This window comes from Dipodomys ordii, unplaced genomic scaffold, assembly GCF_000151885.1.
Source record: "Dipodomys ordii isolate 6190 unplaced genomic scaffold, Dord_2.0 Scaffold5, whole genome shotgun sequence".
In the NCBI taxonomy this organism is placed as follows: Eukaryota; Metazoa; Chordata; class Mammalia; order Rodentia; family Heteromyidae; genus Dipodomys; species Dipodomys ordii.
Window position 1 is genome coordinate 367,633 of NW_012267221.1, and position 72,089 is coordinate 439,721.

The window sequence follows — 72,089 nt, forward strand, 5'->3', positions numbered from 1 at the left end:
AAATAGAGCTTTATTATTGTTGATTATAATTCGCAAAATTATTATTCTAATTTTAATCCATGCATGTAAATACTACATAATCTGTATACAACTATTAGAAACAAAACAGTTAATTATGTTGCATTTCACACCCCAAAAGTGATGATTCAATACTACCTATGAACTTTACAAAAAGAGTACTTTCAAGCACTCTGCAAGTTGAACTACGTCTTGCTTAGCATGTATGAGTCTCTGGTGCAATGCCTAGCACTGGAAAAAGAAAAAGAAAGAAAGTTCAGTACTTAGCACAGGGCAAAAAGATGAAATAAAAAATTTGAAAGTAATACTATATTAGTGGCTTTGAGTAATAAAATTCCAGGGAATATTCAGATGTATGATTTTTGTATTTGACTTCTGCCCAAACATATCTGATGCCTGCTAAGCTAAACTTAGAAGTGCTTGCAAGTAAATGGCATATGTAGCAACTGCAATTCACTCTCATTCAGACTAACTTTTATAACATCAAATCAGATGTTTATAAACATCAGCTTTGGAATACTCTATATTGAAACTAATGTGTGTGAGGAGCATTTCCAGAGAAAGTAAAAACATGCTTTTCATGCTGTACTGCTTTTGAGTTCATGCATTTTCCATTTTGTAAATACTTTCACAAACGAAAGAGTTTTTTTGTGTTCTTAGGGAACTTGTTAACAGAAGTAAGACCAGGAAAAGACAGGTCACAGCCCAGAGCCCAGGTCTTGAGTCAGTTCCAGGTTTTCTGATTTGAAGTCTTCTTTAGTGGACAAGTCAGATTACATAACGGACTCAACTGTGCGATGTGGCAAAATAAACAAATCAGGGTGGACCCAGACAAAACTTGCTCACAGCATGTTGAAGACAACAACACAACTTCAGGACATGCCCTCCCATAGCAGTGGCTAAAAGAAAAACTAGAGGTGCTTAGGGAATTAGGCAAAGGTAAATGTGCTCACTCTACTCACTGGAGACGCACTAACTAAATCCTTATTATTGCTACGGAGCTCATTTTGTGTATGTACATGCTGATATTGGGCTTGAACTCAGAGCCTGAACATTATCCCTTAGATGTTGTTTTGTTTTTGTCGATCGTGGGGCTTGAACTCTGGGCTTGGGCGCTGTCCCTCAGCTCTTAAGCTCAAAGCGAGCGCTCTACTGCTTGGGCCACAGCGCATTTCCGGTTTTCTAGGGGTTTGTTGGAGATAAGAGTCTCACGGACTTTCTTGCCTGGGCTGGCTTTGAACCTCGATCCTAAGATCTCAGCCTCCTGAGTAGCTAGGATTACAGGCGTGAGGCACTGGTGCCCAGCTTCCCTTAGCTTTTTTACTCAAGGCTAGCTGCCTATCCCCTGAGCCACAGCTCCACTTCCAGTTATTTGGTGGTTAATTTACTTGGAGGTAAGAGTCTCGTGGAGTTTTCTATCCGGCTTTGAACTGTGATTTCTAGACATCACCTCCTGAGTAGTTAGGGTTATAGGAGTGCGCAACCTGAGCTCCGCTATGGAGCCTACATTTGAAAGAAGAGAAGGGCCTGAAGAAATCTCGAGAACTGAAACTATAATATCAAGAGCAAAATTCTCTACTGAAAAACACATTTCATTTAACTTGACAGGAAGCAAGTGACTTGAATTTCTTATCTCTACAGAGGGTAAGAAAAAAACAAAAGGCAATTGGTAATGAATTATCTTAAGCATTTAAAGCTAATTATTTCCAGGGTTATAGTAGTTTTAAAATATGTGAGGCAGATGCAGCGGTCAACACCTGCAATCCAGTTACTAGGGATGGTAATGCAAGAGAATCCCTTGAGCCCCAGACTTTAAGGCTAGCCAGGGACACATTGAGATCTGCCCATTAAGTTCTTGGGTATTCCTTCTTTGACTGAGTTTAATGACCCTTTTCTTCCTTATTTTAAAAATAAGTACCTGTATAGAGAGATAACAATTTCATCTGTCAAGTTATCAGTTCAATGCCTCTTGATCAGCACCATTCTATAGTTCTCTCCCATTGCTCCCTCCCAACTCTACCCTCATGTAGTTCATTTGTTTTTTGACAATGTCACTCCTTCCTTGTGGTTTCCTCCAGTTTAACAGAAGACTGGATGTTAGAAGACAAAAGACCAATTAATATAAAGAGAAATTAAATTGACATGAAATAAAACAGATATATTATTTTTAACAATTTATTGTTATTATGAATGGATTGTGCAGAGAGGCTGGCATTTCATGTGTCAGTTAACGAGTACATGTCTTTATTTAGACAATGTGACCTTCTTCTTTACTTCGGCCTTGCTTTCCCCACCCCTTCCCTCCCACAAGGTACATAGTTCATTTTACATATAGTGTATACCAAATAAGATGATTTTATTTGCTCACCCTGTCTCCCTTTCTGCTAATTCCTTTGTCCACCGCCCCCCTCCCACCATGAAAATCCCCCAAAGCAAAACCAAACACTACCAACACCCACACAACCAACACCACCAAAAACAAAGAAAACACATTTATTTTTTGGAATTTATTTTGATAAATAACATTTTAAAATATTCACAGAAATGACCCCTTTGGTTTCCTCTCCTAATTTTTTCTTCTTTAGTCTAACCATCTAGTCTTGTATAGGTTATCATGATCAATTCTATTTTAGATCTAGCTTCTGCATATGAGAGAAAACACACTATTTGTCTCTCTGATATTTTAATGCCTTTTTACTTTAATGATTAACCTATGCCTCTTGGTATTCATTGTTGTGGATATTGTGGATAGATCAGTTTTTTTTATTCATATATCTTTGAATCAAAAGGAGCTATGCTTGAAAATCTTCAATTAAGCAATTACGCCAAAAGAACTTCATCCATACAGGGGCCTAATTTAGATACCAGCATCTCAAAGTTTTGTTATTGTTTTCTTGGAAATAATAGTCTTCTGCTCTAAAATTTATAATGGTTAAAATAAAATAAAAATTTTCTGTAAGTTGCTATGGGAATATGGTTTGATTATCTCACACTGGAAAATTTATAGACATTTTTTGCACAACTTAAACCCTTACTTGTCTTAGGACAACTAATGATATATAGAACAGAAATGAATGTACACATGTGCTAAAACCAATACAGAAGAATGTTCATGGGAGTAACTGTTCATTACAGTCAAAATCTGAAAACTCCATAGTTTTTATTAGAAGAAAATTTTGAATATTATACAGCAGTGAAAATAGTTAACTTTCTTTATAAACAACATTGTGGATTAATCTCATAATCATAAATACTATTACCAAAGCCAGGAACAATGAACACTATGTAGAAAGTTAATCTATTATATAAATTTCACACACAATAAAACTAATCAATGGTGAACAGTAGTGATCTTTGTGATCATTAGGAAATAGGAAAGAATATAATGGGAACTTATGGAAATAATAGGATTTTTTCCCATTGTCAAATGTAGTCCTGGGGAAGACATATAGGTCACGTTTCTGTTACAAAGCTTCAAATGTTTTTAATATATTTATTTATTTTTATTAAGCTTTTGTACAAAAAAGCTTCAATGCCAGAAGTCTTAAGTACAAAAACCTTCCATCATTCTTTCCCATCTTTCCTACTTTCAAATTATGTAGTTCAAATTTTCAAGTTCTGGGGTTTGTCTGTTTGTTGACTTGTTTTATTTTGTTCCGTGGCCCTGGGGCTTGACCTGAGCACCATCCCTGAGCTCTTTTTGTTCAAGGCCAGCAGTTGGCCACTTGAGCCACAGCTCTAATTCCACCTTTCTGGTAATCAGTTGGAGATAAGTGTCTCATAGTCTTTCCTGCCCAAGCTGACTTCAGACTGCCATCCTCAGAGCTCAGCCTCATGACTAACTAGGATTACAGGTACCTGTAAGGATTATAGGAGTCACCGGTGCCTGGCTTTCAAGTTGTTTGTTTAAAGCATAGTGTATAGCTCACAGTGGACACCCAGAAATTATTTTCTGAATCATAAAACAGAATTTTATTTTCACTTACTCTGTAATTGTAGAGAATATTCAACTTGTTAATGAAAATTGCCCTTACTCAAGTCTTAATAAGATGTAATTTTTAAATATTCCCTATTCACTCAGTGTCAAGTAAGCAAATACTGTACAAGGCATTGCATGGCATTGTAACACCTTTTCTATACAAGAATGCTTGATTTAGATTTAAACTTCAAAAAGAATTCACTGGCAAAGTAGTTAACAAAGGAAAGCTGACGGCTTTCTTTTTTTAACAATAATTTGCATCTTGAGACCAGTTAAAGTGTCTCAGTTAAGTAAATTAAGTAAGCTCTCTAGTCTCAACTAAAGAAAAGAAAAAATACACTACTAAATTTAAATTAATATGCTGTAAATTTACCCATACATTTTCATGCATATAAATACATATTGTCATGTTAATTTATCATTCTCTTTTTTTCTCTCACATGAAACATAGGTATTCTGAAAAAATAACATGAAATATATACAGAAATACCTTAAAAATGCTAGAGGCTAGTGGCTTGTGCCTATAATCCTAACTACTCAGAAGCTGAGATCCAGAGTCACATGGATTGAAGCAAGCCTGAGCAGAAAAGTTTATTGAGACTCTGTCTCTAAACTAACCAACAAAAATCTAAGCTGGCAGTACATGGCTCAAGGAGTAGAGTACCATCAGAATAAGCAATCTGAGCAAGTAAGAGGCCTTAAGTTCAAATTCTGATACTGGCACATAAATAAGTAAATAATCAGGCAAAGTAGAAAAATCCAGCTTGCTTCTTCTTTCTGTATAACTCTTTGCCCTGATGGTAATTCATGGTTTGGGCTACATGTAGCCCAAGGTCTTAGTGCAGAATGGTTTCTCTTCCCTCAACTTTTCATCTAAAAATCAGTGTGTCACAACTTCTATTAAGAATTTGGAGCTTGCACCCACTGTAAGGAACATTACCTTGTCCATTCAGCTTTACTCCTGTGAAGACAGAGGCAGCTTCTAGTGGTGGTACCTGAGAGAAGTTATGCCATTCACACACACACACCCTGCCCCCACTGGCCCCGCTCTGGTAGAACAGCAGAAGAAAATCTCTAGTTCACTTTTTACATACATGTAAACATTTCATTCTACATGCATAAAAACATATGTACACAAATTTGGTATAGTCCCCATTTCCTATCTCTTTATGGGGACTCTCATCACTGTATATACACCACAGACCTGAGTGTTCTGGAAGGAAGGGACGCCTCAGAGGGAGGGAATATGTTAAAGAGATGAAACAGATCAAGATGTCTCATTCACATAAACTACTTTGTTAAAAGGAAGAATATTCAAGACAGACACAATGTAATATAAGATGAGTAAGGGAAGCGGTGGGTGGAGAGAGTCAAATGAGAATGTTGAAAGAGGTGGTATTGATCAAGATGCACTGTATTCCCAAACTCCTTCAGTGACTGTTAACTCCTTTGTACAACTACTTCAGATAATAAAAATATTTTAAACAAAATGTTAAAAATGTAAAATATGCTAGAGATAAGATAAACTAAACTTTTATTTGGATGAGACAGAATCCTCTTTAAAGTAGACAAGGCAGCACAAAGTTTTGACCTTGAGCCCTTTTCTGAATGTTCCAATTTGATCACATTCATATAACCAAATTGCAAAGATTTCTTCAGCTAACTCCTTCTTACTCTTATAATGGCACTTATTTTACAACAAAAATGGTACTTCTAACATTCCTTTTGTTAACTATAAATACCTTGAGTGCAAACTCAGATAGCGATATCTTCAGTTTTGGTTTAAGTTCCTTTGTGAAAGGGATTGTAAATTAGTTATTCACAAGACAGTATGTTGGAAATGATCCCTACTACTTGGTGGGGGGGGGAAGGAAAATAAGAGAAAATGAGGAAAGGGTAACAAGTTTGACAAGAAATGTACTTATCACCTTAATTATATAACTGTAACCCTCTGTACATCACCTTGACAATAAAAAATGGAAAAAAGGCAAATGATATCACAATTTAGCATTAAGTATTATAGTGAATATTCAGTCAGCAAACTCAGCAAATGAGGAAATTGCAGAAGGGTAATGCTTGCATAATCCATGAGCAATAAACTGTCCTGTCACAGTGACTCAAAGTTTTCTGGGTGGCTTATCCAAGGCACAACTGCTCTATCTGAATGTGTTAGTTTTTCATTACTATACCAAAATAACTGATATAATCAGTGTACTGAGGTGAAAGGTTTGTGTCTACAGTTTTCAGTCTCTAATTACTGGCTGAATTGTTCTGGGTGCATAGTTGCTTTGAGTATATGGTGGGCTGTTCCTCACAGTAGGAGTGCTTGACAAAGGAAGCCTATTTGTCTAGTGACATTCAGGAAGCAAAGAAGAGAAATAAATGGTGATGAGGTTCCAATATCCCCTTCCAGGGCTGGTCCAGCGTGACCTAATTTCCTTCTACAAGACTCATCTCCTAATGATTCTACTACCTCCTAAATAGCTCTGTAGGCTAAGAACCAAGGTCTCGACATATGAGGCTTTGAAGAATTGTCAAAATCGAAACTATGGCACTGTAGTGTAAGATAGTCAGAGGAGGTACATCAGTACATCAATTAGTTCTGTTTGGTCACTCTTTTACCATCTACATGTTCCCTCATGATGTACCAGAACTTGCTCCTACCACAAACAGCAAAGTTCAAATGTCAGCTTTTCTCAAAGTATGAACTAGAACTATAATTTCCTTTATTTCTTTCTATTAACTTCTACTCTCATTCCTTCATTAGCTTGGTTCCAAAGACTTCTTCCTCACATTTTTCCTGGACGATAAAGCTTTATTGTATCTCATGAGCTCATACAGTTAGTGAGAAGAAAATGTTTTAATAAAATTACTATATATATATTTTTTTACTAATTTGTACTCTTTAAGAAACTTCTAATCTCTTAAGCTTAAACACTACTAGCGGTTTGTTTTCCCAGGTAGTACAAATGAACTACTGTGAATAAAGTCAAGAATTTCAGCAGAAAATTCTACTGCCTTTTAATTGGAACAAAAAGGCTTCAAAAGGTGAATCAATGCAACAGTGATATTCATAGGACAATATGTTAGAAATGAACTTTACAACTTTGGGGGGAGGGTTCAAAGGGAGGGAAAGTGGGAGAAAAAGGAGGGAGGGAGTAACAAGTTAGACAAGAAATGTTCTCACAATCTTATGTATCTAAATATCACCTTGACAATAAAATTTAAATTAAAAAAGAATAATTTTTCTAAGGTCGAATAGCTCAATAACTATGCCATATGACCATACAAAATGATGCTAATTGAAATGAACTCCAAGACATGGAAACAACCGGTCTTCTTTTGTTGTTGTTGCTGACATTGTTGTCGCCAACGTATTGTATCTATTTCTTTCTCCTTATTTATTTCATTTTTTTCCCATTGGTTTATTCTGGACAATCACTGTATTTGATTCTGGTACCCTGCATCTTGTATATATATATTTAATTCATTTGCAGAAGGGAAAGGGAATAACATAATGCTGAAACAAGGAGAAAGGATGACCCATTGCAACAATGATCTCACAGGACACTATCTTGGAAATAAACTTCACAACTTCGGGGGTGGGGAAAGGAGTGGGAGAGGGAAGAGATAGTAGGAGAATAACAAAGGAATGGGTAGCAATGTTCAACAATAAATGTACTCCTTTCACTTAGCATCATCTTATATGGTCTTATGTACATAGCTATTGAGTTATTCTGCTCATCTGATAAGATTATCCTAGATGTATACTAATTATTACAAATAAGGGAAACCATGGGACGTATGTTTCTTTGGGTTTTGCAAGACATGGACGCAAGAGGTTTTTCTTTGTTGTGGTGGTTTGTAATGTACTATGTGATTTTTGTTTTCTTTTTTGTATGTTCTTCCTCCTATGGTATATCCCTTGTGATCACTGTATTTGCTTTTGGTACCCTGGTATATATATATATATATATATATATATATATATACACACACATTTATTTGGATTAGGGAAGAGAAGGTGGACAAGGGAAGAACCAATGAAACAGCAATATACACAAGACAATATTTTGGAAATAATCTGTACAACTTGGGGGGTGACTAGGGGGAGGGAAAGTAGGAGAAAAATGTGGGAAGGGATAAAAAGTTTGACAAGAAATATACTTATTACTTACTTATGTAACTATAACCCAACTATACATCACTTTGACAATAAAAAATATCCAAAAAGAGAAATGAACTCATTACCTTACTCATGTAACAGTAAACCCTCTGTATAGCATCTTTATAATAAAAATGAATTTAAAAAGAGTAGGATTTTCTGAGAAAAGATCTATATATTTAATATAAAAACACATATGTGTTTTCTGAAAGCATATTTAGAAATATTATCAGTTTATAAGATTATTTGCTGGGATATCTTACTGAATAATCTAGTTTGGACATTTCAAGCAATAATTTTTTTTCGAAATACAATAAAAAGAAACTTCAGGAAAACACTGACTTATTTTTGCATTTTATTCTTTTTTATCATAAAGATGTACTTAGTATAGAATATTGCTTAGTTTCTAATAAAATATTTGTGTCATGACACAACTCCATGTTATTCACACTTACGTTCAGCATGCCACTAGCCAAAAATTTAAAATTCAATGTAATGTTTCTACTGAATGTCTGTCACTTTTGCATCATTGTAAAGAGTTAAACTCTTAGGTGGAACAATTTGAATCAGGGCTCCTTTAAATTCCTTTTTCTTTCTTTCTTTCTTTCTTTCTTTCTTTCTTTCGTTCTTTCTTTTTTTGCCAGTATTGGGGCTTGAACTCAGGGCCTGGGTACTGTCCCTGAGCTTCTTTTGCTCAAGACTAGCACTCTACCACTTGAGCCACAGCGCCACTTCTGGCTCTTTCTGTTTATGTGGGACTAAGGAATCGAACCCAGAGCTTCATGCATGCTAGGTAAGCACTCTACTACTAAGCCACATTCTCAGCCCTTATATCTTTGTGTAAGTTTTCAGATTTTAATTTTCCTTCCCTTGAAAGTTTGTTTTTCCAAATTGTTTAAATAGGGATACAGGTGGACCCATTACAACAATGAGATGTACAAGATGCTATGTTGAAAAATTAACTTTACAACTTTGGTGGGGGAGGGAGTGGGGAGTAAAGTCATGGATATGGGAGGGCAGGGATGGTAGGGGAAAAACAAAGGAGGAGGCAACAATGCTTGATAAGAAATGTACTCATTACCTTGCTCATGTGATTGTAACCCCTCTTAACAGTATTTTCACAATAAAAACTTATTTAAAAAAATAAATAAAAGCTATGCTGCAAAAAAAAGAAAGTTTGTTTTTCCATTGTTTATACTCCAGTACTTCTGATTGATTTTTTTTTATTATTTAGGTGTTTAATTTCTAAATAATGAGTTTACTTTTGTCTTCAGTTTTGAAAAATCATGTTTCTGGGCAAATGAGTTCCCCCTCTATCTGTTAAGGATGTTCTATTGTTCGTGGTGCACACAGTTTTGAAAATAACCTTGTTGCCATCTTTGTTTTAGTGAACATTGCATTATTTTCTTCTGGAGCTTATAAATTCCACATTTTATCTTTATTACTGATTTGAAGCAGCCAGGCTCTGGTATACCTTGGTTCAGTTTTGTTCTAGAGATTCACAGATTCAATAATAATTGAGTATTGCCTTATTTAGATTAAGGATCTTTGCAAATGAAATTATGTTAAGAAATTCAAAGAAGTTGTCCTGAATTATTAATGGGGGTCCAAAATCCAACGATAAATGTCCTCATAAGAGAGAAGCATGGAGAAATTAGACATTCAGCGGACAACGAACATTAAAAACAGACATAGAAATTCAAGTTATGTAGCTATAAACCAAAAGATGTCTGGAGTTCTGAGAACTAGAGACAGCAGGAAGAAGCATCTTCATACTATTCACAGGGAACCAGTTGCTGACACTTGATTTAGAACTTCTGGCTCACAGAAGTATGCAAGAAAAATTGTTATTGTATTAGGCCATCACATTTGTGGTAATTTGTTATGGCAACCCAACTAATCTAATAATATAAGTGCATGTTTTAAATTAAGTTTGGAAAAAATTTAGTCATTATTTTCTCACATGATATTTACTCTTTCATTCTTCTTGTTTAGGGTTTGTTTGTGTGTACTTAGCCACCAAAAGTTTTGACAAAGTTCCTTAATGCTTTAGTTTATTATTTCAGTCATTTTTCTTGTGTTAGCTATGGATCTGTAATAACAGATCAACTTTACCAGAAAGAAAGATTATTTTGCTCATAGTTTCAGAGTTCCAGTCCATGATGACTAGGCTTCCTTATTTTGTTCCTGAACCATAACAATATACCACTGTGGGAGAACAAAGCTGTTCACTTCATCATGTCATAAAACAGAGAGGGGGGAGTGAGGGAGGGAGGGAAGAAGAGAGTGAGAGAGACAGAGAGAGAGAGTAAGTAGGCAGGAGTATCAATATCCTACAACTATATATATTTCAACCTTTTCTCTAACTTCTTGAATATGCAGAACACCTTTTTAATACTCTTTAATAAACCTTTTAACACTAACCTTTTTAATGCTCTTGACTGTTAATGTAATTATCTGTGTCATTTCTGGGTGGTTTCAATGGATTTTCTCTGATCCATTTTTATCCAATATTTTTCTATTGCCTTTCATACTTTCCATTTTGATTAGATGCCAGAAATTGTGCCTTTTATAACATATTTTAGACATATTTTTTTCCAAATCCCTATAAGTATTCATGTAGTTTGCTCTGGAAGGAAATGAAGTTACTTGGAAACAGTTTGATATGTTTGTGTCTTGTTTTGAAGCTTACTTGTGCAGGACTAGGGTAGCATTTCCTTTTGGGTTAATTTTTCCCAGGACTGAGGCAATACACTATTCTTAGTTCTGTAACTAATTATCTGTGCAGTATGGAGCAATCTACTGCATCTTTTGGGAATAATCAGTCTTCCTGGCTCTGTGAGATCCTTAGCCACTGTTTTTTTTTCTGTTTTGTTTTTTCTTTTTTCTTGGCCTTAATCGAACTGGTCTAGCACTGATCAGAATTCTGCTGAATCTTCTGGAAGACTCTGGAAGACTTGCTGCTATCTTCTCAGTGCAGTCTCTCTGCCCTTTCTTCCTAAGATCAAAGTAAAATACTGATTCAAGAAGTCAATTTCCCTTTGTTCAGATTCCTGTCATATTCCTTGGCTTGAAAGCTTTCCCTCAGTAGTAAGTTAGCTCATTTCTTTTCTCTCTCGCACTTGCTTCCTCTCTCTCTCTCTCTCTCTCTCTCTCTCATATAAAGTTATCCATCATTCACTCTTATGCCATCATTTGAATGCTGCTGCTTCTTATGTTTCTACTGACTTTTTTGTTTGCTTGGTTTGTTTTAGGTGATCAAACAAATCTCACTACCTTTTGTTCTGGGTTAACCAGATCAAAATCTCTTCTTAAATTTAGTTTGCTAACGCATGAGCTCTAAACACTAATGCCCTGTCCTCTACAACTGCTAGTCTCTGTACAGCTCTTCATCCTTCAAGCAATTTTTTTCTAGTGAGCTCTGTAACATTTAGGATGTGCAGTTTATGAACCAGTTAATTGTTGAAAAGGAGTTGTATGCAAATTTAGGTACTACATGCTCTGTGGCTTCCTCTCAGATAATTCTCCTCAATTTTTAGCTTCCCTAGCAAACTCTTATTTGTGATCTCTATTTCCTCAGTCCAGAAAGCCTGCTGTTTATTCAGGATTCATCTGTATCCTGAGGATCCAAAGGCTGTCATGAGGGAAAAGACTTGGTGTGTAAGCGTGTGTGTGTGTGTGTGTGTGTGTGTGTGTGTGTGTGTATGTATATGTAGAATTCACCTGTTGTGTCTCTCTCCTTTTGAGAATCAGACATATCCTTTTAGTTTGTACCTTCCTAATTTGTTGACTAAAAACTCCATGTCTTTTTTTTTTTTTACTATGTCCAGCTTTAATCATTGTTATTGGCAGGAGGCTTAGTCTGTTACTCTGCCATGACAACAACCAGTCCTCTCTGTTATTTGGAAAGCTTTAAAAAATACCAATGCTTGGGCATCCCTCCAATCTAATTAAATCAGGATATCTGCAAGTGAAGTCCAGGCATTTATATTTTAAAATACTTTCCAAGTGATTCAAATATGCACAGAAAGCTGAGAACCACTGATCCAGGTTGACTACTATTGACAGCTGTCTTTCTTTAATCCAGATCAAAATCCTTGTTGCCCAGACTTTAACCAATTTAGTTGTAAGCACTTTAATGGGTGAATAAAGAGCTTCTGGTTTTGTGGGCAACAGAAATTGCTTACAGCAGAATCTCCTCCTTTTCTCCAGCTCCAGTGCTTCAGTGTCCATTTCCACAGAAGTCCATTCCCTTTATTAAGTGAGCTGGAACTGTGGTGATCACCACAGCTGTTACTGAGAAAGAAAACTGTCATGGCTTTTCTACATCCCTCCAATTCACATTCTTGGTTCACTTCCATTTCTGCACAGGCTGTCTCTGCTTTTGAGGTTATTTCAGAATTCTTATTGGAAAATACTTTGTTTAGAATATTTCTTTTTCAAGTACATGAGGTTTCAGAGTTCTTGGAATTCTACTAAAGTAATTCTATTTCCTTACTTCAAATATTTCTTCAAGGCTAGTGACAGAATTCGGACTTATTCTATTTTATACATGGATTTATTCCTAATTTATATTTACTTTAGAATTATAATGAGTCTAGAACTACTAAGTATAGTGAACTGGGAATATAAGTTTACAAAATCAAGTGGTTTAGACTAACAAAGTAACAAATGTTATTCTTGCTGTCCTGTAGTGTTCCATTAACCTCTTAAATGTTAGGGAAAAAATCATATAGATCAAAGGGATTAAATCTCCTCTTAAGAATTTTTTAACATATTTTTATAAATATTGAATATACTTTTTATAAACATTCAGGAATATATCAGCTGGTTTTGCCAATATCTTTCCAAATTAGTTTTGAAGAAAACCTGCCTTTTTTGTTCCTAGATTACTTGGCTGGTTCTGGTACTTGAACTCAGGGCTTCATGGTCTTGCTCAGCTTTTTTGCTGTTGGCTGGTGCTCTACTACTTGATTCATGGCTTTTTTCTGGTTATTTAAAGAGTCTTGTGGATTTGTCTGCCCTAGTGGCTCTGAAGAATGATTCTCTGACCTCAGGATCTTGATTAGCTAAGATTAAAAGATGTGATCCACTAGTACCTGTCTGCTAGGTCACCTTTATATAGTTGTCTACTCATGAGAACAGGAACTTAAATCCTTAAAACTTTTCTTTTTTTCTTGGAAAAAAAGGTAAAAGCTGCCAGGCACTGGTGGATCATGCCTGTAATCTTATCTACTCAGGAGGCTGAGATCTGAGGATCATGGTTCAAAGCCAGTCTGGGCAGGGAAGTCCATGAGACTTCTCTCCAATAAACCACTCAGAAAACTGGAAGTGGAACTATGCTCAAGTGGCAGAGTGCTTGCCTTGCATGCATGAGGCCCTGGGTTCGATTCCTCAGCACCACATAAGCAGATAAAGCCAGACGTGGCACTGTGGTTCTAGTGGTAGAGCACTAGCCTTGAGCTGAAGAGCTGAGGGACAGCGCCCAGGCCCAGATTTCAGGCCGCACAACCACCACCACCACCACCAACAACAAAAAGTTAAAAGCTGTTTCACTAGTATATCATTTACATATTGACTATCATCTTTTAACTTATAGTTCTTTATTTTTATTGTTAATGTGGAGTTGATATAAAAAGGGGTTAGAGTTACATGAGTCAGGTAATAAGTATGAGTACAATTCTTTTTGAACCAGGTCACCCCTTCCATCATTCTCTCCCAGTCTTTGCCTCCTGTCCCTACCCACAAAATATCCAGTTCATTTTCCACATAGTGTCTAGTGAGCATCAGTTGTATTTATTCATCCTTGTTCCACATTTTATGTGTCCCCTCCCAAATATAAACAAATAAGACAAGACAAAATAAAAACAAAAACACCAGCAATGGCAACTAAAATGTCTCTTGTTTTCTTTTCTTGGAGTTCATTTTATAGAATATCATTTTATATCATCTGTACATAGCTATTGAGCCTTTGTTCACCCCTGCTATCCATAGCCTCTATATCTTAATATCTAGAGTCCTATATAATTTATCATGTCCCAGTGTGTGTGTGTGCATATGTGTATGTGTGTGTATATATATATATATATATGTGTGTGTGTGTGTGTGTGTGTGTGTGTATGTATATGTATATACATTAGTTATTCAGTGTGTTTACTTGTAGATTGATAGGCACATTCTAGTTACCACAAATGAGGGAAACAATGCAGCCTATGATTCTTTGGCTCTGGCATACTTTTCTTAATGTAATGTTTCCAAGTTACATAAATAAAATGGGAGAGAATTTTCACTGGCTATCATCAGACAAAGGCTTCAAATCTAAAATATACCTACAGCTCAAAAACTTAACCTGGCAAAAAATAAACATGCAGAATTCCATTTTCTTGGTCCATTAATCTACTGAGGGCCATCTGGGTTGGTCCCATATCTTACTTATGGTGAATAAATAGTTGTGCTGGTAGCTTCCATCAGAAAGAATGACACCACCCATTTGTTAGGAAATGGAAAGTGAAGTGAGCCAAACCAAAAGAAACATAGGTCCCATCGGGCTGGGAAGGTGGCTCAGTGGCAGAGTGCTTGCCTTGCATGACTGAGGCCCTGAGTTCAATTCCTCAGCACCACATAAGCAAAAAGAAAAAAGCTGGAAGTGGTGCTGTAGCTCAAGTGGTAGAGCACTAGGTTTGAGCTGAAGAGCTGAGGAACAGCGCTCAGGCCCCAAGTTCAGGCCCCACAACCGGGCCTCCCCCCAAAAAAGGAACATTATTTTCAATAATTAGTATCTAGGATAATCTTATCAAATGAGTAGAAAAGCTCAAAAGCTATGTACATATTACCATATAAGATTATGCTAAGTGAAATGAACCCCAAGATATGGACACAAGAGGTTTTTCTTTGTTCTTGTTTATAATGTACTATGTGATTTTTTTTCTTTGATTCTTCTGTATGTTTTTTTCTCCTATGGTATATCCCTCCTGTCACTGTACTTGATTTTGTACCTTGCATCTTGTATATACATTTATCTAATTTGGAGAGGGTAAGGGTAATAACAAAATGCTGAAACAAGGTTACAGGATAACCCATCGCAACAATGATACTCACAAGACACTATGCTTGATATCAACCTTACAACTTTGGGAGGGAGGGGGGAGGGAAGGGATAGTGGGAGAAAAACAAAGGAGGGGATAACAATGCCCAACAAGAAATGTACCCATTACCTTATTTATGTAACTATAACCTCTTTGTACACCATCTTTACAAGAAAATAAAAGAAAAACACTCAAAAACTCAATGAACAAATCAATAAATGGGCTGAAGAGAGGAAGAGAAAAGAATAGCCAATAGAAGTGAAGAAGTGTTCAACATCTCTGGTGATAAAAGAAATGCAAATCAAAACAACACTGAGATTCCAGTTAGAATGGCCATTATCAGGAAACTAACAAAAACAAATGCTGGCAGGGATGTGGCCAAAAGGGAACTCTATTACACTGTTGTTAGTAATGTAAACTTTTCACTCTGGAAAGCAGTATGGAGGTTGCTTAAAGACTAAACATAAAGCTTCCCTATGACCTAGCAATTCCATTCTTGGGCATTTATCCAATGGACCACAAACCAGGCCCCGCTAAAGACAGTAGCACAATCATGTTCTTTGCAGCATTATTTGCCATAGCCAAAACATAAAATTAACCTATATGTCCCTCAGTGGATGACTGGATCAAGAAAACGTAGTATATATACACAATGGAAAACTACGTATCCATCAGAAAGAAAGACATTTTACCATTTGTAAGGAAATGGAAAGACTTGGAAATAATTTATAGTTCTTTATTAACATTTAAAACCCTGGTCTTTGAGTGACATATTGTTTATTTTACCTTTCTATGAGAGAGCAGTCAAACAAAGTGCTAAATTCACACTAATAGTTCTTGGTATTGGGATTCTGGTCCTTACAAATTGTCTTTATTTATAACCATACCTATTATGTTTCCTTAAAGTCATGGCAGCATTATCAATTCCCAAGCTATAGAAACAGATATGAAATTAATCAGTGGATGAATGAAGAAAATGTGAGGGAAAAGGGAAAAGGGTGAATATTCTAAAAGCATACTAACTATATGTATACATGAAAATAGCATACAACTCACTGAAAACTCCTTAAAAAAGTAAGGAGGGGAGTTAAAAAGAGTAATACATTAAAGAACATTATATATATATATATATATATATATATATATGTAAATAATCACAATGACTTCATTTGTACAATTGATTTATGCTAATAAAAAATAAGGCATATCCATACAATGAAGTTTCAGCCAGCAGTAAAAAATGAAAGCATGTCATTTACAAGAAAACAGGTGGAAGTTAAGATCATCTTATTAAGCAAAATAATATAAGCTCTAATAGATGTCACATTCTTTCTAATAGATATCACATTCTTTCCACAAAAAAAGGAAAAATAAAAAGCAGATATGAAATGAAAATGGAAAGTATTAGTGATAGGAAAAGGGACAAAGAGATTAGCAGTTCTTTCTTAACTAAGAAGGAAACCACTGATTTATCTAATCTATCCCAAATTCTGTTGTAAATTGCAAGTTCTAACACTCATATGATCCCATAAATACAGAGAAAAGCAAGAAAATGACCAAGATAAAATTAATTAAAACACAGTTGTACTAATAAGGAATATATGAAAGAAATTCAAGATTGTTTAGGATGATGTATTCACTTTTCATTTTTTAAAAATACTAAAACTAAAGAAACTGTCAAAATTAACCAATAAAGACTAGGCCAAGGGCATAATGTCTATTCTATTACTAATTTGAAGGCAAGTGACACTCAGGATTATCCCTTGTCTCCAGAGGACACTGAGAGGTTTTGCAGAAAAATTCTTATCAGTGCTCCTGAAACCAAGATCATCCCAGATGAATATATGGATTGTTTTTAGAAATATTCACTAAATTGTTACTTAAAAACTTTTCTACCTAATGTAAGTTCTTTGTGACTTCGGAGAGTAATATCCTAAAATAAACTTAACACTTCTGAGGCTCACATACATAGATGACAGGGTGTGAGGAAAATAAAAATAAAAGGAAAGGAAGGAAGGATAGAATGTTTTAAAGAACAAAAACATAGGAAGTGTTGAGGAATAGAAAGAATCACATACAAGGTGTCAAAATCCTCTAATCATTGTAAGCATTCTCAATGGATAATTTTATCCCTGTTCAGTGAATAAACATCACAGGTATTTTTTTTTGTCTTTTTGCGTTACAAGGAGGATGCAGGAATTAAACCTGGGAATCTTCTTTTTAATCAAAATAGTCAGATACTTACAGACACCACATACACATAAATCTCTTGAGGTAAGTTCTAAGGAAGAGTGTAGTAACTCTGAAGACCCCTTGAATTGAAAAGCATGAGAAATTAAACTCCCATCAACACTAGTGAAAAACTGGAGATCAATGTATTGTAACCAATGGTGCCAGTAGACAGAATTTCTTTGCAATGATTTTCCTAAGCTCTTCATTAAAATATATTGTCATTCCAGTGAAAAAAATAAAAAAGCATTTAAGAAAATGTGCTTTTACTCTAATTAAGATAAGGAAGATCATTAAAAAGATGAAACATTTCTAACTTTGGTTAATATGTCTAAACTAAAGGCACATACATGAGATCAAACCATGGAAGTGCTCTGCCTGCCTTAAAAGTGAAATATTATGGATGCTGACAAGAAAAATCAGAAGAAAAATTAATGGTTATACCAGTCTAGAGAATACTATGAGGGAAGACAGTTACACTGTGTTCTCTGATCAATACAATAAATGCTGGAAATAAACTACATGAGCTTCAGCGCTCACAAAGCCTGCAGCTTACAAGATGCTTCCTTGTTTTCTTGAGCTACAGAGGGCAAGTGGCTCCTACAAGAAGCTGTGCATATGTGAATGTTTTGCAAGCTCAACTCTGTTCTCACACAAAAGTTTTACAACCTGGGATAAACAACATAACAAACATAATTTAATAACATATTACAGGAGAAGTTTTAGTAGTGTCTTGAAGCCTAGTGAATTTATTTTTTTATTATTATTTTATTTTATTGTAAAGGTGCTGTACAGAGGGGTTACAGTTATATAAGTAAAGTAATGAGTATATTTCTTGTCGGACATTGTTACCCACTCCTGCGTTTATCTCCCACTATCCCTTCTTCCAAACCCCCCTGCCCCTGAAGTTGTAAAGTTCATTTTCAAAAGTGTCTTGTATCATTGTTGAATTGGGTCATCCCCTGTCCTTGTCCTTGTTTCAGCATTTTGTTATTCCCCTTCTTTCCCCAAATCAGAAAAACATATATACAAGACACAGCATACCAGAATCGAAGACAGTGATTGCCAGAGATAAACCAAAAGGAAAAAAATTAAATGAAATAAAAAGAACTTGTCTAGTGAATTTAATGGGAAAACATGAATAGAGATGTAAGGCAAATTTCAAACTGAACTAAACATAGAAGGATTCTATCCCAAAGAGCTGACAAATTTGAATCAGTGATTTTCATCAAATGTTTGTACTTGTTAATCCTAAACACAGAAAAATGCTACCTTTCATTTTAAGAATAAAGCTAAAGAACCTAAAAATCCAAATTAAGGTACACTGAAAAATATTACATCATCAACAATAATCTTGAATTTTTGGTACAATAAACAACCTACCACAAAAGTTATTTTCCTTCACTTCATTAAACACCAATTAAATGTCAAGAACACTGGGTTACCTGCCAACACACAAATTAACTTTGATCAAAAGTTTTTGTCTTTTGGATATGAAGGAAGAAACTAGAATCAATTATGCTAAAATCTAATGGAATCACATCAAAGCCACTGCAGCAAAGGTTTACACTATTAGCAAAAAAAATATAATGATAATTTACATCAAGAATCAGTCTCTTGGTTAATAGTCAGAGGAAATACTTTTAATTAATGTTCCACTAACTTGAAATTAATAATTAAACCTATCTGAAAGACTGTCATCCAAATACACATTATGATAACTTGTAAAAAAAGACCCATCCCATAAATTTAGTCTTCTAATTGAAATGTACACACATATATTATGAAAATATTTAAGTCACAAAGAGGAACAAGGAAGAAAATGTCAGGCATCACAAGTGTTCTGATAGTATAACATTGCTCTTGTCTTGCTTAGATATATAATCTATTTTATTATCTGAATCTTATATTAAGAATAAGCATGCCTTTTCTATTGTTACCAAATGTTAATTAGGTAACTCTTCATCTAGAATGTTTTAATGTTTTTAATCATGATTGATAATTTATTTTGCCAAGCTATTTGTACACATTATTCAACTTTAATTTTTTTGTTTTTGTTTGTTGTTTGTTTTGGGTTGTGGAGCTTGAACACAGGGCCTTGAAACAGGATACTTGAAAGCTGTCCCTGAGCTTTTTTTCTCAAGGCTAGCACTCTATCACTTTGAGCTACTGCTCTACTTCTGGTTTTCTAGTAGTTGGTTGGAGGTAAGAGTCTCACAGCCTTTCCTGCCCAGGTTGGCTTTAAACCAGGATTCTTAGATCTCAGTCTCCTGAGTAGCTAAGATTATTGCTGTGAGCCACCATCTCCCAGCTTAACATACTAGTTGTTTATTACATTTTACTTATTTCCACAAGAAAAAACAATTCATATCTAATATTGTATAGGACTATAGCATATTTCACAGAATTATTGCATATTGTACATATTGAGGCTATCGAAATTGAATTGTTTTTCACATTTCATTCTCAGTGTTTTTATTATTGGGCATTGATATTTCTATGTTGATTTTTATATATACCAGATTTACTGAAATTATTTTTTTATAGATAAGTGTGTTTTGGTAGAGTTTTTAGGTTCTTTTAAGTGTAGAACCACCCATTATGTAAATCAGATAATGTACTTCTTACATCCTTTATATTTTTTTCTCATCTTATTATCTAATAAGAATTCAAGCATTATATTAGAAAAGGAACAAAGACGAGGCAGCTTTTTCTCATTCTTGATTTTGGAGAGAAAATATTTTCAATTTTCTCCATTAGCATAGTGTTAACTATAGATTTGCCATAAGTAACTTTGATTTTGTTAGCTGTGATTTTTCATTCATGCTTTCTTCAAGCATTTTATCTAAAAGTACACATAGTTTTGTCAAAAGCTTTTCCTAAACCTATAAAAAACATTTGATTTTTTTCCTTGATTCTATTTTTGGATTGTATTCAAACTATTGATTGTATATGGTGGAGCATCCTTGCTTCCCTGGATTCAAACCATGATTTTATAGGTTGAATCCATATTTTCAAGTAGTATATTGAGTATTTTTGCCCATATATTGGTCAAAAAATTTCTGTATAGTTTTATTTTTCAATTATATCACTTTTCAGTTTTGACATGAAGGTAATACTGGCTTTGTACAATGAATTTAATTGTATTTCTTACCTTTCTCTTTTATGGAATAATAAGAGCTTTAGTATTCTTTAAAAGTCTCAAAGGATTAACAGTGAATCAGCCTATTCATTGACTTTCCTTTGTTGTGAGACTTATTGTCGCGCCAATTTCATTGCTAACTATAGAACTGTTGTGTTGTTTATATTCCCTTGGCTCAATATTGGTAGGTCATAAATGTGTAGAAATCAACCAACTTTTCTAAACTTCCCAATGCATTTGAGTAAGTTTTCAAAATATTCTCTAATGAATCTATGGTGTGTTTGGATATCAGTTGTTAAGATCTCACTTTTCATTTCTATATTTTATTTCTATATTTCTATATTCATTTGTTGGTTTTCTTCTGGTTAGTTTGGCTAAGGACGTGCCAAATTTGTTTGTAGTTCAGAAAAAAAAACCTTTATTTTACTGATTTTTTTATTCTCCGTTTCATTATTTTATGTCGTGTAATTTTTTATTTACTTCTAATTTTGGTTCATCTTGATGTTGTCTTTCTATGACCTTGAGTTTCAGTGGCAAGTTATTTCCTTGAGATCTCATTATTTATTGCACAAGTTCATAGCTATAAATTTCTAAATTAGAGCTGTCTTTTCTGCATGCAAAGAGTTCTTATGAACTGTGTTTTGTTTTAGAATTCTCTATTTCTTCCCTGATATCTTCAATGATCCAAAAATATAATTGTTTCAATGATCCAAAATGTAATTCTCAATCTCCTTGTTTTAGTGAATTTTTTGTAGTTTTTCCTTCTATGGATTTCTAATTTTATTACACTTTTATCTAATAGGTATAAGAGATTATTTCAGTAATTCTGCATTTGTTAAGACTTTATGGTCTAAAATATTATTTATTTTGAAAAAAGATCCATGGATTATTGAATAGAAAATGTGATCCATAGCTTTTGGATAGACAATTCTGTAAATATCCATTAAATCCATTTGCTGTATTGCACAGCTTGATGTTTCCTTTTGATATTTTATCTAGAAAGATATGCTATTTTTATAGCCATATGTATCTATTCTTTTATGTCCAGTAGTATTTGTTTCATGAAATTAGGGGTACAGTTTAAGTGCATATGTATTTTTTTGTCAGTCTTGGGGCCTAAACTCTGGGTCTGTCCCTCAGCCCTTCAGCTCAAGGCTAGCATTCTACCACTTGAGCCACAGCACCACTTCTGGCTTTTTCTGGTTATGTGGTGCTGAGGAATGGGACCCAGGGCCTCATGCCTGCAAGGCAAGCACTCTAACAGTGAGCCATCTTCCCAGCCCCAGGGCATATGTATTTATAATAATATATTTTTAAAATTATTCCCATCATTAAGATTTAGTATGAGTAAAGCTACTCTTGCTTGTGGTTGGCTTCCATAGACTGGATATTTCATTTCCATCCTTTCACTTTTCAATCAGTGAGTCTTGGCTGGTGACGTTTTTCTTGCAGACAACAAATATTTGTAGCTTTAAAAAAATTCCATCAGTCAGTCTTAATCTTTTAATTGAAGAGTTAATGGCATGGACATTTAAGAATATTATTAAAAAGTTATTAATTGATTCTTGTTATTTTTGTGTGTTTTTAATACTGTTTATTTATTCCTTTCTCCCTTATTAATCCTAGAGGGGTTGCTAGCTTACTGAGTTAGACATGCTTGAATCTTTCTTACTTTTCCTTTATCTAGTCCCTCATAAAATTTTTTTCTTGAGCTATTATGTTGGGGCTTTGTCTTCATTTGTATATGCAATGTTTGAAGTGTTGCCTACAACTTGGGGTTATGAATTATTTTAAACTATGTTTATCTTGTAATGTGTTTTAAAGGGATAACTTTGCTGGGCATAATAATGTTGTTTGGTAGCTCTTGACTCTCCAGAAACACTGGGAAAGCATCAAGGGACATATATTCAAGCTATTTACTCTCAGAGCTTGAATATATATCACTCCAAACTTTCCCAATGTTTATGCTGAGATATCTGATATAATTTGGATTAGTTTCTTTTTTACTTTTGTTCTAAACTTGGCCTTTCTCTCTTCCAGCTTTCAGTGTGCTTCTTTGTCTAGTCGTCTTTGTATCTTAACTACCATATGGTCTAGAGGGGTTCATTTGAAGTTTGTAGTTATATGGTTCAATATATCTCCTGTGCTTGTATTCCTATACTTCAATTTTCTCACTCCTGTTAGGAAATTTTCTGCTATAATTTTATTAAAAGAAAAATGTTTCTATAACTTTAGTTGTCTTAGATCCTATTCTGTGGATTCTTAACTTTGATCTTAATAATGCTGCAGAATATCAGACATCTATAATGAAGAAAGAAAAGTATAGATGCAACTTATCTTTCTCCTTTATTGATGTCTGAATATGATAATTCCTTGTATTCAATTTCTGATTGAAGAAATAGGCAGAGGAGGAGGAGATTCTCATATTTAATCTTTTATTTCTTATGACTTATCTATTCGTAATGTTTACCAATGTCTTTTTATTTGATTTATTGAGTCATCATTTCTTATATTTCCATTTCTTGTCATCTTTACAATATTCCTGAATTCCTCATCCTTGTTGATGTCCTTACTTCACTGCTTCATTGATTAAATATTTTGAACAGTTTTTTAGGCCACTGATTGTGTGTGTGTGTGTGTGTGTGTGTGTGTGTGCTGGTCTGGGCCTTAGTTCAGGGTCTGGGCACTGTCTCTGAGTTTTGATGCTTAAAGCTATTGAAATATACCCTTGAGCCTGAGCCACAGTTGTACTTTTGGTTTTTCTTAATGCTTAATTGGAGATAAGAATCTCACAGATTTTATTGCCCAGGCTGGCTTTGAACCAAGATCCACAGATCTCAGCTTCTTGAGTAGCTAGGATTTCAGGCATGAGCTACTTGCATCCAACTTCCATTGATCATTTTTATGAGTAAGTAGACTTTTGAATTCTTGAGCTGGCATTTTATGAGCCCTTAGATAACTGCATTGACTTACTATTACATATAGGATGGAAAAAGATATGGAATGAAGTAATGTTAGGGTGGAGCTACATAGTATGAAAGTGTAAGAAATAATTAAGTAAATCAGACGATGATTAAAATACACACAAAAATCACCAGGCAGTATTTCTTCATTGCTGAGAAGAGGGTGGATTTTTCCCACAAGCTTAACTATTGTAATTTACTTTTTGTGAGAAGCAGCTTTAGGTATTTTGTTTGTTTGGTTTTGATTTTAAGATTTAAATGAGTTAGAGCTGAAAGGGCTGTTTGCAGCCTGGGCCCAGCTCTTCCTTAGCTGCTAGACTTCATTTTTATGCAGTAGCAACTCTTAAACTCCCATGTGCTAAATGTGAGTCTTCTTCTCTCATTGGATGACTTCATTGTTTTTCAAGTTATTAAGACATTATTTATTATTCTGATCCTGAGAGGAGGGAGAAGATGCATTTATTTTATTTTTTATTGTAAAAGTGATGTACAGATGAGTTACTTATATAAGTAAGGTAATGAGTATATTTCTTTTCAAACAGGATGCCTTCTTGATCAGAGCATTCCCCTGTTTTTATTGGCACGTGACAATACTAAGCAGAAGCAGATTTCCACAAATTTGTCTTTCTCTGACAGTATACAAAGCAGTCAGGCCAAAGCAGTCCACACTGATTGGGCAAGGCTGGAGGATTGGACTGACTTTGTGCTCTGTCTCAAAGCCTTTTTTCCTAGCATACCTGTTTATGTTCACTAATAGTTGATTCCTTTCCTCCTACCAGAGATCATGCTGCAGCTCCATCGTGTTCACCTTCAACATATTTTTGAAGAATAATCTCACTTTTTATCGAAGCTTATGTGTGTTCATGGTTTTGACTCCAAGTAACCAATAGCCGGTTTCCTGTAACCATCCTGACTGACTGTCGGAGTTTCGCTCAACTAGCCAGTGGGTACGGAAGGCCCCTGAGGTATGGAGATTAAAAAGCACATCTTTCTGTTCTCTCTGGCTTAGAAGTGTGACTAAAAATCTTCCCTAAGATGATTCCTCTCTTTATCTTCTGTATCATCCGTGAGTTAGGAAGTGCAGGGAGCCCCTTTGTTTGATGTCTGCTAGCTCTGTGGAATGTAGATTTCCTGTGTTAAGTTTCATGTTGCATAGTACCAGATCTTTCACCTATAGAGAAGCTTCCCATAAGTCTCCTGTGGTAAATTCAAGGTTTTGCTCTTCTCTTCTGCTGATATCCCCGTGGTGGAAGCAGAGTTCTTTCCCTTCCATACTGTTTGGATTAATGCCATATTTTAGGGTCCTCATGTCTTTTATAAATCTAATGTTCAATGTATCTAGATCTCACCTGGTCTCAGCCTTCAGTTTACTCTTGCCTTCCATTTCCTTTCCAAATCCTTTATGCTTCTCTATAGCCATAAACCTAATGTATTTTTTGTTCTGTTTTGTTTTTTGAATTTTGTTTGTTTTGGGATCCGGTTGTGGGGACTGAACTCTGGGCCTGGGCACTGTCCCTCAGCTCTTCAGCTCAAGGCTAGTGCTCTACCACTTGAGCCACAGGGCAACTTCCAGCTTTTTTCTTTTTGCTTATGTGGTGCTGAGGAATCGAACCCAGAGCCTCAGGCATGCAAGGCAAGCGCTCTACCAGTGAGCCACTTTCCCAGCCCCAAACCTAATGTTTTATGTCAGATTTATGTAGTTCTAAAAAAAGTTTGGTGTCTGAAATCTGCTATCTCCACTAGACCATTTTAATAATATGGTATATATTTATTTAATTAAGAACCTCCAAAAAGTATTGAAAAGAAATTTCTATTTTAAGTGAAAAATTAATGATGTATATTGTAAGCTCAACTAACAAACACCTGGGTACATGACAATCTTGGTTCAAGAGACTAATAGAGAGGACATAAAATAAAGATAATGAAAGGAATACAGGGGAGAGTTAAAATATGTTGGCAAAGAGCTAATAGTTGAGTTACCAAGGTAACAGGAGTAAATTCTGTTCAGAAGAAAAGAATCATAGACAAGTAGCCTAAAAGGATGCCATGAAAATTTTTGAGTTTAGTTTGAGTTTGTTTGGAGGTCAAATGCTAAAAGAAAATAAAATGTTCCATTATATAAAACTCAGTGTAGGATCAAAAACAAGCTATTTCAAATGGAAGAGCTAGTAATTGAAAAGAAAAATTATCACACTGTAGCAAACTTCAAAGCAAACCTTGACACTACTCTTAATGGAACCAGAAAGAGCAATATTGCTGTCACCCCCTACTTCAACAAGTAACAAAGTGTTCACATCCAAAGCCAAGCACTCATTTAACTAAAGTGTTTAGTATTTCTGTATAAGTTTAGGTTTGATTGATTCTTCTTTCAAATGCTACCACTGTCTTTAATGTGTTTTAGCATTTGTTTTGTAAGGTATGTAATAATATTGATATTAGGAAGTGGCACTGTGGATCAAAATGATAATTCACTAGCCTAGAGCATAAAAGCTCAGGGACAGTGCCCACCCAGGTCTGAGCTCAAGCCCCACGATTGATAAAATTTATATAAATGGACAGATACTGATTCTATTAAAATAATATCAGGGCATCTACATTGAATTCCATAGTTTCTATTGTTGTCAGATGTTGTCTAGAGATTTTTGTTGAAAATATTGAAATCCTTGAAAACTTCAAATAGAAAATAGAAATGTAGACTCACACATCTGAGAACACTTGGTTCAATGTATTTCACAATCTACTAGTAGTTTTCTTGTGACAAAGCAATACATTCATTTATTTTGGATGTTCCTGTAATATCTTCAATATGCATTTTATAGTACACTTTTAATGTGATGGCTATATGTAATGATATACATGACAATTATATATTCTGTGAACATATGGTGAGGGCAAGATTTGATGACCTGTAATGGCAAAGAGCAAACGCTTAAAATTTGTGACTCAACAGAGGGACAATTAATCCTAATTCTTCTGTATCAATAGGATATCTTTGACTACATACAGTAGAAAAATATGGTATTAATGATTTCAAATAAGGAAATATATTGTCTTTCAAGAGTATAAAATACTTCCTACATTCCTCCTTACATTTCAGAGGCCATATTAGTTATAATGTTAACTCTAAAATAATAGGTACAGACATATACTACCTGTCAGATAGAGATCCACAACAGAACCTTGTTTGGAATACAACAATTCCACTCTCCACAGACCTACTGCATCAGAAAAACTGGGGCTAATTTGCAGCAATCAATGTGCCAACAAAAATGTAAGTTTGAAAAGCACTGCATGCTACTCCTTTCAGGTAAAAAAAGACAATTATGATTTGCTTAAATTACCAGGATACATAGCAGACAGTGGAGAGTAAGGAACTTTTTTGAGAAATAAATAATTGAATAAAGCCAGTATTGTACTGGCAAAGAACATATCAGAGAACGGATGCATAGAGGAGTGAGTGGATTAACACTGAGAAGGCAACAAAGAAAGATTTCAAATTCCTTTTTCATTGAATATTATACTATAGTAGAAAAATCATAAGTGTTTGAATGCACATAGAATGTGTTTGTAAACCCAAGTACTATGCATCATTATACTTCTAGGCAGTTCTGATTTCCCATATCTGAAATTAGAATAATAATGCTTTTCTCAAAGAGATTTCATGACTGGGATATTGGAAGAACTGAATAAATATTAATTTCTCTTCTCAACTGTATAAGACCTACAAGAAGGCAAGATTAACATCCCTGTGTTTTCTTTTGCATGACATGTCTGAAAAGCCATTTTGTTATTAACTAAAAATACATCTAGTTGAGTCTCATTAATATTACTTTACATAGCAATAATTCTAATTCGTAATAAATAGGTTACTTTTTACTGCAGCTGTATTAAAAAATCCAGTTCATCTCTAATATGTTGGAAAATCGACTTTTGACTGAACTTGTCAGCAGAAACATGAATTTGTTTCATTTTGTTATTGGGATAATTTAAATAATTTCCAAGATAACATCAAACAGACTAATTCTCAAGATTCCCACATTCAACAAATTAAAATGCAAATACCCAGTTAATTTTGAATTACAGATAAGCAAAGATTATTTTTTAGTCTTAGTGTTAGATGGAAAAATGTATACTAAACATTTTTATTGTATATTTGAAATTCAAAACTGATTGATGTTCTTTCTATATTTTATCTTGCAACCCTATTAGTACATTATCTTTTCCATTGGATGGCTCCACCACCAAGATATATGGAAAACTGACATTTATCAGCAAAGTTAACCTTCCCATAATGAAAAGGAAAGGTAGTGTCAATGTTCTCAAGCTCCTTTTCTCAAGTGTGAAAGTTTTAGGTAATTGAACTAAGGGATAGCTGAAATCTCTTCTCATTCTAAAATTCTGATTCTATCGGTGAGTATGAAAGGTTTGACAACATTTCTGGGACCAAATGAAAAAATGGTTCCTTCCATCTAACAAATATATATAGAGAGAGTAATGACATAAAGATTCTGTTGATTTATTTAATTTAACAAATAGGAAATTGCTATTTTGAAATTGCTATTTTGTAACTACCAGCAATTTCATATGTTCCAACATAACAGAGTAACCTCTAAATGCCTTAGAAGTTCAAAGTGGCTCTTTAAATTTAATTTCACCTCATATTTGTGATTTATAGCTCCACACATAAAGGTGCTTATTGAAGCAAAATACTATTTAAAAATTATTAGAAATTTTAATGTGTATTAATGGCAAATGTTTAAGAAGGTCTAACTCACATATATTGTCCATTATTACTTATCTTTTAAAACAATATTTACATAATCATTTGTAATATTTTATAATAAAGTTGTAAATAGGAAAGAAACAAAACTGTATGTTCAGAGTCATCTTAACTACCAAGGAAATTCACAAAATCCTCTATCATTAAAGCAACTTTCCCATGTGTACATTACATCCTATTATAAACATGTAATTTTTAGATGATTAGATTTTTCTTAATGCTATGGTTGTTCCCCTTCTGCAGTGGAACATGAACAGAAGTGGCTATGTGTTAATTGTGTGTGGAAGCTTTGCAAGTTTCTTCTCTATCCTGTGCACTTTGTCATGAGAACAGTTATCACAAAGTCAGAAGGTGTCCCTTCAGCCAAGTACTTGCACTGAAATGTATGCCAACTAACATAAAACTGACTGATAGATCAGAAGCACCACTGATGACCCAAAGATCCATGAGTAAATAGCATATCCTTACTCCTGTAAGTCATCAGAAGCCATTAGTACTGAGCATTTCTGCAGCACACACTAGGACAGGAGAAAGGTCAGGAGTTTTCCTAAGTTACACTGGGGCTATCTATTACAGAAGCAGAGGTGCTTGATGTAGGATTGGATATGTGAGTCCTACCTGCTCTTTGAGAAACATGCATTGTCAGTTTAGTATGAGGCTTCAAGGGAAGTCTCCATTTTGCGGTTACTCTCTTGTCATCTTTGTTGGTCTTATCACATAGTTCTCTTTACTCAGCTCTTCCATTCTTCCTCTCTTGGCCTTACTCTTCTTCTGACTACTTTCCCCAGTGGAGGAGTATGTCATGTTCTGGCACATTTTTCTAGTGTTACATTAGATAAAGCTTCTAGTTAGAGTAATGATGTGTGTGGTACATCAGAAAAGTGATCAGAAAACCTGCTTGACTTTACTGATTAATTTTATGACAGTTTCCTAAGGTTGGACCTGCCAGACAAAAGGAACAGTAAATTTTATTTCTAAAACATTCCATTCAGGGTGCTGAATGAAGTTTTGATTGATATAGAGTAACTAGAACTTTTTCATAGCCTAGAGGCCAATATATAAATTCTAATTTTAAACTTTTAGGTATTGGACTTTTTAAAATCAAATAGCATGACATCATGCATATGAAATTTGTTTGGAATTCAAAACTGTTGTGTGTTTTCATTTTCTAAGAACCTATTCTGTATTTTAAATTGTTAAATTTCTCTGTCTGTCTCTCTCATATGCACACACATACATTATTCCCTCTTCCTCCTCCCTCTCTTTCTCTATGTAAAGTTACATTTTCTTTATGAGTGTTAAAGTTACTTCTGAGACAGATGCATACCCAGCCAAACTTTGGTTCCAACATTGAGATGGATGATATCACACACACACACACACACACACACACACCAAGATGGCAGGAAAAGTTGCATTAATTTTCTGAGGCCTCAGAAGAAATCAAAGAAAGCCTCTTAAGAGGCATGTCAAAAAAATGACTAGGGAGAATAAAAAAGAGAATACACTAGGATTTTACTGTGGTTAAAGAGAGAACTAGGTTGAAATTCCCTGAGGATGAGCCTGAGCCTCCATGTTTTGAATCCTCCACTGATCCCAAAGGAGGAAACAGCCAGGCTTCCTTATCAGTTTGCCTACATTTTTATTTGCATTTCAGGCAATGGACAGAAGAAAGAGTGAGAACAAAATACTGTCAGCAGTCAGACATCAAAAGTGGCTTTAGACCTCTTGTTCTCCTGGGGCTGGCATGCAGCAAGGGCTGTAGAGGAAAATAAGATAGTGGGAAGGAATATTTATTTCACCTGAGTTCTGAAAATTGTTATTTCATATAGTCCATGTTAGCATTAGGAAAAATTAAGCCATTTTTTCCTTACAATGTACAAGTTTGGGAGAAATGGGAACAATAAATGAATATGGGGAACAAAGGAAATTAACAACCCTGAGACTGTAATGTGATAGGAAAAATTTTGACCTCTTCATACATTGTTCTAATTAATTTGAACATTGTTCTGTGTTTTTCCATGAAATAGTAACTAATGCTTTGTCATTTCCTTGTCCAAGAGAGAGATTTGGAAAGAAAGTCCCAAAGCACAGTTGTCTGGAAACAATACCCTCCCCTTGGATTTTCTTTAAAAGGTCAACATTTTCAAGATCCCACTAAATTCTACCTAAAGGACAGGGAAAGGAGGAGAAGTTGGTGCTACCAATTTCTTTGATGTCAGAGGAAAAGAGAAAAGTCCCCTGAAATGGAATGAGGATGAGAATTATGACTCTGAACTGCAGCCATTTTAAATGCTCAGAGAGAGTAGCTGGACTGAGGAGAATGTGAATAAGCCATGCAAGTTTCAAGGCTGGCTTGGCCACTTAGCCCTCAGAGAAGATATCCTTGAGTACGCTTGATGTCTATGGAGAATTAATCAACTGGAGGGAGCCTGTGAATTCCCAAAACATAATTATTATTGGTGACCTGGTGACCAGTGTGCAATGAAAATCAGTTTATTTCATTTTGTTTTTAAAAAGCCATGTAATATTCATTCTAAACCCAGTTTGGAGGAGTAAACTCCATCCTCTCCAAGCCATTTGACTAAGACACTACACAAATGGATAGCTTATGTTAAAAGAAAGAGAAAACTACTATGCTGATTTGGTTTAAAATGTTTCCACTATTAAGCAAGCAATTAGCATAAAGAAAGGAGACAAGACAACAAGAGTAAACACTGTCCTCAATTTCACATCTGTTTTAAGAGCATGATCAGAATTCCATGGAGACACAAGGAAGGCAGAGTAAGAAGTTTGTCAATTCAGAAACTGTGCTATACTGCCTTCTGTGATATAAGCTGGTGGAGAAATTGACCAAGTCAGGATAGGATGTTATTACAAATCAGACAGGGTAACTGAAAACAATGGAAATGTATTCTCTCACAGTTCAGGAGGCTTCAGTGTAAGAGTGTCAATTCTTGATGAGGAGCTTGCAATGGTCTTGATGAGGCTTGCAATGATCAGCTTCTAAATGTATTCAAGTGGCAGGGAGAAAATGCTGGTATCTCTTCCTCTTGTAATAAAAACATGGTTCTTATCTGACTAAAGCGCATGCCCCACCATCATGATTTTTAATTATCATCATTCTGTCTTTGCATACAGCTACTTTCTACATGAAGGTTTTAGCCTATAAATTTATTTGTACATAAGAGGCCATAGATGCTCAGTGATCGGTGTACCTATTCAATAAAATATACAACAACTTGTGTAGTTAATGGGTATCAAATTTATTTTGCATAAATGTAATATGGCTTTCATACCACGTCTTAGCCTGCTATAAATTTAACCTAGAGTTTTCCATGTTGTCACATGACAGGATTTCTTTTATTGAAAAGATTGAATAGCATTGTTCTATTCTATTTTTGTGCGTACAAATCTATCACATTTGCCTAATTGTTAACTCAGCATTGGACAAAAGGTTTGAATCCATCTTGGGTAATAAAAACAAAGCTTCATTGAATAAAGTAATGAAAATATTTTTTACAATCTGATTTTAAATATTTTGCATATAAACTCATTATAGGATTTCTGGATCATATATTCATTTCATTTTTAACTTGTAAAGAAATATAATATTTAACCAAATTAACAGGTTAATTGACACTCCCACCAGGACTGAAAAAGAGTTTTCTTGATGTCCTTACTAACACCTGTTCTTTTGTTGTTGTTCTTTTGATAATAGCTATTATGACACATTTGCAGTCTCATTGTGATTTTGCTTTGCATTTCCCTCCTGATTAGTGATGTTGATAATTTTTTTTATGTACCAGTTGGCTATATGTAAGCTGTTTCTTAAGTACTGTTTATTCAGGTCCTTTTCAAATTATTAAATCTGTCATTTCTTTACTTATTATTGAAATGTTTGGATTCTTCATTTTCTTAAAAATACTAAATTCCTGCCAGAGGGATTGTTTACAAATGTTTTCTTCCTCTTTACTGTCTCTTTACTCTCAGTTGTTTCCTTTGCTATGAGAATCTATAAGAAGCCTTTCTGTTTGTCTAGAATATATTGTAAATGAACTACATTCTCAGAAACATGTCTTCAGATTGTTATATCAACATCATAGAGTATATTTACAAAGTTAACACAACTATGGTGTCTTTATGTAGTATAATCTAATGGGACCACTCACACACACACATGATCTTAGTAGCCATTGAATATAAGTCTGAAGTATTGGGAAATATATTCTTATAGTAGTTCAAAGAGAAAGCATAAGAGAAGCTAGGGGGTAGTTCCAGTTTCCTCTGGTAAATATGAGATAATGAATTGAGTAATCAACTAACAAACATATCATGAGATAGTTGGTAGTTTATTTCTCACATTGTAGCAAGGAAATGGAAGACAGGAAACATCACCCATGATACTTTAAGCAGTCAGGATTTCTAGGATCTAAACCAGACAATGGTTAATAATATTTCTTACTGAAAATACAAATCGTTGTATATAAGCATGTTTAATTCAGGGAAAGTGGTGCTCGACTTCTATATGGAACATTTTGCTTGTTCATCCAAGAGTGAAGAACTAACACATAGCAAAGTGGATAAATGATAATCAAAAGTAATGCACTTAGTTCTTCCAATACTTTACTTCCCAGCAGGGCATCCACACCACATTAAGTAGTTATTGGACTGTTTTAGAAACTCACGCATGCAAAAAAACAGTGAACAATCTGAAATGCATTTTCATGCAAATATGTTTGGGCCTGTGTTGTCATGAAAATTACTTACAAATATAGTTTTCTTTAGAGGTCTCTAATTCCTATTGATTTGAGGTATGGCTTTCAGAGCTAAAACTAAACACAAATAGTTTTAGTTAATTACAGTGATGCGTATAGCAAACTGCTTTTTTTCCTGGGTTTATCTTTTTTTTTTTTTTGGTTCACAGTATTTGTTCCTGAAATATCATTATTTTATTTGGACTTATTCCCTACTAATATGAGAAACAACAATGCCACTTTTCACTGCTATGGAATGTTTTGTTACTCAGTCATTTTTTGCTTTAAAAAATTCATTCATGGGTCACTTGAACCCTTTGATGAAGTTTCTTGAAAAATATTGCAAAGTTTCATGCCCATTATAAAACAGCAATCTAAACCATTATTTTTTCCCTAAAAATATTTCTCAAATTTTCATGGTTATATGAATAGCCTGAGAGTTTGGATGCCCTGACCCTTGAGATCCAACTTCACAATTTTTGAGGACTGAGTTGTTATCCTTGTAACATGTTCTCTGATGATGCCGAACAAGCTACTACCCTTGTCAACTTTCCAACTTCAGACTCTTGCAAACCATTCACCAGACCTCTTAAACATAAACAATACATAGAAACTCACACTCAACCTTACACATAGTGTAAAGGGCTATATTTGTTATTCCATTCACATCATTACATTTATTAAATAAAATAGACATTTTGGAAATGATAGAAAAGTGTTTTCCACAAAACATATCACATGAAGAACCTCTCCTTCTGTAACTGTTTTTTAGTCATGTATTTGTACAAGAGAAGGCAATGACTTTTATAGGCAATAAACTACTATAGAATTCTCTGTGTATTTCTATGTGTATCAGTTTGTAAATTCTCATTAACTGTAGCTGCCTCCACAGTGTCAGTGTTTCAACTCCTCATCTCTAATATGTTGCATGTCAAATCAGTAAGTTTGTGGGTATATGTCTACAATAGTAAGCAGTAAATAAAATGTGAAACAAAAGTGATCTGTATGGGCATCTAAGGATATGAGCATATTAGGAAGAAGGACTTTGGGGCCCAAATGGTCCTATTGTTCTAGGAAATGACAACAGACCACTGTCAGCCCTACCCAGCTGTTACTCATTTGCTAGAATATTTTTCATCTATCCATGTAAGTTGTAGTTGGAAATTATCTTTTTCTTCAGTTTCCTTAAATTTTTTTATGTACACATTGTTTTTCAGTCAAAACTTACTTCTAATATGGCTATTCCTGGACATTTTTTACCTTGTATTTTAATTACCCAATAACCAAACTTACTGATGGTCAGTGCTTAGTAAGTATTTATTAATTAATGAGGTGCAGAAGGAGGAAGGACAATTTCCATAGAGATTATGCAGGAATACAGTAGGAATGAAGTCTACCGTATTACTTTCTTTATAAATAAAGTTTAATTACAATTATTTCAACAATAATCCTAAAATTACTTTTCTTATGAAAGTCCATGCTGTGCCAACAGGATGGTGATTCACACTCCACTAGAAACCTGACACATCACATTACATTCACTTATTTTTACAGCATGTGAATTGTCTCACATCCGGTAGTCAACAGTAGAACTCCCTGGAGATGGACTAAAATAATTCAGGAGGAAAAAGTGCCTTTAAATCTAAAAAAATATTTTTTTCTTAGTACAATAAAGAGGGGATAATAAGCATACATTAGCTGGTCTCTTTTACTAGCTTTTCAACATATAGGCTTAGCTATAATTCTTATGTTCCACAAAAGCACTGATTTTTAAAGAAAATTTAATGATGCAATTGGCTTTAGTAATAATGATTATCAACTATTTCACACTGCATCCCTCAAATTCACAAGCTAGGATATTATCTTAAAATGCAAAAAAAAAAAAGAGAGAGAGAAAAGAAAAAGAAAGAAAAAATTCCCAAATCACATGTATTTTTTTAAGAATATCAATGTAACAAATAAGTTTGAAGAAAAATACTACCAAATCAAGCAAAAATACTTAATATATTCTAAGCAACCTTATATCAACAATGATCCGGCTTACAAATTTACTGTATTATCTGCAGTTAAAAGAAAGTTAACCCAGGTGCTGGTGGCTCATGCCTGTAATCCTAGTTACTCAGGAGGCTGAGATCTGAGGCTCACAGTTCAAAGCCAGGCTGGGCAGAAACATCCATAAGACTCTAATCTCCATTTAAACACTAGAAAACTAGAAGTGGTGTTGTGACTCAACTGGTCAAGCACTAGCCTTGAGCTAAAGAGCTTAGGGACAAAATAAAAGTTAAAATTTTATTTGTATTTGAACCTTAATATTACTTTATATGGCAAAAGGCCCTTTGCAGCTATAATTAAATTAAGGAATTAAAAAAAATACCTTGATGGTTCAGTAGGTCAATGCAATTACATGAGCCTTTTTAAGTGGCAGTGGAAGACAGGAGAGTTAGGAAAGAGAGGCACAAAGTGATTTGAAGATATTACAGTTCTGGCTCCAAGGATAGAAAGAGGGACAAAACAAGGAAAACAGACTGTTCGTAGAATAAATTTGTAAAGAAATGAAATCTCTCCTAACGTTCCCAGGAGGACATCTTGTTTCAGTCCACAGTGATTTCTTTCTGTCCTACGTCTAGAAATAAGATAAGGCAATAAGATGTCACAAGGGTGTTGATGATCGTAAGGCTGGAATTCAGGACTTCATATTTACTAGGTACACACTCTTACTTGAGTCAAGTCTATTAAAGCAGTAAGTTTTGTTAATGTGTTATTAGAGCAATGCATACACTTGGGAGCTTTTTAGAAACAGGTTATTTCTAGGAAGCAATCAAAACGTGATGAACCAAAGCTTAGAAAGATGGGACAAGGTCCAGAGGAAGACGGTGGAGAAGAAACTCGGGGCTAAACAAGGTCTTATGCAGAAACCAGTTTTAGTGTTCCAGTGAAAAGTCCAAAGCTAGAGAGTCACACCAAAGATGCCATCATAGCACAGAAAGTTTGGCCAGAGAGGAAATATTCAAGCAGCTTGGTTAAGGAGACAGATTCAAGTACTTGCCTTTGCTTGTGGTGGCCACGGCAGTTGCTGCTGTGGCCATATCAACAGAGCCCAGAACAAAGGTGCCAGAGACAGTGTGTGAGTAGATTCTACTCACTGAAAGCATGAACTGTCAAGGAGCAGAAATCTTCATCCTGTCTACCACAGATAATTGCAGACCAAGAATGGCCTGGAAACCAGGGGAAAGGCATAAGTACCCCCACAAGACATCCTTACTTCTCACAGAGCAGTGGTGGGAAGGTACCCGTTGCCCCACCACCAAAGATCTTTGTATGTCAGTATCAAACACCAGGCCACAGCAACTAGTACATAACTCAGACCTTGGAAGAAGACAATAGGAGCCATTCAACAGGTCAATGGAACCTGAACTGTGGGGCTCAGCTCCACCCCTGGGGAAAGTTACTCTTCCCAGGCAGAGAAAGCTCCACTAAGGGCATAGCTACTTTCTGCACTGAGTAAACAGAGCCGGAGGCTGCTCCACCACTCTGTAGCACAGGCAGCAATTCCAGCTGCTGGGAGTAAAAAAAAAATTGGATATGCAATATGCATAAATCCTGAGAATGGCTCCAGGCTGGGCTGTGTGAGTGTCTCAGGAGCTAGATGCTCAGGGAAAAGCTACTGATAGCTGACAGGCCTCATCCCTACTCTCAACCTAGCTCTCTCAAAGTAACTCCAAGCTCCAGGAAACAGCCATCTACCTTTATTCTGACATTCAAAGCAGATTGCCTTCCCACTGAACTAGCTGGGAAGAGGGTGATAAAGTCCCCGGTATAGCAGAGCTTCATTCTACCTGCTCAAACAAGTTGATTTAAGAAACCAGCCAACCACAGGAAAACCAAACACTGCAGGCAAACTCCACCAAGAGACTGTTTACAGACACAGGGGAGACGCAAGATTCCACCCTGCCTCCCCCGAGAAAAAAAATTGAAGAAAAATTTTTTCTACATAATTTCTTGAAATTAAAAAAAATTGTTTTTCATCAATTTTATTTTAGGTTTTTCTTAATTCTCTTTTTACTCTTTTCCCTTTTGGTCCTTTTTTTTTTTTTTTGCTTTACTTAATTGCTTTTCTGCTCATCCCCAGATATTTACCCATCATCCGTTATTAGACATCATTCTTCATTGTGTACTTACTTAATTCAGATATCGATTATTCAATTCACAAACTCTTAGCCTTAACTCCTTTAATTGTACTATTATTTCTTTATACTTATATAATATTTTAAGAGTTTTTTTTTAATTTTTTTTATTTTTCCTTTTTCTTTATCTCTCTTATCCTTTCCTTCCCTCCTTTTCCTCTCTCAGAAATTAGGTTATAGTTATCTTCCTTTCTCCATTTCTAACTCCACATTCCTCTAATTTTATTGTCTACACACAATGTGCCCTAAACCTATTAATTTCTGGTCTGTGGACTCCTTCTTTGATTTTCTTAGTCTATTGATCCATAGTTGTTTGTTGTTGAACTAGATTATATATGTACTCATTTTGACAGCAACAGTCTGTGAAACTACAGGGCTCTGGCTGATGCTTTCTTTAAAATAGTGTTCTAGCATGGAATTGGTTTTGCTTTCATACTTTAATGGGCAGAACAAGACAGAGAAACCCAAGAAAAATGGCAAGTCAGGTATCTCAACTCCTGCTCATGATAATTAGGCAACAGAGCAGTTAATGAATATTTGTGAGGAAAGCTCCCAAAATGTTCCACAAACACTACTGGTAAGCAACCTGAATGAAAAGAGTGAACGCCTGCAAAGGTCTGTGTATGAGTGGGACAGCGAAATGCATGAGTGTGATGAGGCTAACCAAAGATTTATACAGGAATTTCATGAGCTTGAGGAGGTTAATCAAAGATTAATAGAGGAATTACATGGGTGGGATGAGAATAAACAAAGATTAATAGAGGCATTCATGGAATCGACAAACAGAAAGCTGGAGCAATCGATGGAAGCCATAATGGAATGTTGAATGAAGACCAACAGAAGGAAAGGGAGTCCAATGAAACTAACCAATCAACTAAGGGATTTGAGAACGAACACTGAAAACCAAATTAAAGAGGTAAAGAAGTTCATACAAGATCTAAAACATGGCTCCAACAAATAATTTGAAACCATCAAATCTGACCAATTAGAAGGAAAGGAAATAAGCAAAGTACAAAGACTTGACAGTAGATTAGACCATGCAGAAGATCAAACCTCTAGGACTGAAGACAGCCTAGATATTATAGAGAAAGAACATACAAGTATTCAAGACAAATCCAAGAAATAGAACAGATAGAAGACAATGTCAGAAGGCCTATTTAAGGCTGATGGGTGTAGAGGAGGCCTAGATACAGAAGTGTAAGGTCTAGGAAATTTATTTAATAGGATCCTACCAGAGAACTTCCGAAACATGCAAAAAAATTAGGCCCATTCAGGTGCAAGAAGGCTTTAGAACCCCAAATACACCAGACCAGGACAGGGCATCCCACAATCAAATTGTAATCCACACAGGATCAATAGAGACCAAAGAAAGGCTTCTAAAAGATGTCAGGGAGAAAAGATTAATCACCTATGAAGGGATACCCATCAGAATAGCTTCAGATTTCTCAGCAGAGATCATGAAATCAAGAAGAGCCTGGAATGATGTATTTCACACCCTAAAGACAACTACCAACCAAGAATACTATACCCAGCTAAACTCTCCTTTAAAAAAAAGAGACAAATAACCTTCCACAATAAAGAAAAATTGAAACAATATGTATCCACCAAACCATCCTCCAAAAGATACTTAAAGATGTCCTACACATGAAAACCAACATAAGCAAAATAAAGGTCAAGAATCGGAGCCCAGAGAATCCGACAATCATAGGAAGAACCCACCAACCAAATGGCCCAAAAAAACAGGCAAGAGTTGCAATCCTAATAATAGGTAAAATAAACTTCAAATTAGAATTAGGCATAAGAGATAAAGAAGGTCATTACATAATAATTTAGGGATCTCTCTTCAGGAAGATATTATAATTCTAAATATCTTGTCACCAAAAAATGGAGCACCCAAATTTGTCCAAGAAACACCACTTTCCCTAAACTCTCACATAGATCCAAAGACACTAATGTTTGGGAACCACGATCCCCACTAGATAGATCAACCCAGAAAAACCTCAGCAGAGAAACCTCTAAACAACAGCATAAAGCAACTAGACTTAACAGACATCTACACGATATTTCAAACAGCAGCACCAGAATACATGTTCTTCTCAGCACCACATAGAACATTCTCCAAAAGAGACCACATTTTAGGTCACAAAGCAAATTTTCACAAATTCAGAAACAATGAAATTATGCCTTGCATTCTCTCAGAATAAAATTAGAATTCAACACCAATACCCACCAAAGGAAATCCTGCAACACATGGAGGCTGAATAACACACTGTTGAACCATCAGTGGGTCATGGAAGAGATTAGAAAGGAAATTCAAATGCTCATAATATTTAACACAAATGAACACACAAATTACCAGCTCCTCTGGGACACAGCAAAGGCAATACTAAGAGGCAAGTTTATAGCTTTCAGTTCCTACATCAACATATTAGAGAGATCTGAAGTCAATAATTTAACGAAGCCTCTGAGGCTCCTTAAAAAAAATCAATTAACTAAACCTCAACCCAGTAGGTGGAATAAATAATTAAAATGAAATTGAAATTAAATGAATTACAGTCCAAAAAAAGAGAAAGAATCAACAGAGTTGGTTCCTTGAAAAAATTAATAAAATTGACAGACCCTTAGCAAATCTTATCAGAATAAGAAGAGAACACACCCAAATAAACTCAGAGTTGAGAATGGAAGCATCACCACAGGAACAACCAAGATTCAGAACATTATAAGGAAATACTTCTCAAACCTTTATGCTAATAAGTTTCTGAAAGAAATGGAAGAGTTTCTAGCAAATATTGACATGCTCAAACTAAACCAAGATGATTAAAACAACTTAACAGACCCATAACAAGCATTGAAACAGAAACAGCAATAAGAGACCTCTCACCCAAGAAAAGCCCAAAGCCTTCAAAGCAGAATTCACACCAATACTCCTCCAACTCTTCAATGAAATTGAAAGTGAAAGTTCATTACCAAACTCTTTCTATGAAGTCATCATAACCCTCATCCCAAAACGAGTCAGGGACTCATCAAAGAGAATTATAGACCCATTTCTTCGATGAACATCAATGCAAAACTTCTCAACAAAGTTTTGGCCAATCAACCTCAACAATATATACAAATCAATCAATATAATTCGTCACATCAACATGAGCAAGACAAAGAAACACATGATTATCTCAATAGATGCAGAAAAAGTATTTGACAAGATCCAGCACCCCTTTAGTATGAAAGCTCTTTAGAAATTAGGAATCCATGGATCATTCCTCAATATAATGAAGACTGTGTATGACAAACCTACAGCCAGCTTCATACTCAATGGTGAAAAGCTAAAGTCATTTCCTCTCAATTCAGGAACCAGACAAAGATGTCTGCTCTCTCCACTTCTCTTCAATTTAGTATTAGAATACCTAGCTACAGCAATAAGAAAAGATGCAAACATAATGGGATCCAAATAGGGAAAGATGAAGTAAAACTCTCCCTCTTTGTAGATGACATGATCTTGTATTTGAAGAACCCATGGATTCCACTCCCAAGTTACTTGAGAAGATCGGAAACTTAGGCAAAGTAGTAGTGTGTAAAATTAACCCTCAAAAATCAATGGCTTTTCTGTATGCCAAAAATGAGAAGAGCACAGCTGAAATCAGGAAAGCACCTCCTTTCGTAATAGTGCTACAGAAAATGAAATACCTAGGAGTTAACTAAAGAAGTAAAGGAAAATTAAATTAAATTAAATTTAAAAAAAGAAGTAAAGGATCTCTATGATGAAAACTTTAAAACCCTGAAAAAGGAAATTAAAACAGAACTTAGGAAGTGGAAAAACCTCCTGTGCTCCTAGATTGACAGGATTAGCATCATGAAAATGGCAATACTGCCAAAGGCTATCTACAAATTCAGTGTGATACTTATCAATATCCCAACCTCATTTTTCAATGAAATAGAAGAAGCAAGCCAAAATTTCATATGGGACAATAAATGACCAGGAACAGCAAAAACAATGCTTGTTACTGACACAGGAACAGACCTGATGACCAATGGAATAGAACTGAAGACCAGAAATGAACCCACAGACCTATAGCCATCTAATCTTTGATAAGGGAACTAAAAAAATAGAATGGAAGAAAGTCAGCCTCTTCAGTGTTGGCAAAATTGTTTAATCACCTGTAGAAAACTAAAGCTAGAACCTTATATTTTAGCCTGCCCAGAAACAACTTCAAAACGGTCAAAGTCTTCAAAGTCAAAGAAGACACCCTGAAAACATTACAGGAAGGAATAGGAGAAAGTGTAGGGCTCCTTCGCACAGGAAGAAATTTTCTTAATAAAGACCCAACACAAAAATCAAAGGAAGGTTGGACAAATGGGATTGCATGAAACTGCAGAGCTTGCATGGCAGGGGATATAGCTAGCAAGATCAATAGAAAGCCCACGAATTGGGAGAAGATCTTCACTACCCATACAAGAGACAAGGGCCTCATACCTAATATACTTCAAACTCAAAAAATTAAATCCCGCAACAACAAATCCTCAAAGAAATAACTGCCTGATTAATAAGTCTTAAAGAGAGACTTCTCTGAAGAGGAAAAAAGAATGGCCAATAAAGAAATGCTCAACTTCTGTAGATATAAAAGAAATGTGAATCAAAACAACATTGAGATACCATCTCACCCCATTTAGAATGGCTACTATCAAGAAATCTAATAACAACAGATGCTGGAAGGGATGTGGCCAGAAGGGAACCTTACTTCATTGTTGGTGGAAGTGTAAACTTGTTCAACCACATTGGAAAACAGTATGGAGATTCCTCAAAAGACTGCACATAGTGCTAACCTATGGCCCAGCAATTCCACTTCTGGGCAATTACCCATAAACATCACAAACGAGGCCATAGTAAAAGCTACCAGCACAACTATATTTATCACAGCATTATTCACCATAGCTAAGATATGGAACCAACCCAGCTGCTCCTCAGTAAATGAATGAATGAAGAAAATGTGGTATATCTATATGATGGAATTCTATCTCTCCATCAGAATGATACCCCCAATTTTTTAGGAAATGGAAAGACTTGGAAAAAATATATTATGTGAAGTAAGCCAGACTCAAAGAAACATAGGCCCCATGTTTTCCCTTACTTGTAATAATTAGTATATGTCTAGGATAATCTTACCAGACAAGCAGAAAAGGTCAAAGCTATGTACATATGACCATATAAGACGATGCTAATGAAATGAACCCCAAGATAGGGACACAAGTGGTTTTTGCTTTGTCATTGTTGTTTTTAATGTACTATGTGTTTTTTTTTTGTATGTTCTTCACCCGTGGTATAACCTCTGTTGTCATTGTATTTGTTTCTCATGCCCTGTAGCTTGTATATACATTTTTCTAATTTGGGGAGGGGGAGGGAAATAACATAATGCTGAAACAAGGATACAGGTTGACCCATTTTACCAATGAGATGTACAAGACACTATGTTGAAAACGAACTTTACAACTTCAGGTGGTGGGGGTGGGGGGAAGAATGAGTTGAGGATGTAGGGAAGCAAGGGATGGTAGGGGAAAAACAAAGAAGTGGGCAACAATGCTTGATAGGAAATATACTCACTACCTTACTCATGTAACTCTAATCCCTCTATACAGTATCTTTACAATAAAACTATTATATATATAAAGAAAGATGGTGCAGGAAACAGTGTGTGTGTGTGTGTGTAGGTGTAGTTGTGTAGGTATAGATGTGTGTATGTGTATGTGTTCAGGGCAATCTTAGCTCTTGAACTCAGGGCCTGCGCATTGTCTCTGAGCTTTTTTTTTTTTTTAATGAAGGCTAGCACTCTCGCACTGCAGATATAGCTCCATCTCTGGCTTTTTGTTGTTTTATGTTCATTACAAGCTTTCCTGATTTGTCCTGCTTCAAATCTAGAATTACAAGAATGACAAGCAATGGGGGTGGGAAGGGATGGGAAGGGGAAACAAAGCAGGATGCTACAATTCTTGATAAGAAATGTACTCATTATCTTGCCTATGTAATTGTAATCCCTCTGTACAGTATTTTCACAATAAAAAATAAATAAAATAAAAAGCAATGGGATGCCATGCTTTTCTTTTTCCAAGATATTATGTTTCATCCAATTAGGTATCTTCAGGTGGTACCAAGGGGAAAGTTCTGTAACATAAAGAAAACAAAAGGCTCAACATACTATTGTCCAAGGGTCTCAATACATAGGGACAATTAGGAGATTTTTTTCCAGTTCTATTAGTAAATGTCTCAGTCTCACTGGGTTACTATAAGAAAAGAAAATTTATTCTTGTTCCATGTGACTGTAGCTGCACATCATATTCTCTTTCCTCTGGTTCCTGTCTAAAGGACCACTTCCTGTCTAGAGATTGCTTTGCTCTTACCAAGAGAAAATAGGAACAGACTACTACAATGACTCAATGTTACTGTTTGAGAATAGTACAAACAGCACTTTGAAAGCCCATCACTGCATGTTTATAGGAAAATGATGTTGAGATCATCAAGAAGGCAAAAATATTGAACAATATGAGAAGCTACACAGAATATTACACCTAAAGTGATAACTTGGCACTCTGGGTGACCAGCTTAAGCTTTATCTTCCTCTGAACTGTATTATTTTTGTAAGGAAATAATTAAATTATTATCTAGAATATTAAAACTATTGACTTTCTTTTCTGGGGTAGTTCATGCTTGGCTAGCTTGTTCTCACATGGAATACTGCACAAAGTTCTGAAGTAATGCTCTTATCCCAATTCTCTAGGACTGTGAGTTATCAGGTGTTAAACATGTGACTGTATTAATGTTTCATGAGAGCATCTAATTGTGATTACTAATCAGATGAATTTGAAGTATTTGGAAAAGATATTAATCACTCAAGCAAATTAAAAGCAGAGAAGTTTTCCCCACACATACGATTGGTATCAGAAAAGGAAGCCAGAGATTTGAAGCAAAAGACAGACTCCACATAAGAGGGTTCTGTACTGCTGAGACATGGGACCAATAAGGACCTGACAGTGGCCTGTAAGAGCTGAAATACTGATAGGAAGAGAGAATCAGAATCAGAACAAGAACCACAAGGAACTGAATTTTTGCCAAGAATCTTCAAAGCTTGGTGACTGATCTTTCCAGGAATACAAATTCGTCTTAACCAATACAAAGATTTACAACAACAACTTGAAAATAATAAATTTGTGCTGTTCCAACCTCTAAATTTGTAGCAAAATTTTATGTTGCATAGAAAATGAAAACATCAGTCCTATCTGAAATTGAAATCCAAAGAAACAAATGCCTTACAGGAAGCCTCAGATAGACTGGACATTGAGAGGTCATTCAAACACCGAAGCAATAACAGCATCTTATTTGATGGCTACATGTCACTCATTGTACACCTTTTTTTTTTTGCCAGTCCTGGTGCTTGAATTCAGGGCCTGGGCACTGTACCTGAACTTCTTTTGCTCAAAGCCAGCATTCTACTTGAGCCAGAGCACCATTTCCAGCCTTTTCTGTGTATGTGTTACTGAGGAATCAAATCCAGGGCCTCATGCATACTAGGCAAGCACTCTACCACTAAGCACCTTTCCAGCCCAAGCCACCTTCTCCTATTTTAGACCTCTTAAGGCCTTTTCAATATGAGTGAAATCCCACAACAATATTCCCAACTCAACAAGAGGAATTGCAGCATTAATAAACATTCTTCTGGTTTGATAGTCAGAAAACTACTGAAGAAATATGACCAAATGTAGCTCATATTCTTCTTGTATACTAAGTTCATAAAGATGTCATTAAGTATTATAATATACTTGATCTTTTAAAATAAATTATTGATATTTCATTTTTACACCCATTAATTTACTTTATTATCTTCAAGTAGTTGTACAAAGGAGTTGCCATTTAACAAGGCAGTTTAGGAATATAATATATCTCGATATAATTCAGTTCTCTAAAGAATAATTAAATATAACTTTCACCATGAATGGGAAAGATAGATGCTTAGGTCTTGTATAAATAGCAAAAACATATGATAAGCAAAACATCACTGTTGTGATCTATCATGCTGTAATAGTGTTTTTCTTTTTAACTGTAAGTTTCAAATCAAATAGAAGTCTCCATTGGCCAACAGGAGCAGTTTCAGATCAATGTTTCTTTTTCACATAATATCCTTATATATCACAAAATGGAGAGAAATATTTGTCATTTCAATTTATGTAAGCACATATAAAGCAACAATAATATTTTACTCAGATGACATGATTGTCAAGTGAATTAGAGATTGTATTCCAGTCTCTAACTAAATGGGACAACATAATAGATGATATACTATACTCATTTTATGCCATGTTGTATTCTATCATTCTTAAAAGAACCTCATTATTCCCCAAATAACATAACACTTACGATAGGCAAAAGTGGAAGAATTCTTGAGCCACTTCACCAAGTTCCTGTCTGAATTGAGTTGTTCCTGTGAAAATACTTCTCCTCATCTGAATGGATAAGATCTCGTAAAAATATATTAAATCCAGACCAAATACAAACAGCAGATGATTCTTCTTGAGAGCAGATTATTTTTTATATTATTGTAAAGGTGAATAGAGGGGTTACAGTTACATAAGTTAAGGTGGTTTGTGGGGGGGTTAAAGTAATGTAAGTAAGTAATGAGTACATTTCTTTTAAACACTATTCCCTCATTTTCTCCTGCTTACCACTCCCCTCTCTTCTCCCTCCCAAGTTGTAAAGTTCATTTCCAACATTGTGTCTAGTGAGTATCATTGTTCCATTAGTTCATCTTTTGTCCTGCTGTTTCTGTGATTCCCTTCCATTTCTCTGGATCAGATAAGCTTATATACAAGACAAAGGGTACAGAAAACTAAAATATAAAAAAATAGATATAACTGCATACAGGACATAATAAGAACCTCTTGTTTTCAATTCTTGGAGTTCATTTTGATATGATTCGTTATGTATGGTCCCATGCACTTAGGGATTGTGCTAATGTAATTCCCTGCTAAGAATGTCATAGACATATTCTAGTCATTACAAAGGAGGGACACCATGAAACGTATATTTCTTTGGGCCTGGTTTGCTTTACTTAATATCATTTCTTGCAGGTCTTTCCATTTCCTTATGGATGGGGCAATGTCATTCTTTCGGATGGACGCATAGAACGCTATTGTGTGTATACACATCTTCTTGATCCATTCATCTACTGAGGGGCATCTGGGTTGGTTCCATATCTTAGCTAGGGTAAATAATCTTGTTTATGGTCATTTCTTTGGTAATTCAAAAATTTCTTGATTATTATTTACTGAACTTAGTCATGACTAGTTAATCACTTTCATACTTTCAGAGATGGTTACTTGATCTTGTTTATGATACCATGTTTCCTATCCCCTCTGCCCCTCTGCATTGTTGGCAACACTTAGAATCTGATATAGATTTCAATCTGTGTATTTGTCTGAGCTGTAAAGGGGGACTAACTTTGCAATGTTTATTCATGTTACCACCTCATTTAGCTTCTAATATTTCATGGTAAGAAAGATATTTTTCAATAACTGGAATTTGAAGATTCAAGAAGAAAAGCACAAAAATATATTAAATGAAATAAATATTTCATTTTAGGACTGGATTGTTCTTCAATTTTTAGTTTCAATTTCTTATGTAATTTTATACAACTAAAGGCCAGAGAGCATAAATAAATAAGCATGCATTTTTACTCATACACAGCTTTACTTTAGGATTAACTCTACCTTTGGCAAGAATAAGGCTCTCCCCATATACCTTTGCTTACAATATAAGCATGTAACATCATAAATGTTTTAAATTGTTGAAAGCTACTCCCTTTTATATTTTCTAACTATTGTTTTTTTCATTAGAGTTCAAATTGAAATAAATATATTAGTATACCAAGCAATTTCCATATCTTATAAACCTAACTATGTCTATTTATTCCAATGAGAAATTGAGTTTATTCTAGAAACAAATATAGGATTGCTAAAAAATGCACCTGAACATTACCAAAAAAACTTTTTTATTTTCATCTGCAACTCTCAAAATAGTATTAAATTATATTTTAGGTAATATTATGCTTTAACTCAATCAATAGCAGAGCAAATTTCTATTTAATTTTTGAAAAGATTGTCCACTTGACCAAGTGTTTATTTGTATCTGTGTTTATGTGTGTGTTTGTCTACATGTAGCCAGAATATGTGTGTGCATGTGTGTATGAGAGGTGGAAAGGGAGTATTCATGTCTGTGTATGTATGTATGTATATGCATGCATGTGTGTGCAGTGGGGGATGTATGCATGTTTAGGTGTATGCATATTTATATTAATTGTGTGCATGTGTGTATCTATGTATGTGTACATTATGTGTACATGATTTTCTTGTGGAGTAAAATACTAGTGAAAGTTCTTAATATAATAAAAGAGCATATACTTTTATCATCTATACTGGATGTCAAGATACATGAATTAGTAACGGGTTAAATGTGTACAAATATGTGTGTGCACAAATCATAAAGTATTTTTGTGATTTAAATTTGCAAAGTTTTTAACTTGAATATTTGAACATCATTTAAAATTATGTTTTGCTTTACGAAAAATGTTAGGATAACAATTATTCATAAGTAAATATACAATGGAGTTTTAAATAGCTCTTCAGAGGCAAACTGTGGTTTTATTCTCCAGCCTAGCAAACATGTAGTACTTTGGTATAATTCTGTACATTTGAGTTGTACATTCTCATGAACATTAAATATTTCCATTATAATACAATAGGTCACAACATATAAACTAAAGAATGGAAATAAATTTAATAAAGACAGAAAAATTAAGAGTTAAATAACCATGGCATGTGAAGTCTCAATCTGGTTTATAAGAACTACTGGGCTTGAATACAGCTGTAAGTGTCATCTTCTATGTGTTTTTAATTGTAAAAAGTAGTTTCCTTCCAGTCATCTGTGGCCTTTAGCTACAGTGGCATTGGTAGCACTACAGATTTGTTTATATGGAACTTATTAAAAACTGAAAGAATATAAAAACATGTCCTGGTGCCAAAAATTCACAATCACTATTTAAAAAGTGATTCCTCCTTTTGCTAATTTGTCAACAGGGTTTATGCACTCTTGAATTAATCAGCTACCTGTTCCCTTTATTTCTGCTACCAGGAAACTAAGTAAAAACTATACAGGTTCACAAATTCATTCAACTTAAAGTATATAAACATTTTAATATGCCTGATTATGTCAACTCTCCCTTTTTTCAATGTTCTTGAAACTTGCATCCCAACACTTTCCTTTCCTTTATTAAGAAAATACTTCAAGACTTATGGAAGCCATTAGGAAAATTTTGGCATTTCCACCATACAGGATATGAAGGGTCAGTCCATTTCTGCTTGAATGTTGCAACAAAAATTGGCTTAAGTGGCTAAGAAAGCTGTGGAAACAGCATAGCTGCTTCCAACTGGGACCTGACAAATAAATAAAATCCTACTTCTTCCTTATTAATATTACCATGTCCCTAGAAATAGTTGAACTTCAGTTCCTACAATTATGAACCTAAAACTTTGGCAGAAGCTCATGTGAAAAGTTATTATTCAATAATTCAACAAATAATGGGTGCCTGATTCTATTCAGATGAAACTTCTTAATGAAGAACTGTTTTGATCAAGAAATATTAGGATGCTCAGATCCTATCCTATAACTTAAACATTCCACTCTAATGTACTTTTTTCTTCATAATCTGAAAATTATGGAGTAGACATATTGAACAGGTCAATTCCTCTTCTATGCATTGTTAGATTTTAAAGTACATATCACCAACAAATTTTCTTGTAAATTATAATTATCTACTCAAACACATGTATTAAATATGTAATTTTATTATTTAAAAGGTCATTTTATTTATTTATTTATTTATTTATTTATTTATTGTCTGTCATGGGGCTTGAACTCTAGGCCTGGTCACTGTACCTCAACTATTTATCTCAAGGCTAACGTTCTATGACTTGAGCCCCAACACCACTTCCCTTTTTGTGAGTGGTTTATTGGAGATAAGAGTCTCACAGACTTTCTTGCCTGGGCTGGCTTTGAACCGCCATCCTCAGCTCTCAGCCTCCTGAGTAGCTAGGATTACAGAGTAGCTAGGATTACAGCCATCAGTGCCCAGTTTGTAATTTTATTTTTTTGTAGTAATGGGACTCAAACCAGTAGAAGGCTCATGTGTTGATTAATGTGAGATAAGGCTTGATAATGTAGGAATTTTCTTAATTATATACTTCACCATAACAAAATCAGTAATGTCTTGTTCATTTGTACTGTGTTAGATGTATTTTTAAGAATGAGAAACCACACATCACATCATAGATATGGACCAAAGCCCATACTAGAAGAGCTGTTATAATCCTTTGGGGAAATGTCCAGAGGTGAGTGCTGTATTCTGTATTTAAGTGAATATCATATTGGCTTTTTGGCCACAAACTGAAGGGTTCTACTAGGAAGAGTTAATCAGTACTATATCCAAAGGGTCCTATGTTCATATATGCCTAACCTTTGACTATAGAAGCATCTAGACTAATATAGGTATACTCTATTTTATAATATGAAACAAAATGCCAGAATATTAAGATTAATGTTAAACTTGTTTTCCCCTATGGATTATAAAAACTAATTTACATTGGACTATGGATATATTTTGGTGGTGGAACACTTGCCCAGCATGAACAAGGCTTTGAGTTTGATTCTCAATAGTGCATAGAGAATAAAATTACATATTCAATACACATTTGCATAGATAATCATAACTTATGAGAAAAACAAACAAAGTAAACTAAGCAGAAGATAGTACATGATGGGAAGAGAGGGTCTAGGCCTTGTTTGTGTGATCAGTTTCATAGGAGTTAGGTATATGGGTTTCCAGGTCAAAGATAGGATGATTGGTGCTGATGAAAGATATGAGGTGGGTAAAGTCTGAGAAACTAGTACAAAAAAAAGTCACAGGGCTCTAAACACCTGAGTAAAGCTGTGCAGAGAGGCAGAGAAGTAAGGAAATCCAAGTGGTCCCTGCACACTGCGAGAAGGCAACCTTTGAGGAGAATCAATAGAAGATATATGCAGGACAGAGTCCTGTGGCTAGACAATTGGCATCTATCCCCAAGAAAAGAGAGCAGTTTTGGTGAAATCACAGTCATACTTTTTCAAAGGCATAACAATGAATTTGTAGCATTCCTTCAGAAAATTGTAACTATGACAAGATTTTCTGGTAGTGAGGGGATAACATAAGGTGTATTAAAAATAAGCCTGAATAGCTGGGCGCCGGTGGCTCCCACCTGTAATCCTAGCTACTCAGGAGGCTGAGATCTGAGGATCATGGTTCAAAGCCAAGCCCGGGCAGAAAAGTCCGTGAGACTCTGATATCCAATAACCACTAGAAAACCGGAAGTGGTGCTGTGGCTCAAGAGGTAGAGCGCTCGCCTTGCTCCACGACCGACAAAAAACTAAGAACCTTCAATTATTTTGTACATCGAGTATTTATGCAAACTTCATAATGTGATTTTGAAGCACCTCACATCCAGAGCTGGAGTCCATTTTCCTTCTACATTTTGTCTAGCTCTGCATCTTGTTTTGGTCCATAAAATGCAGCAGAAGTGATGGGGTGCCAGTTCCAAATGTAGTCCTCAAAGGCTTAGCTTGCTTCTATTCATTGTCTTGGAACCCTGGCCAGGCACCATGAGAAAAAGCCCTGCAGGATGATGAGCAGGCGTATGGAACCAAGATGGGCAGCCCCAGCTGAGTGGCTTCTACAGCAGCCAGTTCAGCTGACTGGACAGGCACTGCAGACACAGTTCAGCTGAGCCCAGCCTGTGTTGACAATTGTGAGCTTAAAAAAAAATGAGAAGAAATGGATGTGTTTTCAGCTGCTAAATTTCATGATTTTCTCTTTTTTTAACATGGAAAAAAGCTAACTGATGCAGAAATAATTGGTTCCTAGAATTGAGGTGCTGCCATAACAAAAATCTAAAATAAGTGCCATTGGCAGTAAGCACTGAACAGAGGATGGAAAAAGTGGCAAACAAACTCTCAGCAAATGCTGGGGAACAAAATAAAGCAAATTTTTATTGGAGATTAGAAGAAAATGGTGAGATATGGGGGACTGGATAAAATAATTTGCAAAAATCTTGCCTATATAAACTTGAAAGACAGACAGGGAATATAATGAACTTTTGCTTTTGACTAAAGACACCTCTACAGAATAACAAAGTGTCATCTAGTTGGTCCTAACTGCGTATAGGTACAATGTGAAACAAAGGGTTTAAATAAAGGATAGACCAGCTTGCACAGAGAATTTTGAAAATTGTAGTGGGGACACAATTTTCTGGGTAGGAATATAAAATTATTTCTTATCTTTAGTCTCTACAGCAACAAAAATCCTGTAAATAAAATGAAGCCTCCTGAGGAAAACGATTGGCTCAAGGGTGTCATTCCATTATGCTTTGTTAAGAAATCTAAAACAATGTATTAGACAACATGTTGTCTAATAAACTCTCAATAGAAAAGATCTTCCCAGTTTCTTTTCTTCCTTCTTTCCTTCCTTACTTCCTATCCTCTTTCCCTCCCTCCCTTTCTCCCTTCTTTCCTTTCTTCCTTCCTTCATTCCTTTTCTTTCTTGGCCTGAGCACTGTGCCAATCTCATAGATTTTCTTTTTTTAATGTAAATTTTATTGTAAAGGTGATGTACAGAGGAGTTACCGTTACATTAGTCAAGTAATGGGTACATTTCTTTTTGAACAGTGTTTCCCCCTCCCTCATTTTCTCCTACTTTCCCCCTCCCTCTCTCTACCGAGTTGTAAAGTTCATTTCCACCATAGTGTCTAGTGAATTTCACTGCTGAATTGGTTTATCCTTTGCCCTGCCATAGAAGGTAGTTTTTTTATTTTTTATTGTGAAAATACTGTACAGAGGGGTTACAATTACATGGGCAAGATAATGAGTACATTTCTTATCAAACATTGTTGCCTCTTCCTTTTTTCTCCTTCCCATCCATCCCTTCTCATCTCCCCTCCCCACAACTACCCCACTCCCCGCTTCTTGCCTGGGCTGGCTTCAAACTGTGGTCCTCATTTCAGCCTCTTGGACATCTAGGAATACAGGCTTGAGCCACTAGCACCTAACCGTTTCCTAGTTTTTTAATTAACAGTGTTGTTTCACATATGCACAATCCTGAAGTAAGAAGAAGTAAGCCTGTATAAAAATGCATTGCTTGAGCATATTCATGTATATGACTAACCAATGAACTGAAAATAAAGCATACCTATGTCCACAATGACTTCGTGGTAATGACATATAATAATGCCATTAACCCAGATATAACAAGAATGATTTTGGTCAAATTATAAAAAAAGACATTTGAGTTCTCCTTTTCCTGGGAACAAGAAATAATTTGAGAAAGGTTATCAAAATTCTATGGAAGGAAATTGAAAAGAAAATACATGCTAGAGAACAGTGTCTAACGTCCAGTCATTGGAGCTAATATTCATGTATAGAAACTAGTTAGGGAACTATCTGGAAGCATGACCTTGACTTAAGAAGAGCATTCTACTCCCAGCAGGGAATTGAGTCTTGCATTTTCCCATCTAAGTTGTAAATTTGCTATGCATTAGTAACTGCTATGATTATGAATCTCTCTGTCTGTCTCTATCTCTATTCCTGTTTCTATGTCTTTGTCTCTGTCTTCCTCTACCTGTAGTGAGTGGTAATGGGTACTGAAGTTAACCTATCCCTGTAATAACATTGTTGAATATTTGTGCAATTTTCTTTATATTTCATTAGTTTCTGGATCAGAACCATATCTATATCTGATCAAATGCATTTGGACTTTACATGAATAATGGATTTCTAGAGATCAACCCTTATGCTATAGTTTCAGAATCCTGAGATAGGAAAGTGTTTCACATGCATAAAAATAGGAAATTATGGCCAGAAGCAGGCTATGGTAAATTACAAGGCTGCTCATCATTCTTCATTCCTTCTTGAATATGCATTGTTGTAGGTTTCATGTGGCCTCGCTTATAACTTGTTGTGGCCATATAAATGTAGTATAAGTGAAAAGGTAGCAGAAGCCTAGGCCTCAAAAGCAAGCTTAGTTTGTCACCTTTCTCTTAGAACTCTCTCTCATCACCAGGTAAACAAGCCCAGGTCATATCGGAGGACAAGAGACTATGTAGAACAGGGATAGACCATCACAGCCAAAGCCATCCCCAACCAGTTAGTTTTAGGTAATGTAGCAGCTGTCTCAAGATACCTACCTGAATTCAGATGAGTCCAGAAAATGCACCTAGTAGATCTTGTCTCTGGTTGCTGATATATAAAATCATGGTCTAAATAAACTGTTGTTATTTTAATCCACTTACTTTGGAGAAAGTTTGAGACATAATAAAAGCTAACTTTGGACATGTTCCTTAACATTCCTCCACTTCTTTTTCTCATACAGAAAATCATATATAGCCAAGTATCCACCAGTTATGTTAAGCACTGAGGATAATGCCAGGTAGAGAATTCAAGAAATGCCAGCTATTATTATTCTATGAGAAAATCTAAGAAATATTCCAAGTCAGTTCTTCTACAAGAAATTTTAACATTTGTCATTCATCTAATTGGTTCTAACTAGAACATTGTGTTAGGTACTTCATATGTATTCTTTTTAATTCTGAATACAAAACTGTTTGTTTCCTTTGTAGTGTTCAGAAAACTATGGATGGAAGATGTTGAATAATTGCATCCAGTTCTAGTAGTAACAAGGTGAAAAGCCAACTAATAGGTATTCTTTGTCTTTCAATTAAACGATGGCAAAGTGGTATGGTAGCAGTTGTCAGGAATCCTAAGCAACCCAAACTGTCTTCATAGCCAGGTACTTCTTTATTCATGTAGTATCTGAAAAGCCTTCTGTTTTTTGATTTTTACAACCACCAAGCATATCAGTCTTTGCTCTTCCTACTCACTCCTCCTGCTCCTAGGGATGTTCTCCCTTTATACGTAATGGCTTATACCTTCACTTTATTTTTATCTCTACCTAAATGTCACCTTATCAAAGAAAGTGAATGTTGGGAATTTTGTTTCCATACACAGGTTGATTTTTTTTCCTTTTTCCAGCTTTACTTTTATTAGTAGAACTTATTTCCACTAGGTATTATAAATACATGTATATAAATATATGCATATATATATTATACTTAGTATATATTATATACAAATATAAATATACAATATTATATATAGTATATAAGCATATAATGTGCATATGTATAATTATATATAATTATATATATCATTATTTCTATATAGATCATCTATGTATTTATTGCTTGATCTCCCCTTTAAAGTGCAAGCAACTTACAACTTGATATTTATGACTGCCCATTCTATTCACCTTGATGTTACTTACCACCAGTAATAGTAACCTCAATACCTACAAGAATGGCTGAAACATAAGGAATAAACACTTAATTAACTTCTAATAAGCGGTTCTTCTTAGCTTTGTTTAAAATATATACTGGTTAGATATCCTATTTCTCTGTAAAGCGTAAGTTCCTTCTACAAAGGCAACTCTGGAGGCCTCCCTAGGTGTCAATGCTGCCATTCTACATAAACTGGAGATTATATGTGTGTCGGGGTGGGGGGGATGTATGTATATATCCTTACATGATGGGATTGGAAGAATTATATGAGCAAATCTACTTTGGTCACATAGTTCTGATCTGCCATGGGTACTCATTATATTTTAATTATTTGACCTATTGTCCTAATGGGGCTTATCCTAATATCCTTGGGTTATTTATAAATTCCCATAATCAGCATTTGGGAAAGACAGTGGAAGTTCTTCATACCCAGTGCTGGATAATTAAAACATATTATTATCTGATACATATGTTTACAAATGAGTAGATAACACTCATTTGGGGAATTATATTCTAGGCTTGAGTAGAAGCCAGGTTAGACTAAACCACAGTCAACTTTAAAGAAGTGGGTAGGACACCAGGGAAGTCCAGCTATCTGAGATTTCAAATAGCAGAGATCAAATGGGTTTCAAGCAGCATGAAGTAAAGAATGCGTAGACTGTTGATGAATCAAAAAGAAAAAAAAACAAGAAAGATGGAATTAGGAACAGCAGAACATAGTCACCAACTACCAGAATGGAGTGAAAAGAAGAAAGTTGATCTGGAGACAGCAGATCAATTAAACATCCTCTATTGAAGAAAAATTAATACTTTAGTATCTCTTTGATTATTATACTTAGTGTCTCTTTAATTACTTGTAAAGTGAATCAGTGATTCTCAATCACCTCTGGACAATAAAAAAGAGGTTAAAATATGAAAAGAAGATTTCTCATTCTTCTAGCCAAATTATTTAGATATGAGATTCTATTAGGCAACCTATTCCCCAAGTAAATCTATTGATAGCTTACTGTCCAAAAATTGGATCCATACATTTATAGGTATATATCTACATCCACCATACATAGAATTCTTAACCTCATCTATAATTTAACTTAAAGCCTTTAGGGAGACATGACATTCATGCATTTACCAGGAAATGCCCAGTTTTCTAAAATACTTTCATATTTGCCTAAACATTTCAAAATTTCCATCTTCCTTAATCTTCACATCTCAGAATAAAATTAATGTTGGAGAAAACAAAAGGCAAAATCTCTTATTTTTATAAGCCTGGAAAGAAATACAATGACGATAAAAGTTACAAAAATTATTGTGAACTCAGAGTGTATGGGAAGCCTAATATAGCTCCCTTAAAAAATCTGAGTTTAACTGTGAGCCTTCTTTACATCACCTTGTCAATAAAATTACATTTTAAAAAATCAGAGTTCATGCTTCTTGCTGACTTATATTCCACTTACATATAAAAATACACATCTTCAAATATAAAGATTTTTATTTAAAGAGATTATTTCAGCATCATAAATGCCATGTATCCCAATTGTCAGCCATTTATTAGATAATTTTAACTAAAAAGGGACAATTATCTAATATGGAAGTTACTTTCTTCTCAAACTAATTTTCCATCCTGTTAGTTTTATATCACAAGTGATGCAGAACATGCTTCAAACACTATCATTTTTCCATAGTAGTTTATAAAAATGTAAACTAATAGCTATTCTTCAAGTCTTGATTAATTTGTTAGTTATTTGAAAACTAGAATACATTTTTCATTTGAACCACATACTATGTTTTCTTACAAAGACTTTTCAAATCTGACTGATTTAATGAAAATAAAGTCTTTCAAGTCTCTCTTCTGAAACACAATGTGAATCTGAAGCTTCTAAACAAGAAACTTCAGTACAGCATTACAGTTTCAGTTTCAATTGTGTTTTTATGACTGGTTCACAGAATCTACAGTTGTGTAACCTGTGATCTTGTCTCCCACACATATTTCAAATTTTCTCAAACAGAGAAAAATTGATATTTATTCCATGCTACTCCTTATTGAAAGTAGAGCACGTTTTATGCCTGCTTCTCCTTTACGCACACACATATACACACACAGAGCTGAATTATATATACACACACACACACACATATATATATATATATATTATATATACTTAGACATTCTATTAAGAGTATATTGAAGAATGTCTCTTTGATACATAGGTAGAGATCAAAACTACTTTGTCAGCAGTAAAAAGCTCAGCAGCTCTTAGCATATCAGGATTTAACATCACCAGCTGCTGACACAAAGTCTTTTACAGAGAAAAACCGTCTTCAGACTACACATAGTAAATTCATCAACCAAAAGAAAAAAGTCTTAGTCCCAAACATATGTGAATAGATCTTAAGAGAAAATTTCCAACACAGTAAAAATTTGTGATTTTTGAATATCAGTAACCCAGATAGAGTCAGGGAGAAAAGGGCTTCAGATCTTGCCTTTTTTATCAAAAGCACAAGATCTGACACAATTAATACATTGTGAAGAAAACCAGAAAACAACCACATGTGAGTTTTTCTTGATGATTTTAAATGGTACATGTAAATATATTTTACAGGGTTCAATAATGCCCCACTCTTTTATTTAAATTTGTACACTCACACAGAAACTAACTTTAGTATTTATTCACTGGATCTGTTTTGTATGAAAACTGAAGGTTTATTTCAATTTTATATAGTGCATTGTTTGAGACTTCCCAACATAAATTCTATTTATGAAACATTCTGGTGTTTATATAAGCATTATTTAAGCACCATATTTCATTTCTAATTGTTCTCATATTATTGAGCCAAATATAATCATATGGACAAAGAAGAAAAAAGCACTCATATATCTGAGTTAGATCAAGCTATATGGAAATTCAAGAGTCACTTATTAGCTTTTATCAACTAATAGAGGTGTTGATTAATTATATTGTACTCACAGTTATTAAAGTTTAAGTAGTTACTAACACAGATCCACTAAAAACATTTGAGTAAGTTTCATTATATTCAATCCAACAAGAAAATGAATGCATCTGTTTGGTTGGTGGTGTTTTCACTGAAATTGACAATGTATTTGAAAATGCCCAGCCAGCAAGGCTTAGATGCACACATCATTAAATACACTCTATATAGCATGGGATTTTTTTTCCCAGTCGTACGGCCTGAACTCAAGCCTGGGCGATGTCCTTCAGCTCTTCAGCTCAAGACTAGTGCTCTACCACTTGAGCCACAGCGCCACTTCTGCCCTGTTTTGCTTATGTGGTGCTGAGGAATCGAACCCAGGGCCTCATGCATGCAAGGCAAGCACTCTACCACTGAGACACCTTCCAAGCTCCAGCATGGAATATTTTGCTAACTCAAATTAGGGATAATAGGCTGAGAACTTCCTGCCTGTTGCCTTTGACAACCTGTCAGTGATTCTCCTGTGTCTACACCATGTTTTTGTGTGCTGTGACTTATTCCAGAGCTTGAAGGACTCTGTGATCATCAGCAGTATTTTTAAATTTATTTCTCTCTAGTCATTACAGTTTTATTATATTAAATTCAACACATTCTTGCCATCCATCTTGAATAATTTGTTATACTTTATGAATTCTTAGTTAAATCTAAGAGACTTCTATTTAACAAATTACCATAAATTTCTCAGGAATAATCTAACATTTCATCCTGGATTTGATAAGATATGGGTACTTTGTAAGACATGGCCTATAAGGCAAAAATGGGCCTTAATTTGAGGAATAAGTCCAAGTTCAAAATTAAAAATGAATGTAAAGTGAAGAGACTGAAATAGAAGTTTTGCAATGATTTTGCTAATTCTTAAGAAGCCCATGTTGTTTAGACAATTTTGTTGTCCAGAGTGACCAAGATTCTGAACCTAATTCACATTTAACATTTGATAAATTCTATTATCCTCTCTATGTAATAAAGTCTATTTGTGCAGAAACAATAATTGACCTGCTCTCTTCCTAGGAATTATTTACTCTAACCTAGCTAAAATTTTAAGAGAGGAAGATAGCAGGTTTGTTAGAGACTAGCATTGTTATGCCTAAACTATCTCCTCTCCTCAGACCTAACTGGCCAAATTTCTGTTCCATTGAACAAAAGCACACTAAGCCAATAGTTCTACCTGTCCTATTTTCAGATTGTATAAGTGCAGAGATAGAAGTTTTGCTTTTTTCTTCTCTTCTTCAGTGGTGGGTCTTGAACACATTGGCCTGAGTGCTGTAACTGAGCTCTTTTACTCAAGGATAGTGCTCTACCACTTTGATCCACAGTTCCACTTCTAATGCATAGATGGTGGCTAATTGATGATAAGTCTCTCAGGGACTTTCCTGCTTGGGCTGGCTTCTATATACTAGTCTCTCAAATATCAGCCCTCTGAGTAGCTAGGATTACAGTCATGAGTAACCAGCTTCAGGCAGTATTTCTTTCTCTTTCATTTTTTTAAAGAAATTATTTTTTTGCAGGCATCTCTGGCTTACTCTTGTAATCCTAGCTACTCACAATGTTGATATCTAAGAGTGGTGGATGAAAGCCAGCCCAGGCAGGAAAGCCCCTGAGATTCTTATCTCCAACAACAAGAAGTAGAGCTATGGCTCAATGTGGTAGAATGCTAATCTTGACCAAAAGAGTTCAGAGACAGTGCCCAGGCTATGAGTTCAAGCCCCACCACAGAAAAAGAGAAGAAAAATAAAAATTTTTATCTCTGCACTTATACCATCTCAAATTGGACAGGTGGAGCTATTGAGCTATTGATTTAGTGTGCTTTTATTCAATGGAACAGAAGCTTGGCCAAATTATTTGTTTTGATTTTGTTTTTGGTGGTGGTGGAGAAGATTAAACTCACCTCATGTAGGATGATCTACCAACCCCTCCAGATTCTTTTTGCCTTGTCGTTTTCAAGGAAGGTTCTCACTTTATACCTGGGGCTAGTCAGAGCTGCAGTCCTCCTATTGTGCTTCCTAGTGTCCGTGGAGGTTAACAGGATACTTCACTCAATTATGTTAGGAGATTGTAAATGCCAACAAACAGGCTGGGCATGAACTATGATCCTCCTATCTCTGCCTCTTTAGTAACTCTAGTTACAGGCTTGAACCATCGTGTCTGTCATTATGTAAGGGTTTCTAAGGGACACATCTGATACTGAAGATTTCCAATTTTACATTGAACCATGTTTCAGATGACAACCCTGTGATAAGTCAATGGTGAAATTTAGGATACTTTTTAGAAAAAGAAAATATTTTTAGTACCTAAATAATGGTAAACATTTTTAATGAATAGCATAAGTACTGTTTATATTTTTCTAATTTGAGTGCTATTTAAAATCAGCTATTTAATTTAGCCATGATATAGTCTATGCTGCAGTTACCTTTATGGAAAATGGCATTATTTGCCCATAAACTTTGAGAAATATCATCCTTAATTTCATTTAAAAGTGTCTCATTTGAAGGTGAAGTGCAGAGCATGTGAGCTTCCAATTCAAGACCCTCAAGTATATCTCCAGTATTGGGGGGAAAAAAGACATTCTTTCCCTTATGTTGTTGAAAATAAATGTGATGCTGGATGCCATGTCTCAAGCTTTACTCTTTTGGAGTTTATGTAGTTTTCTTTGTACTTTTATTGTCAACACATTATACACACTAGTATTTATTAGATATGACAGAGTATTATGAAAATAAATACCAGCCAAGGACTTTATACCACTAGCTTTTAAAATAAGGATTTATAAGAGTATTTACATCACAAAACAGGTCTTCTGAAAGTTATATCTATATTTTAAAAATATGAACCATTTACAATAATTGAAAATTATAAACAATAATAAAATACTGAATCTGACTCAAAATAATTTAGTTTAAGACCATAAAATTTATTTTATATCATGATCATAGTTATAGTTGACAATTGTTTCCAAGAATAAATACAGATTCTGTGAAGGTAAAACTAGAAACATACATAAGCAAACTTGGAGTAGAATAACCATGCAATTATCAAACCTCCATATTTGATAAAAATTATGTAGTTTTTTCCCATTTGATTATTCAAATAATATTTTGCAGACAAAATTTTGAAACAAAGTACTAAAATGATTTGAATGCTTATAATCATAGCTTTTGGGGAAGCAAACATAGGAGGATCTCAGTTTAAGGCTAGACTACATAAAACCATGATCCACTTTTTGAAAAATAAAGATTAAAAAGGGGCTGGGGGCATGAACCAAGTGGTAGAGTCTTGCCTAGCAAATGAAAACCCCTGCTTTCAAGCAAATAAACAAACAGCATAGGAAATACATGCTTGAATAAGAAAAAGTTATAACTGGGACAGAAAATCATTAAGCAAATAGCAAAATGTATTTCAATATTAAATCTTATCACTAATAAATTCTAAAAATCTTTCTAAAGCTAATAACTATGATTTCACAAAAATGATAAAAAAATTGAATTTGCAGAATGAATAGGCTAATAGTAATCAGCATTTTCTTTTCTTCTTAAGTCCATATGAGGTGTATCCTTACTTTGAAAGGCTACTTAGATAATAATCTAAGGTTTTCATCAACGATTCTACATATTATTTTTTAGAAGTAAAGTAATTCTGGCAATGTTGTAACAATGTGGTAAGATATAAGATTTATTAAACACTTCCAGCATCCCCACTCACAAAAAATGACATTGCTAAAATATTTGAGATTTCCATTTTGTCACAATATCAGCTTTTATTCTTTTTTTCTTTATTGGACATGGAGTTGGCTCAAGAGCCATGCTTTTCACAGCCACAAGTTCTTTTTCCCTAAATAAACAAATTCTCTAGAGAGCAACAGACAGCATGGAGAAGACAATTCATTTAGAGAACTATTATGTGAGGAAGAAAACAAGTTGCCATTTCCAATTTGGAACATAATTAGGAAGACAATAGCATCCTGACTGATGCTCTTTGTTCAATTTGGGTACTTTTGCAGGCCAATAATTGGCATATACTTCTTGGTTCAATTTCACCTTGTTTACAAAAGGATTTTTCATGTTCCAGGACATTCTGGTTAGATTCACAAACAAGTGTCTTGTGACCACTGCCCTGTGGGTTGACCACACATCATTGACTCCTGTACATTGTCACTTGATGAAACTATTTGTCATGTTACCAAACAGCAGTTTGGTAACATTACAGATTGTAAGAAGCAAAAGGTTTGTGATATGGGATTTAGGTGGCTGAAGATTTTCTCTTAATGGAAAAGATTGAGAAACTGTCTAATTTTGTTCAGAAAAATTTGACATATGTATTTCAAAATTAGATTGAAATGGACTCAAAGTATTTGACTAATTTTACTCCCAAAGGAAGATTAAGATTGTGGCCTATTAATGTTGAAGAAAATCCTCTTGGGAGTGAAGAAGAAAACTACCTCCTTTCTCTTAATAAACAGAGAAACATTTTCTTCATGCTGCTTTCCTATGTACTTTCCAGCTGCTTCTGTGGGAAGCATCCGCCTTGGCTCTTTTCACATTGCCCTGGGGAAAAGCAGTCCAGCACAAGGAGAGGTGGGGCACTTATTATTTACTATTAAATCATTATGGTGAAATCCATCCCTGATCCAAAACATGGCCTGTGTATATTCAGGGGGAAATTAGTAAAGATGATGTACAAAACTCAACATACATATTGAACAAATACTAGCTACTGTGTTTGATATATTGATTAAGCCTCTACAAATATGTGAGGTAGTTACAGTCTTTATAGACTGTAATTGTAATTTAAAACTTAAATATAAGCTAAGGAAGGCCCTTAGCCATTAAAAATGAAGATTGACCTTTATGATTTTCCTGTTTATTTTATTGCAATATACTTGCCCCAGGGAAGTGAGATCATAAAACTTAGTTGTACACCCTATGTTTATTCGATAAAAACATTGAGCTTTCTGCAGTGATATCAATATTTCAAGACATGTGATTTTGAGAAATGAATGATACTCATTTTGTGTTTCAATAGGGTACATTTTAGAAGAGGAAGAAATAAGACATGTCTTTTCCCAGAAGGACCTAGATAAGGCATGTGGCTAAGAATGGAGTACTCAGGTTAACCTAGCAAGCCTCAGTATAGAAAATAAGTGGTCACATGGTTTCCTTTATTTGCAATATCTACTATATGTATGAGTCAAGCAGAAAAGTTCAGATAATGTGATGTTAGGAAAATAAACCCTTAGATATGTATTTAAATGTTTTCTTTCTTTCATGCATTTGTTTCTAATGCATTTATAAGATTATTTCTTTGTTGCTTTGTATGTCCCTCCCCTACAGTATAACCCCTGCTTTCACTATATTTGATGTTGGTATAATTTGTGGAGGAGAGGGGGAAAAACAAGTCGTTTAAGGATACAGGTGGACCGGTTGCAACAATGAGAAATGCAAGTTGTCATGTCAAAAACGAACTTTACAACTTTGGTGCGGGGTGTGGGGGGGTCCACGGGAGGGGGAGGATGGGGGGGCGGGGGGAAGCTCGAAGGGATGTGAAGGCTGCAATGCCTGATAAGAAATATACTCATTATCTTGCCCATGTAATTGTAACCCCTCTGTACAGTATGTTCACAAAAAATAAAAAAAGAAGCTGGTCAGACATTTTAAACATGATGTAGACAAATTATCACGATAGTTATTCACTACCCTTTCATTATTTATTATTTAGAATGCGATAAAACTTTAGGGAAAAAATCTCTGTGACATACTTTATAACTGGACATCATTAGAAATACTATATCTTTCATCTTTTTCTACATTCAATATACAGAGCATTATATATGTTTTGCTCTTCAAGTATTTTCAAATTTGAAAAACACATTTATTTTTGCATGCAATATTAGATATACTCTTAACATGGGCCATATGAAACTCTACAATCTCAGTTTGCTAACAGTAGGAGACAGTGGCTTAGTTTTCTTTTAGCTCCATGCTTATATGATCATCAGATCTTAAACTAGGTTTCTGTTACTCATCTCATTCTCTTCATTCTAAGGACCCAGGTTCAGGAAGCGGCTAGTGTATGTAACATTGCTATTATCTATGTCAGGGGGAGAGAAACTAGAGAGACAGAAAGACAGAGAAAGACTAAGACACTGAGAGAGAGGAAATGGGAAGCGATGGGGAGAGAGAGACAGAATGTGGAAGAGCCTGTCATGGTTTCTAGTTTTTAGTCTCACAGAAAGATATGTAATACATCTTCTTGGCTCATATTTCAATGTTTAAAATAAGTCACCTGACATGGGAGAAATTCAGCTCCATCTCTTCTCTTCTGACAGCTAAAAAGGAGTGACAGCTTCCTGCCTCTTGTTATCCTGGATAACATGTCTAATTCTAGTTATCATCAGCACATAGAGTAGCTTCTATTTCCATAAACAAACAAGAACTGACATTTGGAGTAACATTTTTCTCACTTTTTAGAAAATAGCATCAATTAATTATTCAAGGAGGTTTCATTCTGACATGGTCGTGTATGCATACAGTGTTGCCTGATCAAACTTCCTCCCTCCATTAACCTCCCTCCTCCCTCACTCTTCCCTTCTCCAGCCTGTCTAAGCAAGCTTCATTGTTCCACTTTCTTTTATATTTTTTTAATTTTATTTTATTGTAAAGATGCTATACAGAGAGGTTACAGTTACATGAGTAAGGCAATGAGTACATTCCTTGTCAAGCATTGTTACCCCTCCTTTGTTGTTCTGCCACTATCCCTTCCCTCCCCCACCTCCCTCACTGCCCTCCCCCAAAGTTGTAAAGGTCATTTCCAATATAGTATCTTGTGAGTATCATTGTTGCAATGGGTCATCCTGTGTCCTTGTTTCAGTGTTTTATTCCCCTTCTCCTCCCCAAATTAGTCAAATGCAGGTTACCAAAATCAAGTGCAGTGACAATAGGGGATATACCATAGGGGGAAGAACATACAAAAGAAACAAAAAAAGTCACATAGTACATGAAAACAACAACACTTTCATGCATGTACATGAAGCAGATTGACCACTTGCCTTGGCCCTCTCTGTTTTCCCTCCCCTCTCATACTCATGCTCACATACCATTCCTATCCTTGTTATACATTTTTTTAAACCATAAGCTCATTGTTCAAAGATGTTTCATTGTAGCCTTTTGAGTAATAATGTCATGGGGTAATTATTTGACATATATGTTCTATTCTGTTGATTTTCAAGAAACAAAATTTAAAATACATATTTAAATATCCATAAGAAGATTTTCAAGCATTACAAGACAAATATTTGTTTCTTTACACTGCTGTTAAATTTTCACATTTCAATTATCAATAGCATTATATAGTTAGGAAAATATTTTTAAAAATAATCTTAGAATTTTTATTGAATCTCTATAAATATGAAGCTTAAGAAATATGGGTGATACAGACTTTGTAGTTCTTTTAATTCTATTTCATTCGAAACTGAAGAAGAAATAACATATGCTATGAATAATAACTATTGGAATAATAATATTTTGGGCTTCAAACCAAAGTAAATAAAATCTACAAGAAATGACATAAAATTTCACTTCGAAGCATAAGGATTTGTAGATGAGGGACATGCAGAATTTCAAATTACCCAGCATCTTTTATAAATGACATGTCTGAAATCTAAAAAGTTGCACCCTCCCCTAACAGACTATCACAGCCTTATTTAGCTTCTTATTTGTCTCTGTCAGTCTGATCCATGGGTTTAGTCCCCAAGTCATCAAAATGAGACTTGGCATTGAGCACTGAAATTTATGATCTTTTGAAAGATTGCACCTGATTAATGGCCCAGCCACACTTTGTGTATTTCCATAGCCAATTCATTCACACTCCATACTGATAGCATGTAGAAATCATAGGAGGAATGTTAGATAAACTGGAGTCTTATATAAATCCTTGAGTCTTTATTTCTTTCTGATTAAAAAGCTTCCTCATTTTTTCAGGAAGTAGCAGAAGGTTTTTTTGAAGCACATTTTGCTTATGCTACTGTTTCCCTGTAGTAACACATTGGTTTTCTGCTTTCTAAAAGTTAATCTTTGAAACATTTTTTTGTTTCTTTGTTTTTGTTTTTTTTGTCAGTCCTGGGGCCTGAACTCTGGGCCTGGGCGCTGTCCCTCAGCTCTTCAGCTCAAGCCTAGCACTGTACCAATTGAACCACAGCACCACTTCTGGCTTTTTCTATTTAATGTGGTGCTGAGGAATTGAACTCAGGGCCTTATACATGCAAGGCAAGCACTCTACCATTGAGCCACCTTCCCAGCCCTCTTTGAAACATTTTAAAGTTAACTGACTCCTAAGAATGATTAAATGCTGGCCCTGTTATCTAAGATGAGTCTGACTCACCAGTCTTCCCAGTTGATTCTTCTCCCACTGTTTAAATTCTGAAGCTATACTAATATGTTCACCATTCTTACGTCTTTGTGTACTCATATGTAAGAAACAGTTACTGCAATACATGTTTCATACTTTTGATATTAAGTGGGATAGACAGTAAACTGCTTAGTTCAGTTTCAAGTGGCTGTTGATGCTACCTATTAGTTTTCCTAAACAATATTCTTGTAGGGCAAGCACCAAATGCAGATCATATACTTCAAGGAATAATCATCAATGATCACAAACCTGTTTTCTAATATTCCCTATCTCAATACCAGACTTTCCTTTCTAGTCCAGTTTTAGAATCCATATGTTTGTGTGCTCTTCTTATTTCTTCAGCTCCTTGGATATTAAATGATCCCATGCACAACTCTCCTGGGTGGTCTTTCCTTTCTGTACCTCACAAGCTAACTTTGGACTCAGCTTTGCTCAATTTGTAAAATTTAAGTTCACAATTCAGGGTGGTATGGCCCTGGGCAAGTGAATGCAAAAAAAAAATACATTGACCAGGGAACAAAGGAAAAATCAATTAAAGGAACATGAAAAAATTCTTGGAAGTGATGTCCACATTCCTTGAGATTCCTTTTTATGGATATTGGCCCCTCATTTGTGTGTGTCTAGTTTCCCTTCCTTAAAGCAGGCTTCCCACAGCAGTCTAGTCGGTGGACCTCCCAGGTACCTCACATGTGGGAATTTAAGGTCTGTGCTCACCTGTCTTCTCCCTTACATTCCACAAACCATGAGCTCACCCTTCCCAGCTGCTAAACGCTTTTGAAGTTCACTTCTTGTATCCTGTCATGCTATTAAATCCTTTTTGCATGTTATTTTCCTTATATAAACTACATTGTTTGGCCTATAAAACTGCCAGATACACAAAGGAATGCCTTTAATGAATTTCAAAGACCTTTAATTTTATTACACAGTACCTTGTTGAGGGCCTTCTAAGACTTTGTAAAAGTAAACATCAACGTGGGAATATGCCACTGATATATTCACATCTGGTATGTTTATTTAATGGTATCCTTTTTCTTCTCCAAATCAGAAATTTGTATTTTTTGGAAAGCATTTCTAAACTTTGTTGTCTGATTTACATTTTATTTATAAAATAGATTATCAGGCTTTAAAGATAAAAATCTTACAGTAGAAAGGAAACAGTGGATAAATTAAGGCATTTACATAGACAATACAAGCAATTAACACAAAATATTCTTGATTCATTACTTATCTTGATAATCTTTCCAAAGAGCTAAAAAGTACAAATAAATGGAGATTATGAGCTGATAAGTTTCCTACACCTGAGTGCTAAAATTCTGTAGGCTTATGTAAAGTTATTTGGTTCTAAAGAGGTATGTGTGTCTAAATGCTTAAGATTTTTCTTTAACTTATATAAACGAAGTGGAAAATTGCTTAAGAATTCTGTATATACCCTATTTGTCTACAGAGCATACTAAACTCAACACTGCTTAACAGATAGGTTATAGCTGAGACTTTTCAAAAAATAGTTATTCTAAATAGGAAAACAACAAATGTATTAGCGTTTGGGAAGATTTAGGGGCTAATGCTATACATTTACCAAATCTCTTATGGGAAACTCATAAGTCTTGTAGAAGACTCAGCTTCCACATTTTAAAAACAAAAATATTATTACCTTGGAGGGTTAGAATGTTCAGAACAAAGGAATCACTGTTATTGTCTGTGTACTTAAAACCTTTTCTAGGTGTCATTTTTTTTCCCACTGCAAGTTTGGCTGTTATTGAATATTCTGCATTCATCATTCAATTATCTTACTATTATTGAACTCCTCACATGAGCCCTGAGAAGACACAGAACTATCTCAACAGTCAAGAGTCTAGGAAGGGATCCAAAAACTACTCTAGGTATTTTAAACACAAAGAAATTCAATTCAAGCATTGTTTACACAGGTGATTTAAAAAAAAAATAAGGAGAGCTACTGGGGAGCTCAGGAAAGTCAAGACTTGGCAAAAGCAGAAAACCATTTCTCTTTCCCCAGACTTGGAGTGAACTGAAAGGAAATATATTAATTAGCGCCATCCTGTGGAAGCTACCTCACATAGAACTTAACAGAGAGCAGAGTATGCAACCCTGCTAAAGTTGCAACAGTTGTCTAGTATATCCAAGGTGGCAGAAGGCCCAAGACTAGATCTACGTCTCTAACTCTGTCTTACGAAGTGAAAATAATTTGACATGTGAAAAGCTTATGTGTAATAAATCACACCTAGACACTAGTGTTCCCTGCCTGTAATTTCTAGCTACTGGGGAGCTGGACACCTGGAAGATAAAATTTAAAGTCAGATTGGGCAGAAAAGTCTGTGAGGCTCCTTTTCCAATTAACTGAAGTGCCTGCATGGTGAAAACATGGTTTAAATGCAGAGCACCAACAAAGCCAGCAAGTTCAGCAAGTGTGAGTCCCTGTGTTCAAACTCTTAGTAACAGCACAAAGAAAAAAAAACTTTAAATAAGTTAAGTAAATACATAATAAAAACACATTAGAAACTTAGGATAATACTACTTTAAGATGTTGTGAACTCTTAGTACCCCCTTCAAATAAGACATTGTAAAGAATCCTTTGCCATTTTTCTGAGATGACACTATTTCCTTGATTAATGAATTTAATTGGAAAATACTTTTGTTGCAGGTATGGTGCCTCATATCTGGAATCCCAGCTCTTGGAGAGGCAGGGGTAAGATCATTAGAGTCTGACGCCAGCTCTGAGCAAAATTTGAGACTTTATCTGAAAAATATCCTAAAAGCAAAAATATCTGGAGGTATCCTTCAAGTGGTACACTATTTGACTATCAATTATGAAGTCCTCAGCTCAAACCTTAGTACCACCAAAAGAAAATAAAATGTATTTGACCATGAATTTTCATTTCAAACGGAAAATCAGAAGGCTAAAAGAAACCTACCATATAATAATACTTTGAAATATCTTTTTTGCTTTCTAAATCTTATTTCAATAGCTGCGTTAAACCTTTGGGAAAACTACATGAAGCAGAATTATTTAAAATAATGAATAATAAGACTGAACTTGTCAAATGTGGTTCACACCCACTTCATTTCCTACACAATAACCCAGTATAATGTTTAAAGGGATTTTCAGTGAAAGATAGTAAATGCAGCCCATATCAATTATTCATACATTTCAATTGGCAGTTAAACTAGCAACTGTATTCAATGCACACACAAGTAGAATGTGCACATAATGGATGAAAAAGTTCAGAATATTCCAATACATATAACAGTTCAGTACAAGAATGCTTATGTAAAGTTTTCAAAGTATTTGTTGAAACCAGTGACCACACTATGTAAAACTATCATTTCTTTATGGAAGCTATGAAGAACTGTGCTTGAAATTCATTTCACTTTCTGTTTTTCACAGCCTTTGGCCAGCACAATTCATATTTGTTACTATGCTGAAAAGATCTATTTCAAGAACTGTTACTAAAACAGAATTTAGCACACATGTTTTCCAAAATTATTCCTGTTTAACATATTAATTATTAAAATTAGTTAAATAATGACAAAAATAGAGTTCTCTGATTTCCTAAATTTCTCTGTGACATATCATTGGTATTTGCATTAAGAAGATTTCAGATTCTGGTATCTAGAGGCTTTGAAATGTACTGCAAGTTAATAGCTTCAACTTCTATCATTTTTTTGGCTGATATTCAAACAGCAAGGGTGTCCTGTACTGAATGCTTTATACACATTAACAAACTCTAAATTTTGTATTGCAAATAATTAAATTAGCTGAAATATGAAAAGCATAGATAAAAGTAGAGAAATTTTGGTATTATCATTTTTACAAAAAATAGTTATTTGTATTGCATAAGTATTTTCTAGACATCTGCTTAATCATCTATTTTTTCAGTGTACTGAGTTGAATCTGAATAGTATATTTATTTGTATGTTTCTCCTAATCAAGCAAATTCATAAAAGGCCAGTTAGTAACCATGTTAGTAACATCAGTATCTAACAAACTGGCAATGGGTGAGCAATGAATATATATTTCCCTTGTACTTAAAATATGAAGATTGCCTTGTCTGTAATCATGTGTATTATAACAGATCATCTCAAGTAAATATTTACAATTGGAAATATCTGTAAATCTTTCCTTTTGATAATTTGGATAAAATACTGTTTAGAGACTAGAAAATTCTAGATCTAAATATATACATAATTCTCCTTAAGTCTAACAGTTGTTTCATGAATTGATGCAATAAATAGAAAAATTCATAGAAAAAATCGTCTGTATACAAGGTGAAGATGGAAGGATCATCATACATCATATGCATGTTTGGAAATGTCATAATGAAAGTCCTTACTATGAACAATTTAATATATACCAATGAAATAAGGTAATAAAGATGAATGAGTATCAAATAATAACAGATTTTCCTATTATATAACTCTGGCATAGAACTATCATTAAGTTCAGTTCAGTTCCAACTTTGAGGTACTGGTGATTTCTGTTAGCAAAAACATATCCTCTCAGATATGAAATAGGAAGACCAAAATGTAAAGCCATTCACTCTGTCAGCTGCTGAAATTTGAAAAATTGAGCAGACTAGATCAAATTTTAATGGAAAATGGTATTTTAGTCATTTAAAATACACATTAATCATAAAATGAGACTACAGTGAAGAAATACATTATTCATATAAAAATCAACTACTCTTGGATTTTCATGTTAATTGGTCACTTTTGAAATTTGTAAGTCTAACTTCAAGCTACAGGATTCTTAGTGTTTGAGGACATCTGGTACATTATTTTCTTAAGGAACATTTTGGTGATGGAGGATGACATGCTTAGCTTGTTCAAGTCCTGTGACGCTCTCATTGGTAATGCACCAACACAATGTCAGTTTGCCTGTCAAGATCAAGGAAAGAGGGATGAGCATGAGTACGAAACTACTTTCTCTCCTGCTGGAACTGGCAGCCATTATTAAGAGTCAGTATAAACAGCATGATGGGCTAGTGGAGATGTCTTAGTTTAGGCATACCCTCTGTACATAAAAATAGAATTTTTATCATTATACTTGACAAGCTGATAATTTGCTTGAGCATATCATTACCTCAAAAACATTAAGCAAAACCAAAGCACCTCATATATGAGATTCACATTCTGTGTATCTCCAAGACTAAATCCTTTATCATGCTATTTGAGTCACTTTTAAGGTATGTTAAAAGGAAGTTTGACCTATCGTTTTAATAAATGATTGACCTAGCAACTCAGCTGGTCAAGGATATTGCTTCTGACTTTCAACTAGAAAGAATTCAAGCTTTATAAAGCCACAAACTTTCCACTTAGGGTAGAAGTAAAAAGAAAGAACCTACTGAGAAATTCTTTCTAAACTAGTTATTTATCTAGTTACAGATGGTTGAGTACTGTATAAGAGTTTTGACGTTTAAGAATTTACTTAAAGTATAAATTTCATACTCTTATTTTGTTAAACTACCACAAATTTTCAAGATTTCTTAGTAGACTAAAAGAATGAATAGTTTGAAGACAAAGAAGACAGAATGAAAAGGCAATTAAAATGATCATTTACACCCAAGATACTCGGAGTTCACATTCAAGTCATTCAGGAAGTGGTTATTTCTTTCCACGTGTGTGACATTTTCCCATAGATATGTCAACACCATTAATCAACCCATAAGCATAGTTCTTTCAGGACTGACCTTTGCAGGTAACTCTGTATATGAGAAATGGTTAATGTAATCAAGAAGAAAAGTTGTGAAAGGTAATTCAAGAGGGAAAATTAGTATTCAGAATACCCCAGGATCATAGTCTGAAGATCGTGGCTCCATTCCCAGGTTGGCCAGTAACTATTTAGATTTATGTTTTAGATAAAACAAAACTTCTAGATCAGGTTCCTCAACTATACAATGAGGATAGTCACTATAGCTCTGATCTAATATGCT